We start from the raw sequence: 60,948 nt of genomic DNA on the forward strand, positions 1-60,948 counted from the left end.
TTGTTGACAGGAAGTGCATGGCCCATGCATGATTTTTTAATAATTATATACATATTGCTGTGCTAGGAGATGAACATGGGTCAGCGCTGTTCAGACACCAGAGGTATTGTGTTTGAAGATGTGCGAGTGCCCAAGGAGAACGTCCTCATTGGAGAGGGGGCTGGCTTTAAAATTGCCATGGGAGCATTCGATAAAACCAGACCACCGGTGAGTGAATTTTATTGTTGATTTAACTTTTTGGGGAGAGGGGGCGTTCTAGGAATTGTTTAGCGCTCGGCACTGCTAAACCGAAACATTGCCCGTTGAGTCGCGAAATCATTGATGCAAACTGGAATCTTCAGACATGCAGTGATAATATCGGCCTGATTCATGTGTGCAATATTGAGAGCCCTAAGCTGTCTGTCCATTTTAAAAATGGCAGAATATTAAAGATGATTTTTGCCATCTACTCTTGTCCGCTTTGCCCTAAACGAAGGAAACTACCAAGGTATGAGGCGCGAGTTGGCTGTGGTTGATTGGGGAACTACATTAAAAGGTATGACGGTAGACAGGCAATGGCTAGCATTTAAAGAATTAATACACAATTTGCAACAAATATATATTCCTTTAAGGCATAAAAACCCAACAGGAAAAGTGGTCCAACCATGGCTAACAAGAGAAATTAAAGATAGTATTAAATCAAAGGAAGAGGCATATAAAGCTGCCAGAAAAAGCAGTAAGCCTGAGGATTGGGAGCATTTTAGAATTCAGCAAAGGAGGACCAAGAAATTGATAAAGAAAGGGAAAATAGAATGAGAATAAACTAGCGAGAAACATAAAAACAGACTGTAAAAGCTTCTAGAGGTATGTGAAAAGGAAAAGATTGGCGAAAGCAAATGTGGGTCCCTTACAGACACAGACAGGAGAATTTATAATGGGAAATAAGGAAATGGCAGAGAAATTAAACAAATACTTTGGGCTCGATTTTCGCACCCGCGATCAGGTGCGTTCGTGGCAGGGGGTGGGGTTGCGAAAATCGGGGATTCCCGGAGCGGGTCTGGAGCCTGGCTCCAACCCGCCCACTTCCGTGTTCTCCAGTGACGCGCTGACGTGCGCGCGCAGCATGTGGGACTCCCGCCAGCAATTAAAGCCGGCCGGGTGCCACTTAAAGAAATTAAACAGGTACTTCAGGTTGTTCACAGACCTGATTGACCTGATATTTTAGGAGGGCTGGGATTTTGAAATGAACTGAGACTGTTTCCCGTACTGGGGGAAACACTCCCAGTTCAAATGGATGTGTTGCAACCTTCAGCCTGTGGCAGCTGCAAAGGTCCATTTGACAGGTTGGGGGGGCGGGGAGACCCTCACTCATTGCAGGAGGCCACTCTGTCACTTTGGACAAAGTTTGGCCTCCACCACCCTCCTCCTAACAATAAAATTCACCAACTTGCACACTTACCCCGGTGTCCAGACACATGTACCTACCTTGCGGACCCCCTCAAATGTACATCTTGCGGATGGGGGCCGCCGTAGCTGCAGTCATGACCTCCTCGGAGGACGAACAGCATCACCAGCCTCGCTGGCCACGCCATCTACCTCTGACACGTGGAGCTCCACAACACAGTGCTGTGACACATCCACCTGCACAGCAGGAGGGAGGGCAACCACAGAGAGAGATGCGTCGCAGAAGGCACTACCCTCGCCACAGGGTCTACAGACCAAGGCTCAGCTTCCTGGACCTCTCTGAGCAGCAGTGCACACGGAGGCTCAAAGTCACTCGACATGTAGTCGTGGACATCTGCTGCCTCCTTCATGCCGAGCTGCTCCCAGCTGGCCCGAGCACCATCTTCTTACCTGTCGCTGTCAAAGTCACCACTGCCCTCAACAACTTCTCCTCCGCATCCTTCCAGGGTGCCACCGGGGACATCGCCAACGTCTCTCAGTCGTCTGCACAAAAGAGCCCTGTAAATACACCTACACCGACTCTGCAGTGACACAATGGGTGGCATCAGTTGTGGGTCTCCTTAGTGATCATCAGGAAAGGACATTACTGCACAAACCAGACAAGATTCGCAAAGATTGGCAGTAGTGGTGACAATATAATATGTTATGTGAGCTGATCAGAAATTAAATATAGGTAAACACCATGACAAACCCTCAAACATCCTTGTGCATCCCCTTCATGCTCACGACACGTTTGCCTTACGCTTCCTACTGCACATATGTGATGCATGCCCTGTGGCTGCAGCACAGGTAGTGGCAGGTTGAGTGAGGCTGGCCGTGAAAGAGATGCACGAGAGGGTGAGTATGAGATAGAGCCATGAGATTGTATGAGGATTGGGTTGAGTGGTAGTGGCGGGATGAGTACTGGCGAGGTGAGTAAGTGCAGGTAAGATGAGGATGAGGTTTGAGTGGGTGTGAGGGGTGATGTGACAGAGTAGTGTTGGCAGTGCAGAAGGAGATGTGGGGTGGGGGCAGTGATGTGGCAGACGGAGTGTAGGGGAATGAGTAAGTGTACTCACTTTGGCTGACCTACTTAGGTCATTGCAGCGCCTCCTGCACTGTATGCAGGTGGGCGATATGTTGGTGGTGCTGGTGACCCCCTCTGACACCTCGAGCCAGGCCTTCTTGGTGGCAGAGACAGGCTGCTTCCTCCTGCCCGCCGGGGGGAAGATCTCTGTCCTCCCCCTCCTCCTCACCCCATCCAATGATACCTGGAGTGAGGCATCATTAAACCTGGGAGCAGCCTTCCTCCTGAGCTGCTCCATGCTGTAATTATTCCTATTTCCTGCAGCATCAGTCAGTGGAGGACTGCCCCTTTAAATAGGGCTCCTCCAGCTGACAGACCTTACTGCGCATGCGCAGTCCGCCCGCCGCGCAGCTTACCAGCAGGAAGCAAAGGTAAGTGGCTCCAATTAGCCTGCGATTCTGTGCGGAGCAGACTGATTTCACCGGGCTCATTACCCACGTACCCAGTCAACCCCCCCCCCCCCCGCTGAGAACCCGCCGCCCTGCTGATATCGAGCCCTTTGTGTCTGTCTTCATGGAAGAAGACACAAAAAACCTCCCAGAAATACTAGAGAACCAAGGGTCTGGCGAGAATGAGGAACTGAAAGAAATTTAGTATTAGTAAAAAAATAGTATTAGAGAAATGAATGGGACTGAAAATCGATAAATCCCAAGGACCTGATGATCTCCATCCCAGGGTTTTGAAAGAGGTGGCTTTTGAGATAGTGGATGCATTGGTTGTCATCTTCCAAAATTCTATAGATTCTGGAATGGTTCCTGCAGATTGGAGGGTGGCAAATGTAACCCCACTATTTAAGAAAGGAGGGAGAGAGAAAACAGGGAACTACAGACCTGTTAGTCTGACATCAATAGTAGGGAAAATGCTAGAATCTGTTATAAAGGATATGATAACAGGACACTTAGAAAATAATAATAGGATTTGGCAGAGTCAGCATGGATTTACGAAAGGGAAATCATGTTTGACAAACCTATTGGAGTTCTTTGAGAATGTAACTAGTAGAATAGATAAGGGGGAACCAGTGGATGTGGTGTATTTGGATTTTCAGAAGGCTTTCGTTAAGGTCCCACTCAGGAGGTTGGTGAACAAAGTTAGAGCACATGGAATTGGGGGTAATATACTGGCATGGATTGAGAATTGGTTAACAGACAGAAAGCAGAGAGTAGGAATAAACGGATCTTTTTCAGGTTGGCAGACTGTGACTAGTGGGGTACCACAGGGATCGGTGCTTGGGCCCCAGCTATTCACAATCTCTATCAATGATTCGGATGAGGGGACCAAATGTAATGTTTCCAAGTTTGCTGATGACACAAAACTAGGTGGGAATGTGAGTTGTGAGGAGGATGCAAAGAGGCTTCAAGGGGATATAGACAGGCTAAGTGAGTGGGCAAGAATATGGCAGATGGAATATAATGTGGAAAAATGTGAAGTTATCCAGTTTGGTAGGAAAAATAGAATTGCAGAGTATTTTTTAAATGGTGAGGGATTGGGAAATGTTGATGTTCAAAGGGACCTGGGTGTCCTTGTACATGAGTCACTGAAAGCTAACATGCAGGTGCAGCAAGCAATTAGGAAGGCAAATGGTATGTTGGCCTTTATTACAAGAGGATTTGAGTACAGGAGTAAAGATGTCTTACTGCAATTATATAGGGCCTTGGTGAGACCGTAACTGGAATATTGTGTACAATTTTGGTCTCCTTACCTAAGAAAGGATATATTTGCCATAGAGGGAGTGCAACGAAGGTTCACCAGACTGATTCCTGGGATGGCGGGATTGTCGTATGAGGAGAGATTCAGTAGGCCTGTATTCTCTAGAGTTTAGAAAAATGAGAGGTGATCTCATTGAAACATACAAAATTCTTTCAGGGCTCGACAGGGTAGATGCAAGGAGGATGTTTCCCCTGGCTGGGGAGTCTAGAACCAGGGGTCACAGTCTCAGAATAAGGAGTTGGCCATTTAGGACTGAGATGAGGAGAAATTTCTTCACTCAGAGGGTGGTGAATTTTTGGAATTCTCTACCCCAGAGGGCTGCAGAGGCTCAGTCATTGAGTATATTGAGATCAATAGATTTCTAGATATTAAAGGCATCAAGGGATATGGGGATGGTGCAGGAAAATGGCGTTGAGGTAGAAGATCAGCCATGATCTTGTTGAACAGCGGAGCAGGCTCGAGGGGCCAGAAGGCCTACTCCTGCTTTTATTTCTTATGTTCTGCCCTGTGCCCGCCTGCCCTGGCCCCCCTGTGCCCGCCTGCCCTGGCCCCCCTGTGCCCGCCTGCCCTGGCCCCCCTGTGCCCGCCTGCCCTGGCCCCCCTGTGCCCGCCTGCCCTGGCCCCCCTGTGCCCGCCTGCCCTGGCCCCCCTGTGCCCGCCTGCCCTGGCCCCCCTGTGCCCGCCTGCCCTGGCCCCCCTGTGCCCGCCTGCCCTGGCCCCCCTGTGCCCGCCTGCCCTGGCCCCCCTGTGCCCGCCTGCCCTGGCCCCCCTGTGCCCGCCTGCCCTGGCCCCCCTGTGCCCGCCTGCCCTGGCCCCCTGTGCCCGCCTGCCCTGGCCCCCCTGTGCCCGCCTGCCCTGGCCCCCCTGTGCCCGCCTGCCCTGGCCCCCCTGTGCCCGCCTGCCCTGGCCCCCCTGTGCCCGCCTGCCCTGGCCCCCCTGTGCCCGCCTGCCCTGGCCCCCCTGTGCCCGCCTGCCCTGGCCCCCCTGTGCCCGCCTGCCCTGGCCCCCCTGTGCCCGCCTGCCCTGGCCCCCCTGTGCCCGCCTGCCCTGGCCCCCCTGTGCCCGCCTGCCCTGGCCCCCCTGTGCCCGCCTGCCCTGGCCCCCCTGTGCCCGCCTGCCCTGGCCCCCCTGTGCCCGCCTGCCCTGGCCCCCCTGTGCCCGCCTGCCCTGGCCCCCCTGTGCCCGCCTGCCCTGGCCCCCCTGTGCCCGCCTGCCCTGGCCCCCCTGTGCCCGCCTGCCCTGGCCCCCCTGTGCCCGCCTGCCCTGGCCCCCCTGTGCCCGCCTGCCCTGGCCCCCCTGTGCCCGCCTGCCCTGGCCCCCCTGTGCCCGCCTGCCCTGGCCCCCCTGTGCCCGCCTGCCCTGGCCCCCCTGTGCCCGCCTGCCCTGGCCCCCCTGTGCCCGCCTGCCCTGGCCCCCCTGTGCCCGCCTGCCCTGGCCCCCCTGTGCCCGCCTGCCCTGGCCCCCCTGTGCCCGCCTGCCCTGGCCCCCCTGTGCCCGCCTGCCCTGGCCCCCCTGTGCCCGCCTGCCCTGGCCCCCCTGTGCCCGCCTGCCCTGGCCCCCCTGTGCCCGCCTGCCCTGGCCCCCCTGTGCCCGCCTGCCCTGGCCCCCCTGTGCCCGCCTGCCCTGGCCCCCCTGTGCCCGCCTGCCCTGTGCCCGCCTGCGCCCGCCTGCCCTGCCCCCCCCTGTGCCCGCCTGCCCTGGCCCCCCTGTGCCCGCCTGCCCTGGCCCCCCTGTGCCCGCCTGCCCTGGCCCCCCTGTGCCCGCCTGCCCTGGCCCCCCTGTGCCCGCCTGCCCTGGCCCCCCCTGTGCCCGCCTGCCCTGGCCCCCCCCTGTGCCCGCCTGCCCTGGCCCCCCCCCTGTGCCCGCCTGCCCTGGCCCCCCCCTGTGCCCGCCTGCCCTGCCCCCCCTGTGCCCGCCTGCCCTGGCCCCCCCCTGTGCCCGCCTGCCCTGGCCCCCCCCTGTGCCCGCCTGCCCTGGCCCCCCCCCTGTGCCCGCCTGCCCTGGCCCCCCCCCTGTGCCCGCCTGCCCTGGCCCCCCCCCCCTGTGCCCGCCTGCCCTGGCCCCCCCCCCCTGTGCCCGCCTGCCCTGGCCCCCCCCCTGTGCCCGCCTGCCCTGGCCCCCCCCCCTGTGCCCGCCTGCCCTGGCCCCCCCCCCCCGTGCCCGCCTGCCCTGGCCCCCCCCCGTGCCCGCCTGCCCTGGCCCCCCCCCCGTGCCCGCCTGCCCTGGCCCCCCCCCCTGTGCCCGCCTGCCCTGGCCCCCCTTTCTCTCAGTGCTGGTACGTTTGCCCGTTTTTGGTTTTGCTCTTCTCTAACCCAGGGTTTTTGAGGCCAGTAACAGGGGCTCAGCTGAAGTCAACTAACACAGCTCAGATCAGTAATCTAAACTCCGACCTGTGCTCGCAAGATCGATGAGGGGGTAGAATTTCTGCTAGAATGTGCCCGTTTTATCAGCGCAATCCGCCCGAACCAGAGTAAAAGATCGTGGAAAATCGCAAAAAAATCAAGAGTAATTTATGTCAAGTGTAAATCAAGTATCCACGATCTTTTGCGATGGTTCAAAAATCATCTGCTGGCCCCGGCCTCCCAATCGAAATAACGAGGATGGTGAGTTTCCGCCGATTGCGCCCGCCTGCGACCATTCAAAGAGGGTTTTAAAATTGCGCTGGTTTTCTTGGACACGAGTAGGCACGGTTTAAACGTTTTTACATATTAAAAAATATTTTAAACCAGGTTACTCACAGGTGGAGGACGGGACACCCTTATTAAAAATGCTTATTGTTTCTGATAAACTCATTTCCAGCTGTATTAATAAAACTGCACCAGGTTACCACTCTTAAATACATCAAGGAATACTTTTTATTGCAAAGAAAAAGAAACTATTCCATTTTATTACGCTGCCCAATTGTGCTGATTCATGGAAGATTTTATGTTTGTGATTACTCAAATGAATTTTAGCGGAGACTCAAACTGTAACCTAAGCAGCGCAATTTTCAGGCAAAATTTGCGCTCAATTACCAACTGTGCCCAAAGCGGAAACTCTGCCCCCAGGTGATTACAAATCTGGCAGGTGAAATTTTTTATGTTCTAGCCATTAAAGAAAAAAAGATTTGCATTTCACGACCTCCGGATGTTCCAAAGCGCTTTACGGCCAATGAAATACTTCTGAAGTGTTGTCACTGTTGTAATGTAGGAAACGCGGCAGCCAATCTGCGCACAGCAAGGTCCCACAAACAGCAATGTGGTAACGACCAGAGAATCTGTTTTAGTGATGTTGGTTGAGGGATAAATATTGGCCAGGGCATCGGGGAGAACTCCCCTGTTCTTCTTCGAAATAGTGGCCGTGGGATCTTCTACGTCTGAGGGGGCAGATGGGTCCTCGGTTTAACGTCTCATTCAAAAGACAGCACCTCTGGCATTGCAGCACTCCCTCAATACTGTACTGGGAGCGTCAGCCTGGATTTTGTGCTCATGTCTCTGGGAATGGAACCCACAACCTTCTGAGTCAGAGGCGAGAGAAAGAGTGCTACCCGCTGAGACAGGGCTTTTTAAGAAAAGTGACGGCTCACAAAGAGCAATAAATAGTGGGGCGTTCATCGTTTCCACAACGCCTGGTGTTTTGAGCGTGATACTGAACTCTTCCTTCACAGTAATACGAATGTAATTGCAGGTTGCAGCAGGAGCTGTTGGTTTAGGACAGAGAGCGGTGGATGAAGCCACCAAGTATGCTTTGGAAAGGAAAACCTTTGGAAAATTACTCGCAGAGGTAAGGCCGAGAATTGCAGGAGCGCCTTGAATTTAAAATTCTCATCCTTGTTTTCAAATCCCTCGACAGCCTCTCACCTCTATAACCTCCGCCAGCCCTACGGAATGAATTTTAAAAAAAAACAACAATTCAACTGGCCACAATAGATTTATTCTTCTGACCATTTTGGTTAGGGCACGGAAGCAAGTGCTTCTGGTACTGGACGAGCATCCCAGAGGTCATGGGGTTCAAATCCCATGGTGGCAAGTTGCTAAATTGAATTCAATGGTCACTTGGGGGCTGGCACCAGGGAAAAAATGATAGTGAGAGCTGTCGCATTCTCATAAAAACCCAACTGGTTGACTGATGTCCTTCGGGGAAGGCAACCTGCCATCCTCACCCGGCCAGGGCCTATAAGTGACTCCAAATGAGCAACAAACGTGGCCTTGCCAAATTCGCCCACATCCCGAGAACAGATATTTTTTCAAAACTCCTGCAAATGCTAAATTGGTGAGGCGAACCAGAATGGGACCAGGGATGAGGGACTTCATGGAGAGACTGGAGAAGCTGGGATTGTTCTCCTTAGAGCAGAGAAGGTTAAGGGGAGATTTAATAGAGGTGCTCAAAATCATGAAGGGTTTTAATAGCGTAAATAACGAGAAACGATTTCCGGTGGCAGGAGGGTCGGTAACCAGAGGACACAGTTTTAAGATAATTGGCCAAAGAACCAGAGGGGAGATGAGAATGTTTTTTAAGCAGTGAGTCGTTCTGATCTGGAATGCTTTGCTTGAAAGGGTGTTGGAAGCAGGTTCAGTAATAACTTTCAAAAGGGAATTGGATAAATATTTGAATAGGAAAAATTTGCAGGGCTATGGGGAAAGAGCAGGGGGAGTGGGACTAATTGGATAGCTCTTTCAAAGAGCCGGCACAGGCACGATGGGCCGAATGGCCTCCTCCTGTGCTGTATCATTCTATGATTCTGGGGAGGAAACCACATGAGCTTCAGCTGTCTCCTGTTTTTCTGTGTCTGTGTCTGTCTGCGTGTGTAGCATCAAGCGATTTCGTTCCTGCTGGCGGAGATGGCCATGAAGGTGGAACTGGCTCGTCTTGCTTACCAGAGAGCAGCCTGGGAAGTGGACGCAGGACGCAGTAACACCTACTACGCCTCCATAGCGAAGGCTTTTGCAGGGGACATCACCAATCAGGTCGCAAGTGACGCTGTCCAGATCTTTGGGGGCAATGGGTTCAACAGTGATTATCCTGTGGAGAAACTGATGAGAGATGCCAAGATCTACCAGGCAAGTAGTACAGGTTACACGCTCTACATTGACTGAAATAATTCAGATATTTCAACTCTACGTTAAAGAAGAAAGAAAGGACTTGTATTTTTATAGTGCCTTTCACGACCTCAGGACGTCCCAAAGTGTCATAGAGTCATAGAGTTATACAGCACGGATAGAGGCCCTTCGGCCCATCGTGTCCGCGCCGGCCATCAGCCCTGTCTACTCTAATCCCATATTCCAGCATTTGGTCCGTAGCCTTGTATGCTATGGCATTTCAAGTGCTCATCCAAATGCTTCTTGAATGTTGTGAGGGTTCCTGCCTCCACAACCCTTTCAGGCAGTGAGTTCCAGACTCCAACCACCCTCTGGGTGAAAAAGTTCTTTCTCAAATCCCCTCTAAACCTCCCACCTTTTACCTTGAATCTATGCCCCCTTGTTATAGAACCCTCAACGAAGGGAAAAAGCTCCTTAGTATCCATCCTATCTGTGCCTCTCATAATTTTGTACACCTCAATCATGTCCCCCCTCAGCCTCCTCTGCTCCAAGGAAAACAAACCCAATCTTCCCAGTCTCTCTTCATAGCTGAAGCGCTCCAGCCCTGGTAACATCCTGGTGAATCTCCTCTGCACCCTCTCCAAAGCGATCACATCCTTCCTGTAGTGTGGCGACCAGAACTGCACACAGTACTCCAGCTGTGGCCTAACCAGTGTTTTATACAGCTCCATCATAACCTCCTTGCTCTTATATTCTATGCCTCGGCTAATAAAGGCAAGTATCCCATATGCCTTCTTTACCACCTTATCTACCTGTTCCGCCGCCTTCGGGGACCTGTGAACTTGCACACCAAGATCCCTCTGACCCTCTGTCTTGCCTAGGGTCCTCCCATTCATTGTGTATTCCCTTGCCTTGTTAGTCCCTCCAAAGTGCATCACCTCGCACTTTTCCGGGTTAAATTCCATTTGCCACTGTTCCGCCCATCTGACCAACCCATCTATATCGTCCTGCAGACTGAGGCTATCCTCCTCGCTATTTACCACCCTACCAATTTTTGTATCATCAGCGAACTTACTGATCATACCTTTTACATTCATATCCAAGTCATTAATGTAGACCACAAACAGCAAGGGACCCAGCACAGATCCCTGTGGTACCCCACTGGCCACAGGCTTCCAGTCACAAAAACAACCTTCGACCATCACCCTCTGCCTTCTGCCACTAAGCCAGTTTTGTATCCAAAGTGCTTTACAATCAATTAAGTACTTTTGAAGTGTAGTCAATTTTGTAATATAGGAAAAACAGCAGCCAATTTGTGCACAGCAAGATCCCACAAACAGGAACGAGATAATGACCAGATTGTCTTTTATAATAATGTTGGTTGAGGGATAAATATTGACGCAGGACACTGTGGAGAACTCCCCTGCTCCTCTTCAAAATAGTGGCCATGGGATCTTTTACATCCACCTGGGAGGGCAGACAGGGCCTCGGTTTAACGTCTCATCCAGAAGACAGCACCTCCGACAGCACAGCGCTCCCTCGCTACCGTCCCTCCGACAGCGCAGCGCTCCCTCGCTACCGTCCCTCCGACAGCGCAGCGCTCCCTCGCTACCGTCCCTCCGACAGCGCAGCGCTCCCTCGCTACCGTCCCTCCGACAGCGCAGCGCTCCCTCGCTACCGTCCCTCCGACAGCGCAGCGCTCCCTCGCTACCGTCCCTCCGACAGCGCAGCGCTCCCTCGCTACCGTCCTTCCGACAGCGCAGCGCTCCCTCGCTACCGTCCTTCCGACAGCGCAGCGCTCCCTCGCTACCGTCCCTCCGACAGCGCAGCGCTCCCTCGGTACTGTGCTGGAGTGGCAGCCTGGATTTTGTGCTCAAGTCTCTATAGTGGGACTTGAAACCACGACCTTCGTCACTCAGAGGCGAGAGAGCCACCCACCGAGCCATGGCTGACACCCTAATGTACCGATATATTGAGGAGACCTGCCCTGTAGTTGGGCCGCACAGACCAAGTGCTTCCAGCTTTAATTGCCAATTTCTGCCGCTCTGAGCTGGGGCGGCATTAGGGACACGACATCCTGAGCTGGGACGGTGAAAATAAGCCTGCATTCCTGCTCCCGATTGCGGGCCTCTGCCGGAAAGCAGTTGCCTGGTACTATTGAGAGGGGAAAGGCTCGTCTCCGCTGTGACTCCTCCACCATCACCACCCCCACAAACTAGGCTCTTGCATGAAGGAAGCCGCTCAGGAGAGGCAGCAGGAGCCAATGCTTGTGAGAGAAGTGAAGGGAACATAATTGGTTTTACCTGTGAGTGGTTTTGTACTCGTGCTCTCACTCTTGTACCAGAACTTTAAAGTGTCAGCTGTGACTCAGTGGGTCACACTCTCGCCTCTGAGTCAGAAGGTCATGGGTTCAAGCCCCACTCCAGAGACTTGAGCACAAAATCCAGGGCTGACGCTCCCAGTGCCTGTACTGAGGGAGTGCTGCACTGTCAGAGGTGCCCTGGTCTTTCGGATGTGACATCAAACCGAGGCCCCGTCTGCCCCCTCAGGTGGACGTAAAAGGTCCCGTGGCCACTATTCCAAAGAAGATCAGGGGAGTTCTCCACGCTGTCCTGGACCAATATTTATCCCTCCACCGACATCACTAATTATCGGGTCATTTATCTCATTGCTGTTTGTGGGATCTTGCTGTGCGCAAATTGGCCGCCGCGTTTCCTAAGTTACAACAGTGACTACACTTCAAAATAAATACTTCATTGGCTGTAAAGCGTTTTTGGGACGTCCTGAGGCGGTGAAAGGCGCTTTAAAAATGCAGGTTCTTTTCTTATCTTTGTACCCGGTTTCTAGAATGACGCAGCTTGAGCTGCGATCGCGAGCGAGGGATTTTCTCGAGCACCGTTTCACACCAACAATCCTCTTTGACATTCGCCTGCCCTCTGTCAGGTTTTTCCGGATTGAATGCTTTACTGACTTAACGCTGATGTGCACGTCTCTCTCACTAATGTCTCAGCGACTTAGATTTAAATAAGTGTGCGACGATTCAGTGAGCATGAACGTCACATTGTTACGCCAGAGCTGTTATTAATCACGAATCCAGACCGCATGTAATGATGGAGCCTGAAATACATCTGCTGGTTTAACCCTGCTGGTTTCTGTTTTATTTTTTTTTATATATAAACGTAAGTTCTTTCAAAACTCTGCTGCCCCGTATCCTAACTCGCATCAAGTCCCGTTCTCCCATTACCCCCTGGGCTCGCTGACCTACATTGGCTCCCGGTCCAGGAACGCCTCGATTTTTTAAATTCTCGTCCTTGTTTTCAAATCCCTCCATGGCCTCGCCCCCTCCCTATCTCTGTAACCTCCTACAACCCTCCGAGATCTCTGCACTCCTCCAATTCTGACCTCTTGTCCATCCCTGATTTCCTTCGCTCCACCATTGGCGGCCGTGCCTTCAGCTGCCTGGGCCCTAAGCTCTGGAATTCCCTCCCTAAACCTCTCCGCCTCTCTACCTCTCTCACCTCCTTTAAAACGCTCCTTAAAACCTACCTCTTTGACCAAGCTTTTGGTCACCTGTCCTAATATCTCCTTATGTGGCTCGGTGTCAAATTTTGTCTGATAATCGCTCCTGTAAAGCTTCTTGGGACGTTTTACTACGTTAAAGGGGCTATAATAAATGCAAGTTGTTGTTGTTTATGTTGATTATGATGGTTTATTGCTAGTTATACAGTAAGTTATACAGGTTATGATTAATTACTTATGCAGCAAGTTGTGTTGGTCATGACTGTTATTGTGGTTTTGTGCAAAGTAAACCTTCCTGCTGCAATTTCTGGTCATTTTTTTTTAAAATGTCGCTTCTTTTCCAGATCTATGAAGGCACTGCTCAAATCCAGAGACTGATCATTGCACGGGAACACATTGAGAAATACAAGAAGTAAGGGATCCGTGTGTGTTCACAGGACGTTAGTCGGGTCTTAATCTGATTTTACATATCATTAAATGCTTAACAATGCAATTCCAATTTCCCTTCCCCCCCGCCCCCCTCACCAGATCCCCCGCCCCCCATTTTTCTTTCCGCACAACAGGGAAATGGTACTTTCCTCAAGAACAAAGCTTGTTTTTTTGTATCGACAAACGTTACCTGCAAGTGCCTCAGTTTCGACAGTATACAGAGATAGGGCACGCGGGAGTTTTTTGGAACTGAGTGATGTTAGTGGGTAGACAACCAATGTACTGTTCGAAAATACAAGATGAATAAATATTTACTTTAAAAAAATAATCACTTCAACAAAATGTGTGGTTTCTCTCTTAGAATCGTAGAATCATTCAGCGGAGAAGGAGGCCATTCGGCCCATCATGCCTGTGTGCCGGCTCTTTGAAAGAGCTATCCAATTAGTCCCACTCCCCCTGCTCTTTCCCCATAGCCCTGCAAATTTTTCCTTTTCAAATATTTATCCAATTCGCTTTCGAAAGTTATTATTGAATCTGCTTCCCTTGCAGGCAGTACATTCCAGATCATAACAACTCGTGTTTTAATAAAAAAAAGAATTCTCCTCATCTCCTCTCTCTGGTTCTTTTGCCAATTATTTTAAATCTGTGTCCTCTGGTTACCGACCCTCCTGCTTTTTTTCTGCCGTTCTCCCCTCCCTGGCTCTCTGCCCACTGGGGCACTGAGTGCTCCCCGGTGCTTTGCCTGTGCTCTTCACATTTTGGGCCTGGGCTTTGAGCGTAGGCGGGCTATTCGACTGCAGGGCACATCACAGCCACACCCAGCCCTCTCCTCACTGCATACATGCATTGTTTACATGGTGTCTGTGCAAACAGGTGCAGGGAAACCAAACTGAGTTCTTTCACCCCCGTTCTGTTGAGATCAGTGGACTCGCCACAGAGCAGGAGTGAGCAAGGGAGCATCCTGGTACCAGAACTGAGAGGTTATAACAGTCAGGAAAGACTGAACAGATTGGGGCTCTTTTCTCTAGAAAAGAGAAGGCTGAGAGAGTCACTAATAAATCCAATAGGGAATTCAGGAGAAACTTCTTTACCCAGAGAGTGGTGAGAATGTGGAACTCGTTACCACAAGGAGTTGAGGCGAATAGAATAGATGCCTTTAAGGGGAAGTTAGATAGACACGTGAGGGAGAAAGGAATAGAAGGATATGCTGATAGGGTGAGATGAAGTAAGGTGGGAGGAGGCTCGTGTGGAGCATAAACACCGACGTAGACCAGTTGGGCCGAATGGCCTGTTTCTGTGCTGTAAATTCTATGTGATCTGTCTGGTTTAACGTTTTGATGTGTTAACGAACCAAGATGTGGAGATGCCGGTGATGGACTGGGGTTGACAATTGTAAACAATTTTACAACACCAAGTTATAGTCCAGCAATTTTATTTTAAATTCACAAGCTTTCGGAGATTTTCTCCTTCCTCAGGCAAATGTTTCAAGATCTCCTTGAAGCCTACGCATTTATACATATTGAACAATAATACATGGTGTTTACAGACTGCCCCTGCAACTGCCCGTTGCCAAGGCAATCACCGTGTTCAGACAGAGAGGTGTTACCTGCAGAACCTCCGAATACACATTCAACAAAAAAACAAACAGGGAAAAAAAACAGAGAAAAAAAAACACAGAGAGAGGCAGAAACATCCGGAAGGCAGAGAGAGCCAGCAAATGACCCATTATATTAAAAACAGATAACATTTGTTCGCTGGTGGGGTAACGTGTAGCGTGACATGAACCCAAGATCCCGGTTGAGGCCGTCCTCATGGGTGCGGAACTTGGCTATCAATTTCTGCTCGACGATTTTGCGTTGTCGTGTGTCTCGAAGGCCGCCTTGGCCTTCGAGACACTACTCCAAGGCGGCCTTCGAGACACACGACAACGCAAAATCGTCGAGCAGAAATTGATAGCCAAGTTCCGCACTCATGAGGACGGCCTCAACCGGGATCTTGGGTTCATGTCACGCTACACGTTACCCCACCAGCGAACAAATGTTATCTGTTTTTAATATAATGGGTCATTTGCTGGCTCTCTCTGCCTTCCGGATGTTTCTGCCTCTCTCTGTGTTTTTTTTTTCTCTGTTTTTTTTCCCTGTTTGTTTTTTTGTTGAATGTGTATTCGGAGGTTCTGCAGGTAACACCTCTCTGTCTGAACACGGTGATTGCCTTGGCAACGGGCAGTTGCAGGGGCAGTCTGTAAACACCATGTATTATTGTTCAATATGTATAAATGCGTAGGCTTCAAGGAGATCTTGAAACATTTGCCTGAGGAAGGAGAAAATCTCCGAAAGCTTGTGAATTTAAAATAAAATTGCTGGACTATAACTTGGTGTTGTAAAATTGTTTACAATTAACGAACCAAACCATCGGGGGCACAGCACCATTCTCGCACTGTTGTGGGCCAGTGATATAGAAGTTTCTGTCACATAATGCAAATTATTTTATGTCCACAAGTATCATTGTAACACACACTAAAGCTGGCACATTCTTTAAAAAATTAATTCTGGGGATGTGGGCGTCACTTGCAAGATGGGCATTCTCTAGTTGCCCCTCGAGAAGGTGGCGGTGAGCCACTTTCTTGAACCGCTGCAGTCCGTGTGGTGAAGGTTCTCCCACAGTGCTGTCAGGTCGGGAGTTCCAGGATTTGGACCCAGCGACGATGAAGGAACGGTCGATATATATTTCCAAGTTGGGATGGTGTGTGACTCGGAGGGGAACGTGCAGGTGACGGTGTTCCCTGCTGCTCTTGTCCTTCGAGGTGGCGGAGGCCGCGGGTTTGGGAGGTGCCGTCGAAGAAATTAACTGCCGTGTCAATAAACGGAATTCGGATGGATATAGTTGCGTAAAAGCAAATTGCTTAGGGAAACACGTGAAAAAGACTTGAAGCTTTTAAAAGATTTCAGCTCACACAAGTAAGGATGTATTTACAAAGTACACAAAGGACATCTGATGGCAGGAGATGGTACTGCACCAAGCAGTAACAGTGAAAGTCAACAAACCTGTTTTGCATTCTGTGAGCAAAGGTTGAAACTTGATGCTTGGCAATTAAGATAATACAATGTTTGAGATGAGAATTAAATAATTCTGATCAATGGATAGAACATTACTAAAAGCTGGTGTGCAGATACAAAAAGCAATCAAAATAAAGCTGGAGTATTGTGTCCAATTCTGGGCACCACACTTTAGGAATGATGTCAAGGCCTTGGAGAGGGTGCAGAGGAGATTTACTAGAATGGGACCAGGGATGAGGGACTTCAGTTATGGGGAGAGACTGGAGGAGCTGGGGTTGTTCTCCTTAGAGCAGAGAAGGTCAAGGGGAGATTTAATAGAGGTGTTGAAACTTATGAAGGGGTTTTGATCGAGTAAATAAGGAGAAACCGTTTCCACTGGCAGGAGGGTCGGTAACCAGAGGACACAGATTTAAGATAATTAACAAAAAAGCCAGAGGGGAAATGAGGAGAATTTTTTTTACGCAGCGAGTTGTTCTGATCTGGAATGCGCTGCCTGAAAGGGCGGTGGAAGCAGGTTCAATGATAACTTTCAAAAGGGAATTGGATAAATACTTGAAAAGGAAAAATTTGCAGGGCTATGGGGAAAGAGCAGGGGGGAGTGGGACTAATCTGATAGCTCTTTCAAAGAGCCGGCACAGGCACGATGGGCCGAATGGCCTCCTTCTGTGCTGCATGATTCTATAAAAATGCTAATGGAATGTTGCCCTTTATTTCGAGGGGAGGAAGTGATGCTTGAGTTGTACAGAGCTCTGGTCAGACCCCATGGAGACTGCGTTCAGTTTAGGGACACCGCACCTCAGGAACGATATTGGAGGAGATACAGCACAGATTCACCAGAATAATACCGGGGCTTAGAGGGTTGAATTATGAAGACAGGTTGCAGACACCTGGTTTATATTCATTCCCTTGAGTTTGAAGATTGAGGGCTGATCTAATTGAGGTCTTTGAAATGATAAAGGGATTTGGTAGGGTAAATACAGAGGAACTATTTCCGCTGGTGAGTTTGAGTCCAGAACAAAAGGGCATAGGAGTGAAATCAGGAAGCATTTTTCACACAAGGGTAGGAGAAATCTGGAACACTCTCCCCACAAAAAGCTCTAGGTGCTGGGGGTCAATTGGAGCTTTCAAGTCTGAGATCGACAGATTGTTGTTGGGTATCGAGGGATACGGAGCAAAGGCGGATAAATGGAGTTAAGATACAGATCAGCCATGATCCAATTGAATGGCGGAACAGGCTTGAGGGGCTGAATGGCCTCCTCCTGTTCATATGGGCACATATAAGAAAGTCCATTTGACCCATCTTAGCTGATCTATCCAGATTGAAGCACCAGTTTTCCCCCTCCCCCCATCACAGCCTCCACTGTCTCTTAAATGATTCCAGGACTTTTAACCTCAATTATCCATTACCAGACCGCAGAGACCATTACCAGACCGCAGAGTCCATTACCAGACCGCAGAGACCATTACCAGACCGCAGAGACCATTACCAGACGGCAGAGACCATTACCAGACCGCAGAGTCCATTACCAGACCGCAGAGACCATTACCAGACCGCAGAGTCCATTACCAGACCGCGGAGACCATTACCAGACCGCGGAGACCATTACCAGACCGCAGAGACCATTACCAGACCGCAGAGACCATTACCAGACCGCAGAGACCATTACCAGACCGCAGAGTCCATTACCAGACCGCAGAGTCCATTACCAGACCGCAGAGACCATTACCAGACCGCAGAGTCCATTACCAGACCGCAGAGTCCATTACCAGACCGCAGAGACCATTACCAGACCGCAGAGACCATTACCAGACCGCAGAGACCATTACCAGACCGCAGAGACCATTACCAGACCGCGGAGTCCATTACCAGACCGCAGAGACCATTACCAGACCGCAGAATCCATTACCAGACCGCAGAGACCATTACCAGACCGCAGAGTCCATTACCAGACCGCAGAGACCATTACCAGACCGCGGAGACCATTACCAGACCGCAGAGACCATTACCAGACCGCAGAGACCATTACCAGACCGCAGAGACCATTACCAGACCGCAGAGTCCATTACCAGACCGCGGAGTCCATTACCAGATCGCGGAGTCCATTACCAGACCGGGGAGACCATTACCAGACCGCGGAGACCATTACCAGACCACAGAATCCATTACCAGACCGCAGAGTCCATTACCAGACCGCAGAGTCCATTACCAGACCGCAGAGACCATTACCAGACCGCAGAGACCATTACCAGACCGCAGAGTCCATTACCAGACCGCAGAGTCCATTACCAGACCGCAGAGTCCATTACCAGACCGCAGAGACCATTACCAGACCGCAGAGACCATTACCAGACCGCAGAGACCATTACCAGACCTCAGAGACCATTACCAGACCGCGGAGACCATTACCAGACCGCGGAGACCATTACCAGACCGCAGAGACCATTACCAGACCGCGGAGTCCATTACCAGACCGCGGAGTCCATTACCAGACCGCGGAGTCCATTACCAGACCGCAGAGTCCATTACCAGACCGCAGAGACCATTACAAGACCTCAGAGACCATTACCAGACCGCAGAGTCCATTACCAGACCGCAGCGTCCATTACCAGACCGCAGAGACCATTACCAGACCGCAGAGACCATTACCAGACCGCAGAGTCCATTACCAGACCGCGGAGACCATTACCAGACCGCGGAGACCATTACCAGACTACAGAGACCATTACCAGACCGCAGAGTCCATTACCAGACCGCGGAGACCATTACCAGACCGCGGAGACCATTACCAGACCACAGAGACCATTACCAGACCGCAGAGTCCATTACCAGACCACAGAGACCATTACCAGACCGCAGAGTCCATTACCAGACCACAGAGACCATTACCAGACCGCAGAGTCCATTACCAGACCACAGAGACCATTACCAGACCGCTGAGACCATTACCAGACCGCGGAGACCATTACCAGACCGCAGAGACCATTACCAGACCGCAGAGACCATTACCAGACCGCGGAGACCATTACCAGACCGCAGAGACCATTACCAGACCGCAGAGTCCATTACCAGACCGCAGAGACCATTACCAGACCGCAGAGACCATTACCAGACCGCAGAGTCCATCACCAGACCGCAGAGTCCATTACCAGACCGCGGAGTCCATTACCAGACCGCAGAGACCATTACCAGACCGCAGAGTCCATTACCAGACCGCAGAGACCATTACCAGACCGCAGAGACCATTACCAGACCGCAGAGTCCATTACCAGACCGCAGAGACCATTACCAGACCGCAGAGACCATTACCAGACCGCAAAGACCATTACCAGACCGCAGAGACCATTACCAGACCGCAGAGTCCATTACCAGACCGCAGAGACCATTACCACACCGCAGAGACCATTACCAGACCGCGGAGTCCATTACCAGACCGCGGAGTCCATTACCAGACCGCAGAGACCATTACCAGACCACAGAGTCCATTACCAGACCACAGAGACCATTACCAGACCAGAGAGACAATTACCAGACCACAGAGACCATTACCAGACCGCAGAGTCCATTACCAGACCACAGAGACCATTACCAGACCGCAGAGACCATTACCAGACCACAGAGACCATTACCAGACCGCAGAGACCATTACCAGACCACAGAGACCATTACCAGACCGCAGAGTCCATTACCAGACCACAGAGTCCATTACCAGACCGCAGAGACCATTACCAGACCGCGGAGACCATTACCAGACCGCGGAGACCATTACCAGACCGTGGAGACCATTACCAGACCGCGGAGACCATTACCAGACCGCAGAGAACATTACCAGACCACAGAATCCATTACCAGACCGCGGAGACCATTACCAGACCGCAGAGACCATTACCAGACCGCAGAGACCATTACCAGACCGCAGAGACCATTACCAGACCGCAGAGACCATTACCAGACCGCAGAGACCATTACCGGACCGCAGAGACCATTACCAGACCGCAGAGACCATTACCAGACCGCGGAGACCATTACCAGACCACTGAGACCATTACCAGACCGCAGAGACCATTACCAGACCGCAGAGACCATTACCAGACCGCAGAGACCATTACCAGACCGCAGAGACCATTACCAGACCGCAGAGACCATTACCAGACCGCAGAGTCCATTACCAGACCGCAGAGACCATTACCAGACCGCAGAGTCCATTACCAGACCGCAGAGACCATTACCAGACCGCAGAGACCATTACCAGACCGCAGAGACCATTACCAGACCGCAGAGACCATTACCAGACCGCAGAGTCCATTACCAGACCGCAGAGTCCATTACCAGACCGTAGAGACCATTACCAGACCACAGAGACCATTACCAGACCACAGAGTCCATTACCAGACCGCAGAGACCATTACCAGACCACAGAGACCATTACCAGACCGCAGAGACCAATACCAAACCGCAGAGTCCATTACCAGACCGCAGAGTCCATTACCAGACCGCGGAGTCCATTACCAGACCGCGGAGACCATTACCAGACCGCAGAGACCATTAACAGACCGCAGAGTCCATTACCAGACCGCAGAGACCATTACCAGACCGCAGAGTCCATTACCAGACCGCAGAGTCCATTACCAGACCGCAGAGACCATTACCAGACCGCAGAGTCCATTACCAGACCGCAGAGACCATTACCAGACCGCAGAGACCATTACCAGACCGCAGAGTCCATTACCAGACCGCACAGACCATTACCAGACCGCAGAGACCATTACCAGACCGCGGAGACCATTACCAGACCACAGAGTCCATTACCAGACCGCAGAGACCATTACCAGACCGCAGAGACCATTACCAGACCGCAGAGACCATTACCAGACCGCAGAGACCATTACCAGACCGCAGAGTCCATTACCAGACCGCAGAGACCATTACCAGACCACAGAGACCATTACCAGACCGCAGAGTCCATTACCAGACCGCAGAGTCCATTACCAGACCGCGGAGTCCATTACCAGACCGCAGAGACCATTACCAGACCGCAGAGACCATTACCAGACCGCAGAGTCCATTACCAGACCGCAGAGACCATTACCGGACCGCAGAGTCCATTACCGGACCGCAGAGACCATTACCAGACCACAGAGTCCATTACCAGACCACAGAGACTATTACCAGACCGCAGAGACCATTACCAGACCGCAGAGTCCATTACCAGACCGCAGAGACCATTACCAGACCGCAGAGACCATTACCAGACCGCAGAGACCATTACCAGACCGCGGAGACCATTACCAGACCGCGGAGACCATTACCAGACCGCAGAGACCATTACCAGACCGCAGAGACCAATACCAAACCGCAGAGTCCATTACCAGACCGCAGAGTCCATTACCAGACCGCGGAGTCCATTACCAGACCACGGAGACCATTACCAGACCGCAGAGACCATGACCAGACCGCAGAGTCCATTACCAGACCGCAGAGACCATTACCAGACCGCAGAGTCCATTACCAGACCGCAGAGTCCATTACCAGACCGCAGAGACCATTACCAGACCGCAGAGTCCATTACCAGACCGCAGAGACCATTACCAGACCGCAGAGACCATTACCAGACCGTAGAGACCATTACCAGACCGCAGAGTCCATTACCAGACCGCACAGACCATTACCAGACCGCAGAGACCATTACCAGACCGCGGAGACCATTACCAGACCACAGAGTCCATTACCAGACCGCAGAGACCATTACCAGACCGCAGAGACCATTACCAGACCGCAGAGACCATTACCAGACCGCAGAGTCCATTACCAGACCGCAGAGACCATTACCAGACCACAGAGACCATTACCAGACCGCAGAGACCATTACCAGACCGCAGAGTCCATTACCAGACCACAGAGTCCATTACCAGACCGCAGAGACCATTACCAGACCACAGAGACCATTACCAGACCGCAGAGTCCATTACCAGACCGCAGAGTCCATTACCAGACCGCGGAGTCCATTACCAGACCGCAGAGACCATTACCAGACCGCAGAGACCATTACCAGACCGCAGAGTCCATTACCAGACCGCAGAGACCATTACCAGACCGCAGAGTCCATTACCGGACCGCAGAGACCATTACCAGACCTCAGAGTCCATTACCAGACCACAGAGACTATTACCAGACCGCAGAGACCATTACCAGACCGCAGAGACCATTACCAGACCGCAGAGACCATTACCAGACCGCAGAGACCATTACCAGACCGCAGAGACCATTACCAGACCGCAGAGACCATTACCAGACCGCGGAGACCATTACCAGACCGCAGAGACTATTACCAGACCGCAGAGACCATTACCAGACCGCAGAGTCCATTACCAGACCGCAGAGACCATTACCAGACCGTAGAGACCATTACCAGACCACAGAGACCATTACCAGACCGCAGAGACCATTACCAGACCACAGAGACCATTACCAGACCGCAGAGACCAATACCAAACCGCAGAGTCCATTACCAGACCGCAGAGTCCATTACCAGACCGCGGAGTCCATTACCAGACCGCGGAGACCATTACCAGACCGCAGAGACCATTACCAGACCGCAGAGTCCATTACCAGACCGCAGAGACCATTACCAGACCGCAGAGTCCATTACCAGACCGCAGAGTCCATTACCAGACCGCAGAGACCATTACCAGACCGCAGAGTCCATTACCAGACCGCAGAGACCATTACCAGACCGCAGAGACCATTACCAGACCGCAGAGTCCATTACCAGACCGCACAGACCATTACCAGACCGCAGAGACCATTACCAGACCGCGGAGACCATTACCAGACCACAGAGTCCATTACCAGACCGCAGAGACCATTACCAGACCGCAGAGACCATTACCAGACCGCAGAGACCATTACCAGACCGCAGAGACCATTACCAGACCGCAGAGTCCATTACCAGACCGCAGAGACCATTACCAGACCACAGAGACCATTACCAGACCGCAGAGTCCATTACCAGACCGCAGAGTCCATTACCAGACCGCGGAGTCCATTACCAGACCGCAGAGACCATTACCAGACCGCAGAGTCCATTACCAGACCGCAGAGACCATTACCAGACCGCAGAGTCCATTACCGGACCGCAGAGACCATTACCAGACCACAGAGTCCATTACCAGACCACAGAGACCATTACCAGACCGCAGAGACCATTACCAGACCGCAGAGTCCATTACCAGACCACAGAGACCATTACCAGACCGCAGAGACCATTACCAGACCGCAGAGACCATTACCAGACCGCGGAGACCATTACCAGACCGCGGAGACCATTACCAGACCGCAGAGACCATTACCAGACCGCAGAGACCATTACCAGACCGCAGAGTCCATTACCAGACCGCAGAGTCCATTACCAGACCGCGGAGACCATTACCAGACCGCGGAGACCATTACCAGACCACAGAGACCATTACCAGACCACAGAATCCATTACCAGACCGCGGAGACCATTACCAGACCACAGAGACCATTACCAGACCGCGGAGACCATTACCAGACCGCAGAGACCATTACCAGACCGCGGAGACCATTACCAGACCGCGGAGACCATTACCAGACCGCGGAGACCATTACCAGACCACAGAATCCATTACCAGACTGCGGAGACCATTACCAGACCACAGAGACCATTACCAGACCGCGGAGACCATTACCAGACCACAGAATCCATTACCAGACAGCGGAGACCATTACCAGACCGCGGAGTCCATTACCAGACCACAGAGGCCATTACCAGACCGCAGAGACCATTACCAGACCGCGGAGACCATTACCAGACCACAGAGACCATTACCAGACCGCAGAGACCATTACCAGACCGCGGAGACCATTACCAGACCGCAGAGACCATTACCAGACCGCAGAGACCATTACCAGACCGCAGAGACCATTACCAGACCGCAGAGACCATTACCAGACCGCAGAGTCCATTACCAGACCGCAGAGACCATTACCAGACCGCAGAGTCCATTACCAGACCGCAGAGACCATTACCAGACCACAGAGACCATTACCAGACCACAGAGACCATTACCAGACCGCAGAGACCATTACCAGACCGCAGAGTCCATTACCAGACCGCAGAGTCCATTACCAGACCGTAGAGACCATTACCAGACCACAGAGACCATTACCAGACCACAGAGTCCATTACCAGACCGCAGAGACCATTACCAGACCACAGAGACCATTACCAGACCGCAGAGACCAATACCAAACCGCAGAGTCCATTACCAGACCGCAGAGTCCATTACCAGACCGCGGAGTCCATTACCAGACCGCGGAGACCATTACCAGACCGCAGAGACCATTACCAGACCGCAGAGTCCATTACCAGACCGCAGAGACCATTACCAGACCGCAGAGTCCATTACCAGACCGCAGAGTCCATTACCAGACCGCAGAGTCCATTACCAGACCGCAGAGACCATTACCAGACCGCAGAGACCATTACCAGACCGTAGAGACCATTACCAGACCGCAGAGTCCATTACCAGACCGCACAGACCATTACCAGACCGCAGAGGCCATTACCAGACCGCGGAGACCATTACCAGACCACAGAGTCCATTACCAGACCGCAGAGACCATTACCAGACCGCAGAGACCATTACCAGACCGCAGAGTCCATTACCAGACCGCAGAGACCATTACCAGACCACAGAGACCATTACCAGACCGCAGAGACCATTACCAGACCGCAGAGTCCATTACCAGACCACAGAGTCCATTACCAGACCGCAGAGACCATTACCAGACCACAGAGACCATTACCAGACCGCAGAGTCCATTACCAGACCGCAGAGTCCATTACCAGACCGCGGAGTCCATTACCAGACCGCAGAGACCATTACCAGACCGCAGAGACCATTACCAGACCGCAGAGTCCATTACCAGACCGCAGAGACCATTACCAGACCGCAGAGTCCATTACCGGACCGCAGAGACCATTACCAGACCACAGAGTCCATTACCAGACCACAGAGACTATTACCAGACCGCAGAGACCATTACCAGACCGCAGAGTCCATTACCAGACCACAGAGACCATTACCAGACCGCAGAGACCATTACCAGACCGCAGAGACCATTACCAGACCGCGGAGACCATTACCAGACCGCGGAGACCATTACCAGACCGCAGAGACCATTACCAGACCGCAGAGTCCATTACCAGACCGCAGAGACCATTACCAGACCGCAGAGACCATTACCAGACCGCAGAGTCCATTACCAGACCGCAGAGTCCATTACCAGACCGCGGAGACCATTACCAGACCGCAGAGTCCATTACCAGACCGCAGAGACCATTACCAGACCGCGGAGACCATTACCAGACCGCGGAGACCATTACCAGACCACAGAGACCATTACCAGACCACAGAATCCATTACCAGACCGCGGAGACCATTACCAGACCACAGAGACCATTACCAGACCGCGGAGACCATTACCAGACCGCAGAGACCATTACCAGACCGCGGAGACCATTACCAGACCGCGGAGACCATTACCAGACCACAGAATCCATTACCAGACCGCGGAGACCATTACCAGACCACAGAGACCATTACCAGACCGCGGAGACCATTACCAGACCACAGAATCCATTACCAGACAGCGGAGACCATTACCAGACCGCGGAGTCCATTACCAGACCACAGAGACCATTACCAGACCGCAGAGACCATTACCAGACCGCGGAGACCATTACCAGACCACAGAGACCATTACCAGACCGCAGAGACCATTACCAGACCGCAGAGACCATTACCAGACCGCAGAGTCCATTACCAGACCACAGAGACCATTACCAGACCGCAGAGACCATTACCAGGCCGCGGAGTCCATTACCAGACCGCAGAGACCATTACCAGACCGCAGAGACCATTACCAGACCGCAGAGTCCATTACCAGACCGCAGAGACCATTACCAGACCGCAGAGACCATTACCAGACCGCAGAGACCATTACCAGACCACAGAGTCCATTACCAGACCGCAGAGACCATTACCAGACCACAGATTCCATTACCAGACCGCAGAGTCCATTACCAGACCGCAGAGTCCATTACCAGACCGCGGAGACCATTACCAGACCGCAGAGACCATTACCAGACCGCAAAGACCATTACCAGACCGCAGAGACCATTACCAGACCGCAGAGTCCATGACCAGACCACAGAGACCATTACCAGACCGCGGAGACCATTACCAGACCGCAGAGACCATTACCAGACCACAGAGTCCATTACCAGACCGCAGAGACCATTACCAGACCGCAGAGACCATTACCAGACCGCAGAGACCATTACCAGACCGCGGAGACCATTACCAGACCGCAGAGACCATTACCAGACCACAGAGACCATTACCAGACCGCAGAGACCATTACCAGACCGCGGAGACCATTACCAGACCGCAGAGACCATTACCAGACCGCAGAGACCATTACCAGACCGCAGAGTCCATTACCAGACCGCGGAGACCATTACCAGACCGCAGAGACCATTACCAGACCGCAGAGACAATTACCAGACCGCAGAGTCCATTACCAGACCGCAGAGACCATTACTAGACCGCAGAGACCATTACCAGACCACAGAGTCCATTACCAGACTGCAGAGACCATTACCAGACCGCAGAGACCATTACCAGACCGCGGAGACCATTACCAGACCGCAGAGTCCATTACCAGACCACAGAGACAATTACCAGACCGCAGAGTCCATTACCAGACCGCAGAGTGCATTACCAGACCGCAGAGTCCATTACCAGACCGCAGAGACCATTACCAGACCGCAGAGACCATTACCAGACCGCGGAGACCATTACCAGACCGCAGAGTCCATTACCAGACCACAGAGACCATTACCAGACCGCAGAGTCCATTACCAGACCACAGAGACCATTACCAGACCGCAGAGTCCATTACCAGACCGCAGAGACCATTACCAGACCGCGGAGACCATTACCAGACCACAGAGTCCATTACCAGACCGCAGAGACCATTACCAGACCGCGGAGACCATTACCAGACCACAGAGTCCATTACCAGACCGCGGAGTCCATTACCAGACCGCAGAGACCATTACCAGACCGCAGAGACCATTACCAGACCGCAGAGACCATTACCAGACCGCGGAGACCATTACCAGACCGCAGAGACCATTACCAGACCACAGAGACCATTACCAGACCGCGGAGTCCATTACCAGACCGCAGAGACCATTACCAGACCGCGGAGACCATTACCAGACCGCGGAGTCCATTACCAGACCGCGGAGTCCATTACCAGACCGCAGAGACCATTACCAGACCGCAGAGTCCATTACCAGACCGCAGAGTCCATTACCAGTCCGCGGAGACCATTACCAGACCGCAGAGACCATTACCAGACCGCAGAGACCATTACCAGACCGCGGAGACCATTACCAGACCACAGAGACCATTACCAGACCGCAGAGACCATTACCAGACCACAGAGTCCATTACCAGACCGCAGAGACCATTACCAGACCACAGAGACCATTACCAGACCGCGGAGACCATTACCAGACCGCAGAGACCATTACCAGACCACAGAGTCCATTACCAGACCACAGAGACCATTACCAGACCGCAGAGACCATTACCAGACCGCAGAGACCATTACCAGACCACAGAGTCCGTTACCAGACCACAGAGACCATTACCAGACCGCAGAGACCATTACGAGACCGCAGAGACCATTACCAGACCGCAGAGACCATTACCAGACCGCAGAGACCATTACCAGACCGCAGAGACCATTACCAGACCGCAGAGACCATTACCAGACCGCAGAGACCATTACCAGACCGCAGAGACCATTACCAGACCGCAGAATCCATTACCAGACCGCGGAGTCCATTACCAGACCGCAGAGACCATTACCAGACCGCAGAGACCATTACCAGACCGCGGAGACCATTACCAGACCGCAGAGACCATTACCAGACCGCGGAGACCATTACCAGACCGCAGAATCCATTACCAGACCGCAGAGACCATTACCAGACCGCAGAGACCATTACCAGACCGCAGAGACCATTACCAGACCGCAGAGACCATTACCAGACCGCAGAATCCAATACCAGACCGCAGAGACCATTACCAGACCGCAGAGTCCATTACCAGACCGCAGAGTCCATTACCAGACCGCGGAGACCATTACCAGACCACAGAGTCCATTACCAGACCGCAGAGACCATTACCAGACCGCGGAGACCATTACCAGACCGCGGAGTCCATTACCAGACCGCAGAGTCCATTACCAGACCGCAGAGTCCATTACCAGACCGCAGAGACCATTACCAGACCGCAGAGTCCATTACCAGACCGCAGAGACCATTACCAGACCGCAGAGACCATTACCAGACCGCAGAGACCATTACCAGACCGCAGAATCCATTACCAGACCGCAGAGACCATTACCAGACCGCAGAGACCATTACCAGACCACAGAGTCCATTACCAGGTATTATAGGATATTGTCATATACCCCTATTGCCCATATGTGGAGGTATTATAGGATATTGTCAAATATCCTTTACCTCTACTACAACTTTGAGGAATAAGAAACACTGAAAACATCTGGTTAATACTCTTTATTAAATCAAGTTAATGAAATAATAAAACACACCTATAATTACTCGGTCTATCCCTTTCTCCTTTTTTAAACAACAGTACAACGTTAGCAGTCCTCCAATCCTCCGGCACCACGCCTGTAGCCAGAAAGGATTGCAGTGTATATGAGATATAGCGACCAATTATACTCACATACCGAGGACTCCTTCGGGAGATCACAAGTGTGTCGTCTTGACTGCTTACGCTAACCTCAGCAAGACTAGATTGAAGTTCTCTCGGAGCTCCAGAGTGTTGTAACTTTTATAAGTTTCATTACGTAGGACAAATGTGTGTACCATATGTCATCACGTTCTGTCTGTGTGCTATGGATACAACTGCTACCATTTGGCATTAAAATTAGCTGTTACCATTTGTTGTGCAAGCCTTTGATGTCTTATCTAAGGAGGAGGAGTGTGAAATATTGAATGGAATAAACATAGTGAGAGAGCAAATATTAAGGGGTTCAGCATCTTTAAAAGTAGATAAATCACCAGGCCCAGATGAAATGTATCCCAGGCTGTTAAGAGAAACAAGGGAGGAAATAGCGGAGGCTCTGACCATCATTTTCCAATCCTTTCTGGCTACAGGCGTGGTGCCGGAGGATTGGAGGACTGCTAACGTTGTACCGTTGTTTAAAAAGGGAGAAAGGGATAGACCGAGTAATTATAGGCCAGTCAGTCTAACCTCGGTAGTGGGCAAATTATTGGAAACAATTCTGAAGGACAGTAGTAATCGTCATTTAGAAAGGCACGGATTAATCAAGGACGGACAACGTGGATTTGTTAAGGGAAGGCCGTGTCTGACTAACTTGATTGACTTTTTTGAGGAGGTAACAAGAAGGGTCGATGAGGGTAGTGCATTTGATGTGGTCTACATGGATTTTGGCAAGGCTTTTGACAAGGTCCCACATAGCAAACTGGTAAAAGTAAAAGCTCATGGGATCCAAGGGAAAGTGGCAAGTTGGATCCAAAATTGGCTCAGTGACAGGAAGCAAAGGGTAATGGTCGGCGAGTGTTTTTGTGACTGGAAGGCTGTTTCCAGTGGGGTTCCACAGGGCTCAGTACCAGGTCCCTTGCTTTTTGCGGTATATATTAATGATTTAGATTTAAATGTATGGGGCATGATTAACAAGTTTGCAGATGATTCAAAAATTGGCCGTGTGGTTGATCGTGAGGAGGAAAGATGTAGACTGCAGGAAGGTGGTCTGATAGGCAGAAAAGTGGCAAATGGAATTAAATCCGGAGAAGTGTGAGGTAATGCATTTGGGAAGGGCAAACAAGGCAAGGGAATACACAATAAATGGGAGGATACTGAGAGGTGTAGAGGAACAGAGGGACCTTGGAGTGTATGTCCACAGATCCCTGAAGGTAGCAGGACAGGTAGATAAGGTGGTTAAGAAGGCATACGGGATACTTTCCTTTATTAGCTGAGGCGTAGAATATAAGAGCAGGGAGGTTATGCTAGAACTGTTTAAAACATTGGTTCGGCCACAGCTTGAGTACTGTGTACAGTTCTGGTCACCACATTACAGGAAGGATGTAATTGCACTAGAGAGGGTACAGAGTAGATTTACAAGGATGTTGCCAGGACTGGAGAATTTTAGCTACGAGGAAAGATTGGATAGGCTGGGATCGTTTTCTTTGGAAAAGAGGAGGCAGAGGGGAGATTTAACTGAGGTGTATAAAATTATAAAGGGCCTGGATAGAGTGGATAGGAAGGACCTATTTCCCTTAGCAGAGAGGTCAATAACCAGAGGGAAAAGATTTAAAGTAATTGGTAGAAGGATTAGAGGGGAGTTGAGGAGAATTTTTTTCACCCAGAGGGTGGTGTGGGTCTGAAACTCACTGCCTGAAATGGTGGTAGAGGCAGAAACCCTCAACTCATTTAAAAAGTACTTGGCTATGCACTTGAACTGCCGTGATTTACAAGGCTACGGACCAAGAGTTGGAGAGTGGGATTAGGCCGGATAGCTCTTTTTCGGCCGGCACAGACACACTGGGCCGAATGGTCTCCTTCTGTGCTGTGAATTTCTATGATTCTATGATCTCTTCCAATCTTTATTGAAAAAGGAACTTGCCTACACTGGAGTCGATTCAACGATTGAGGACATTCCTTTCTCACACTCCGCCCTGCTCTGCTCTGCTAAAAGCCTGTCTGGTACATCCGTGTGTCTTTCTGAAGTGCATTTTAACCCTACTCGAGCTCAATATTATATATAAATGCCAACCACCTTATTCTATTTAATAATCTTCATGTGGCTTTCCTTGCACTCTGCCCTGGTGATCAGAACGGGACCCAGTACTTCAGGTGCATTCTGATCTCAGCACTGCATAGTTTCAGCATAACATCCGCTCCCCCCCCCAACCCTGTTTATTATGGCAACTGAAACTTTAGATTTACAAATGAAGGGAGATTTCCTCCGCTATTCCTAGAAAATATGCTCTTCACATTCAGGCTTAAAACTTTGCAACCAATAAAAAGTGAGAAGTCGCCCCCTCCCCTCCTCCAACAAATATTCTGCAAGGTGTGATTTTTCAGTTCTGAAGAAGCTGTGTTTTTCAGCTAAATGTTCTTTTAAATATGTATTAACTTTTTCCATCAGGTTTACATTTTATGGTTTGTTTTTGTTAAGATTATAGAGTTGATTTTCTGAATTATTCCAGAGACTTAGGCACATAATCCAGGCCGGAGGGAGTGCTGCACTGCCCGAGGTGTCGTCTGTCGGATGAGACGTTAAACTGAGGCCCCGTCTGCCCTCTCAGGTGGACGTAAAAGATCCCATGGGCGCTATTTCGAAGGAGAGCAGGGGGAGTTCTCCCCGGTGTCCTGACCCAATATTTATCCCTCAACCAACATCACTAAAAAAAACAGATTATCTCATCATCATCGCATTGCTGTTTGTGGGATCTTGCTGTGCGCAAATTGGCTGCTGCGTTTCCGACATCACAACAGTTCAAAAAGTACTTAATTGGCTGTGGAAGCGCTTTAGGGTGTCCTGATGTGCTAAAAATAAAAAGCACGATATAAATGCAATTTATTTATTCATTCCTTCCTGCTTTTCTTTCTATCTGTCTCACTCCTGACCTTTCCCTGATGGTCACAGCTCTGCATTGTTATTATTTTTAGAGCAGCAAACACTCAGCACATCGACACTAGGGGGCGCGCGCACGCGCATTGCTTATATTTCGAAAAGAAATTCCGGCTGAGACAAGGCCACCGCTATCGAGCGGGGTCCTCAGTGCGGGGCAAGTAGCGACGCAGCCTCGCCGCGGTCACCTGTTTAGGGTCCTGGGTGCGGGGCAAGTAGCGGCGGAGGTTCGCTGCGGTTATCTATTTAGGGTCCTGAGTGCGGGGCAAGTAGCGGCGCAGCCTCGCCGCGGTCGCCTGTTTAGGGTCCTGGGTGCGGGGCAAGTGGCGGCGCAGGCTCGCCTGTTTAGGGTCCTGAGTGCGGTGCAAGTAGCGGCGCAGGCTCGCCGCGGTCACCTGTTTAGGGTCCTGAGTGCGGGGCAAGTAGCGGCGCAGGCTCGCCGCGGTCGCCTGTTTAGGGTCCTGAGTGCGGGGCAAGTGGCGGCGCAGGCTCGCCGCGGTCGCCTGTCCGGGGTCCTGAATGCGGGGCAAGTGGTGGCGCAGGCTCGCCGCGGTCGCCTGTCCGGGGTCCTGAGTGCGGGGCAAGTGGCGGCGCAGGCTCGCCGCGGTCGCCTGTCCGGGGTCCTGAATGCGGGGCAAGTGGCGGCGCAGGCTCGCCGCGGTCGCCTGTCCGGGGTCCTGAGTGCGGGGCAAGTGGCTGTCGGTGCGGAGCGGTGAGGCAGCGAGAGGAGCCGGGCGGAATGGTAAATGGTCGTGGGGGGCGCGGGAATCGGCGTAAATAACGTGCGGAATGTTCCAGAACGGCGGGAGCGGGACCCTGTGAGAATCAAGGGCCGCCCGCTGCGGGGAGGGGGTGAAGGGAGAGGAGAGGAGAGGGGCCCCAAACAGCTGCCCTGGGGGTGGGGCTCCCCCTGTGAGGGACCTCTGTTTATTAACGATCGCTCTGTGGGTTCAAGTCCCACTCCAGAGACTTGAACCATAATCCAGGCCAACACTCCCGGTGTCAGTGCTGAGGGAGTGCTGCACTGTCGGAGGGTCAGTACTGAGGGAGTGTTGCACTGTCGGAGGGTCAGTACTGAGGGAGTGCTGCACTGTCGGAGGGTCAGTACTGAGGGAGTGCTGCACTGTCGGAGGGTCAGTACTGAGGGAGTGCTGCACTGTCGGAGGGTCAGTACTGAGGGAGTGCTGCACTGTCGGAGGGTCAGTACTGAGGGAGTGCTGCACTGTCGGAGGGTCAGTACTGAGGGAGTGCTGCACTGTCGGAGGGTCAGTACTGAGGGAGCGCTGCACTGTCGGAGGGTCAGTACTGAGGGAGTGCTGCACTGTCGGAGGGTCAGTGCTGAGGGAGTGCTGCACTGTCGGAGGGTCAGTACTGAGGGAGCGCTGCACTGTCGGAGGGTCAGTACTGAGGGAGTGCTGCACTGTCGGAGGGTCAGTACTGAGGGAGCGCTGCACTGTCGGAGGGTCAGTACTGAGGGAGTGCTGCACTGTCAGAGGGGTCAGTACTGAGGGAGCGCTGCACTGTCAGAGGGGTCAGTACTGAGGGAGCGCTGCACTGTCAGAGGGGTCAGTACTGAGGGAGCGCTGCACTGTCGGAGGGTCAGTACTGAGGGAGTGCTGCACTGTCGGAGGGTCGGTACTGAGGGAGCGCTGCACTGTCAGAGGGGTCAGTACTGAGGGAGCGCTGCACTGTCGGAGGGTCAGTACTGAGGGAGTGTTGCACTGTCAGAGGGGTCAGTACTGAGGGAGCGCTGCACTGTCGGAGGGTCAGTACTGAGGGAGCGCTGCACTGTCAGAGGGGTCAGTACTGAGGGAGCGCTGCACTGTCAGAGGGGTCAGTACTGAGGGAGCGCTGCACTGTCGGAGGGTCAGTACTGAGGGAGTGCTGCACTGTCGGAGGGTCAGTGCTGAGGGAGCGCTGCACTGTCGGAGGGTCAGTACTGAGGGAGCGCTGCACTGTCGGAGGGTCAGTACTGAGGGAGCGCTGCACTGTCGGAGGGTCAGTACTGAGGGAGCGCTGCACTGTCGGAGGGTCAGTACTGAGGGAGCGCTGCACTGTCGGAGGGTCAGTACTGAGGGTGCGCTGCACTGTCGGAGGGTCAGTACTGAGGGAGTGCTGCACTGTCGGAGGGTCAGTGCTGAGGGAGCGCTGCACTGTCGGAGGGTCAGTACTGAGGGAGCGCTGCACTGTCGGATGGTCAGTACTGAGGGAGCGCTGCACTGTCGGAGGGTCAGTACTGAGGGAGTGCTGAGGGAGCGCTGCACTGTCGGAGGGTCAGTGCTGAGGGAGTGCTGCACTGTCGGAGGGTCAGTACTGAGGGAGTGTTGCACTGTCGGAGGGTCTGTACTGAGGGAGCGCCGCGCTGTCGGAGGGTCTGTACTGAGGGAGCGCCGCACTGTCGGAGGGTCAGTGCTGAGGGAGTGCTGCACTGTCGGAGGGTCAGTACTGAGGGAGTGCTGCACTGTCGGAGGGTCAGTACTGAGGGAGTGCTGCACTGTCGGAGGGTGAGTGCTGCACTGTCGGAGGGTGAGTGCTGCACTGTCGGAGGGTGAGTGCTGCACTGTCGGAGGGTGAGTGCTGCACTGTCGGAGGGTGAGTGCTGCACTGTCGGAGGGTGAGTGCTGCACTGTCGGAGGGTGAGTGCTGCACTGTCGGAGGGTGAGTGCTGCACTGTCGGAGGGTGAGTGCTGCACTGTCGGAGGGTGAGTGCTGCACTGTCGGAGGGTGAGTGCTGCACTGTCGGAGGGTGAGTGCTGCGGGAGTGCCGCGCTGTCGGAGGGTCAGTGCTGAGGGAGTGCCGCGCTGTCGGAGGGTCAGTGCTGAGGGAGTGCCGCGCTGTCGGAGGGTCAGTGCTGAGGGAGTGCCGCGCTGTCGGAGGGTCAGTACTGAGGGAGCGCCGCGCTGTCGGAGGGTCAGGACTGAGGGAGCGCCGCGCTGTCGGAGGGTCAGGACTGAGGGAGCGCCGCACTGTCGGAGGGTCAGGACTGAGGGAGCGCCGCACTGTCGGAGGGTCAGGACTGAGGGAGCGCCGCACTGTCTGAGGTGCCATCTTTCAGATGAGACATTATACCGAGGCACTGCCTGACCCCTCAGGTGGGCGCAAAAGATCAGATAGCACCATTTTGAAGAAAAACAAGGGCGTTCTCCCCGGTGTCCTGGTCAATATTTATCCCTCAACCAACAAACGTCATTTTTCTCATAGCTGCTTATGGGACCATGCTGTGTGAAAATTGACTGCCATGTTTGCCTCCGAGGCAACAGTGACTACACTTCAAAAGTAACTTGTTCGTTATGAAGTGCTTTGGGATGTCCTGAGGACTTGATAAGATGCTTGTGACAAAAGAAAATGAATTTGTGTCCGTGTTGAAATTTAAACGATTTTAATTGCTGGAAACAACACATGAAAGGTCATTAATCCACTGTTACCTTGGCCACTCGAGATGCTAACCTGACTTTTCCCTTTTCAGAAGCTGAATTACCTGCTGCATACATGTTGTAGTGTTTTCTGTTTTACACCTCTGGTCAGTTTTGTTTTTCCTGTTTGTTTTTATAGGGCACTCCAGTGAAAGATGTGGTTATCAAACCTGATGCACTCACGGTTCTGTTACTGGACAAACATTCAGATTACATTGCCTCGTATGGATCAAAGAAGGATGATTATGTAGGTACAAAAAATAAAATCCTTTAGGCAGAAGTATGCATTTTGGAAGGAAGAATGAGGGGAGGCAGTTTAAACTAAATGGTACAATTTTAAAGGGGATGCTGGAAAAGAGACCTGGGCGTGTATGTGCACAAATCTTTGAAGGTGGCAGAATAAGTCGATAAGGCTGCTAAAAAGCATACGGGATCCTTGGCTTTATAAATAGAGGCATAAGAGTACAAAAGCAAGGAAGTTATGCTAAACCTTTATAAAACACTGGTTAGGCCTCAGCTGGAGTATTGTGTTCAATTCTGGGCACCAACTTTAGGAATGATGTCAAGGCCTTAGAGAGGGTGCAGAGGAGATTTACTAGAATGGTGCCAGGGATGAGGGACTTCAGTTATGTGGAGAGACTGGAGAAGCTGGGATTTTTCTCCTTCTCCCTATTAAGGGGAGATTTAATAGAGGCGTTCAAAATTATGAGAGGTTTTGATAGAGTAGATGGGGAGAACTGTAATGGCCTCCCTCTGTGCTGTACGATTCTATGATTCTAAGTAGGAAACTTGATGCATAATTCATGCATTCAAATTAGGGTCATTTGACTAGTAAATATCAGCTTTTAAAAGATATCTTGCAGTAGATTGTTGCAAAATTTAAGGATACAACAAGGTGCTAGGCAAATAGCATGTAATTAGTGAATATAATCCTGCATTTATAAGGAAGAAGGGTGTGTGCCCCATATTTACAATGGGATCTAATCTTTCCATTCAACATCCCCAAAATTCCTAAGATTTTGAGGATAGCCTCATTCTCAGTTCATATCAACATAGCTATTGTAGTTTAAGAAGAAAAGAACTTGCATTGAAACCGCACCTTTCACGAACTGAAGACTTTATAGCCAATGAATTACCGTTGAAATGTAGTCACTGTTGTAATGTAGGAAACAAAGCAGCCAATTTTACGCGCAGCAAGGTCCCACAAACAGCAATGTGTTAAGGACCAGATAATCTGTTTTTTAATGATGTTGGTTTAGGGATAAATATTGGCCAGAACACCGGGGAGAACTCCCCCTGCTCTTCAAAATAATGCCATTAGATCTTTAACGTCCACCTGAGAGGACAGGCGGGGTCTCTGTCTAATGTCTCATCCAAAAGACAGCACCTCTGACAGTGCAGCACTGACAATGGGAGTGTCAGCCTACATCATGTGCTGAAGGCTCTGAAGTAGGACTCAAACCCACGAACCTCTGATTCAGAGGTGAGAGAGCAGAGACTGTCACCCGATGAAGAGTTGCTTATCGGCCACAAGATTGTGTATAAAATCCAAGAAAACCCATTTAAAAAAAAAATGATTTGTGTTGTCGCTTAATCACACGGTACATGTAGCAATTCACATCAGGTGGCTGACAAAATGTTGGTGATTTTTTTGTACTTGAGTTTTCTAGTTGAGATTCGCGACCCAGCATCTTATGGAAATTAATCTCCATGATTAATCTGTTTTACTTTGGTTCTGATCAGTTGTGGTAAGTGGTAAATATGTTGGTTTGCCTATTCCAGCAGCTGTCTCTCATATGCATGCCTCTGCAGAAAATGCTAAGTTACTGACTACGGTAGTTTGGACTTCCTGGAAAGATTAATCATAATCACGGAAACTGGTTTAGTGAATAAATAAATAAATTCTGTTTTTATCCCATGGGATTCCAGGATTGTTACCAGTGTTTTGGGGATCCCATTCCATGAATCAGTTTGATTTACACACACACAACAAAAAGGGAATGATCTTACTTATAACCCCCGATCTCCACCACCAAGAAGGACAAGGGCAGCAGGCACATGGGAACGCCATCACTTCCAAGTCCCCCTCCGAGTCACACACCATCCCGACTTGGAAATATATCGGCCGTTCCTTCATTGTTGCTGGGTCAAAATCCTGGAACTCGCTCCCTAACAGCACTGTGGGAGAACCGTCACCACACGGACTGCAGAGGTTCAAGAAGGCGGCTCACCACCATCTTCTCAAGGGGCAACTAGGGATGGCCATTAAATGCCGGTTTTGCCAGTGACGCCCACATCCCGAGAATGAACTTTAAAAATAAAATACAAAGGGGCTGCTGTTCCCTATAATCAGGACACTTGGTGTAATGGTGACTGCTTAAGTCAAAATTCTGTTATCACATGGGATTCTGTGATGTTTTGCGCATTCCATTTTTTCAGTGAGAACCAGTAGCCCTGTTTATATTGAGAATGTTTCATACTGAGATCATTTTCTGTCATACTTCCTTTGTCACTCTAATGGTCAGTTCAGATGTTGGTTAGAAAATCTAAGGATGTGAAGGCCTCAGAGAGGGTGCAGAGGAAATTTACTAGAATGATACCAGGGATGTGGGACTTCAGTTACGTGGAGAAGCTGGGAATGTTCTCCTTAGAGCAGAGAAGGTTAAGGGGAGATTGAATGTGTTCAAAATCATGAAGGGTTTTCAGAGAGTAAATAGGGAGAAACAGTTCCCACTGGCAGGAGGGTTGGTAACCAGAGGACTCAGATTTAAGGTAACTAGCAAAAGAACCAGAGGGGAGATGAGGCAAATTTTTTTTTTTACACACTGAGTTATGATCTGGAATGTGCTGCCTGAAAGGAAGGTGGAAGCAGATTCAGTAGTAAATTTTGAAAGGGAATTGGATAAATACTTGAAGAGAAAAGATTTGCAGGGCTACGGGGAAAGGGCAGGGGAGGTGGGACTAACTGAATATCTCTTTCAAAGAGCCGGCACAGGCACGATGGGCCAAATGGCCTCCTTCTATGTTGTATCATTCTACGATTCTATTCTAAAGCCATCAGGTTTGCACATTGATTATTAATGTTCTTTCCTGTGTTGCTGTTAGGAGTACTGCATGTCTGAGTATTTGCGGATGAGTGGAATCTACTGGGGCTTGACAGTTATGGATCTGATGAGGCAACTGCATCGCATGAACAAGGAAGAAATCCTACAGTTCGTTAAGTCGTGTCAGCATGACTGTGGGGGAGTCGGTGCCAGTATAGGCCATGATCCTCACCTCCTCTATACCCTTAGTGCTGTACAGGTGAGTGAGTCTCTGTGCTCAGGGGAAAGGAGCCTTTTTGTCAAATTGAATCTGATCTTATTTGGTTGTAGTGATGCGGGAGTGATCAATTTAGCCTGTCACCCAAGTGATTACTATTACTGCAGTATAGCAGAAGTCTTGCTATCCTTGTGGTCTTCATTGTGTTGCATTAAAGATCTAATTTAATTGAAAGGGGTTTGTAATTTTTTAAAAATTAAACAATGTATAAAATATGTGATTCTTTGTTATGCAATTCACATGCACGTAACGTACAGCACAGAAACAGGCCATTCGGCCCAACTGGTCTGTGCCAGTGTTTATGCACCCCACGAGCCTCCACCCACCCCTCTTCATCTCACCTTATCATCATAATCTTCTATTCCTTTCTCCCTCATGTACTTACCTCGCTTCCCCTTAAATCCATCTACACTATTCGCCTCAGCTACTCCTTGTGGTAGCGAGTTCCACATTCCTAACCACTCTCTGGGTAAAGACATTTCTCCTGAATTCCCTATTGGATTTATTAGTGACTATCTTATATTTATGGGCCCTAGTTTTGATCTCGCCCACAAATGGAAACGTCTTCTTTACGTCTACCCTATCAAACCCTTTCATAATCTTAAAGACCTTCCTGTAAGTGTGACGCTTACTCACTGTGTAACGCTTGTCTGTCACGCCTGCCTATATCACGCTTAAACTAACATATATCTGTTCATTATGCATAGCTACTGTTGAGTCTTCCCAGCTCTGTCGACAGGGCAGGTGCTTTTCTTCAGTGTCACCCGCTCAAGCCTGTACCAATCTAGCCCTTGCTGATGCTTGCCCCCCCCGCCCCCTCCCTTGCTGCATCTTCTCCCAAATGTCTTTCCCGCTGGCTTGTGGCAACGTTTTCCCGCTGCTGCTGCATTCCTGCCCCGCCCCCATTACTTACCTACCATGCCTCAAATGAGGAAATCTGCTGTTAGAAACTAGCTTTAAGTTGTTTTAAGTGCATCCCGTGGGGAGATAAGATGTTGCAAGCGTGTTTTATTTTTAAATGTCAAAACTATTGTTGCCAACAAATTCGAATTGCGCCCAAAACGGGCATTAAATCTTCGGAGCAATGGCACCGCGTGCCGTTCCGAGCCCTAATTGCCGCCTTTGAGCTGTGGGTGCCAAATGGGCGCCTTGCTGCTTGGGGAGGGTGATAAATCTCCCGGCTCCTACATGTGAGGGGTGAGGGGGGAGGAGGTTATCTGGCAGATTATTTTAGTAGTAGGCCCAGGAGGAGAACTCTTGCTTCTCCTTGTCCCACAAAAGTAAATACTGAATAAAACTAGGGGCCATAAATATAAGATAGTCACTAATAAATCCAATAGGGAATTCAGGAGTAACTTCTTTACCCAGAGAATGGTTAGGATGTGGAACTCGCTACCACAAGGTGTAGTTGAGGTGACTAGCATAGATGCATTTAAGGGGAAGCTAGATAAACACATGAGGGATAAAGGAATAGAAGGATATGCTGATAGGGTTAGATGAAGAGGGGTGGGAGGAGGCTTGTGTTGAGCATAAACACAGGCATGGACCAGTTGGGCCGAATGGCCTGTTTCTGTGCTATAATTTCTTGGCTGTTTTACGAGCAGCCCCTTTATGGATCGTGGGTTAGGTCACTCCATGCCTGGTACAACTAGCCAGTGTTTCCATTTGTACCTGAATTGTGTATCCATAGGAACAGGTTCAGCCCCTCAAGCCTGGTTCCATATCCTAAACAACATCCAGACATCCCTTGGAAAGCTGAAGGATGAGGCACAGATGTGACGCCTTCTACAGATAAATGGCCTCCCGACACTTAAATATAAACTTTCGGATTGTGCGCTCGCGCATGACGTCTCACCCGGCGGGAGTGCACATTGAGAAAACACAGGAACAGGAAGAGGCCATTCATCCCCCCTCGAGCTGTTCCACCATTCAGTTAGATCATGGGCTGATCTGTATCTTAACTCCATTTACCCACCTTGTTCCCATATCCCTTAATATCCTGCCGAACAAAAATCTATTTATCTCAGCTTCGAAATTTTCAATTGACCCCCAACCTCAACAGTTTTTTGTGGGGGGAGCGTTTTCCAGATTTCCACTCCCCTTTGTGACTCATTACACAGGACCAGGTCCAAGGTTGCCTACAAGGGGGCAGGCAGCCTTGGACCTGGTCCTGTGTAATGAGTCAGGATTAATTAATAATGTCCTAGTTAAGGATCCCCTTGGAATGAGCGACCACAACATGGTTGAATTCCATATCCAATTAGAGGGTGAGAAGGTTGATTCTCAAACAAGCGTACTGAGCTTGAATAAAGGAGACTATGATGGTATGAGAGCGGAATTGATTAAAGTGGACTGGGAAAATAGATTAAAGGGTAAGACGGTACATGAGCAGTGGTGTTCATTTAGGGAGTTATTTTACAACTTTCAAAATAAATATATTCCACTGAGGAAAAAAGGGTGTAAAAGAAATGACAGCCATCCGTGGCTAAGTAAAGAAATCAAGGATAGTATCCGACTAAAAACAAGGACATATAAGGTAGCCAAACTTAGTGGGAGGATAGAAGATTGGGAATTCTTCAAAAGACAGCAAAAAGTAACTAAAGGATTGATTAAGAAAGGGAAGTTAGATTATGAAAAGAAATTAGCAAAAAATATAAAAACAGATAGCAAGAGTTTCTATAGTTATATAAAAAGAAAAAGGGTGGCTAAGGCAAACATAGGTCCCTTAGAGGATGAGACCGGGAAATTAATGGTGGGAAACATGGAGATGGCAAAAATGCTGAACAAATATTTTGTTTCAGTCTTTACAGTAGAGGACACTAAGAATATCCCAACACTGGACAAACAGGGGACTCTCGGGGGGGAGGAGCTAAATACGATTAAAATCACTCAGGAGATGGTACTCAGTAAAATAATGGGACTCAAGGCGGATAAATCCCCTGGACCTGATGGCTTCCATCCGAGGGTCTTGAGGGAAGTGGCAGTAGGGATTGTGGATGCTTTGGTGATAGTTTTCCAAAATTCCCTGGACTCAGGAGAGGTCCCGGCAGATTGGAAAACTGCTAATGTAACACCGTTATTTAAAAAGGGTAGTAGGCAGAAGGCTGGAAATTATAGGCCAGTTAGCTTAACATCTGTGGTGGGTAAAATTTTGGAGTCTATTATTAAGGAGACAGTAACGGAACATTTAGATAAGCATAATTTAATAGGACAAAGTCAGCATGGCTTTATGAAGGGGAAGTCATGTCTGACAAATTTGCTTGAGTTCTTCGAGGATATAACGTATAGGGTGGATAAAGGGGAACCAGTGGACGTAGTGTATTTAGACTTCCAGAAGGCATTCGACAAGGTGCCACATAAAAGATTATTACTTAAGATAAAAAATCACGGGATTGGGGGTAATATTCTGGCATGGGTGGAGGATTGGTTATCGAACAGGAAGCAGAGAGTTGGGATAAATGGTTCATTTTCGGACTGGCAACCAGTAACCAGTGGTGTTCCACAGGGGTCGGTGCTGGGTCCCCAACTCTTTACAATCTATATTAACGATTTGGAGGAGGGGACCGAGTGCAACATATCAAAATTTGCAGATGATACAAAGATGGGAGGGAAAGTAGAGAGTGAGGAGGACATAAAAAACCTGCAAGGGGATATAGGCAGGCTGGGTGAGTGGGCGGAGATTTGGCAGATGCAATATAATATTGGAAAATGTGAGGTTATGCACTTTGGCAGGAAAAATCAGAGAGCAAGTTATTTTCTTAATGGCGAGAGACTGGAAAGTACTGCAGTACAAAGGGATCTGGGGGTCCTAGTGCAAGAAAATCAAAAAGTTGGTATGCAGGTGCAGCAGGTGATCAAGAAAGCCAACGGAATGTTGGCTTTTATTGCTAGGGGGATAGAATATAAAAACAAGGAGGTATTGCTGCAGTTATATAAGGTATTGGTGAGACCGCACCTGGAATACTGCATACAGTTTTGGTCTCCATACTTAAGAAAAGACATACTTGCTCTCGAGGCAGTACAAAGAAGGTTCACTCGGTTAATCCCGGGGATGAGGGGGCGGACATATGAGGAGAGGTTGAGTAGATTGGGACTCTACTCATTGGAGTTCAGAAGAATGAGAGGCGATCTTATTGAAACATATAAGATTGTGAAGGGTCTTGATCGGGTGGATGCAGTAAGGATGTTCCCAAAGATGGGTGAAACTAGAACTAGGGGGCATAATCTTAGAATAAGGGGCTGCTCTTTCAAAACTGAGATGAGGAGAAACTTCTTCACTCAGAGGGTGGTAGGTCTGTGGAATTTGCTGCCCCAGGAAGCTGTGGAAGCTACATCATTAGATAAATTTAAAACAGAAATAGACAGTTTCCTAGAAGTAAAGGGAATTAGGGGTTATGGGGAGCGGGCAGGAAATTGGACATGAAGCTGAGTTCGGATCGGTCAATGCCCTGTGGGTGGCGGAGAGGGCCCAGGGGCTATGTGGCCGGGTCCTGCTCCGACTTCTTGTGTTCTTTAGATTTGTGGTTGGGATCAGATCAGCCATGATCTTATTGAATGGCGGAGCAGGCTCGAGGGGCCGATTGGCCTACTCCTGCTCCAATTTCTTATGTTCTTATGTTCTTATGAAGAAGTGCTTCCTGACATCACCCCTGAACGGCCGAGCTTTAATTTTAAGGTTATGCCCCCTTGTTCTGGACTCCCCCACCAGAGGAAATAGTTTCTCTCTCTTTACCGTATCATTCGGGGTCATATTTAAGGAACATGTTTCAGACGGGTGCCCTGAACGACTAAAAGTTGCCCGAGCCAATATGGTGTCAGGCGTAGTTCGGGAGCGGCAGATCCCAGCACAATATTAGGAGGTTGAATGCTGGAAAAACAGGAGGCTGAGGGCTGAATTTCCCCCCTTCCCAAAAGAGTGTTAATATTTTTTTTAAACAGGCTGTCATAATTTTGTTTGTTGTTTGAGGGCTTCCTGAGAATATAGTTTAATAGACTTCAGCGACATCCTGTTTATGACTCACTCTGCACAGTAATTCACTGGAACTTGTGTGTCACTGCGCAGAGCAGGTGAGTAAACACGCAACGAAAGCATAATGACTGGACTGGCAAATGATGTGAGATACTTTACTCCTCGGCAACACAACACAAGCCGGACGGTGCAACTGTCTCGTACTGATGGTGTAAAATAAGAAAGACTGCAGTGCAGGTGCGTTTTTGAAATAGCGATATGATCACTCCATCTGCATTAACACTACAAACAGTGACCTATATATTTTTTTTAAAATGGAATCTACTGTAATAAACACATAAAATGCTGGAAATAGTCAGCAGTCAGGCAGCATCTGTGAAAGAGAAACTAAGTTAATGTTTAAGGATGATGATCTTTCATCAGAACTGGGCCAAAAGATGGGCCCAGAGGAGGTGTAAATGGTTATAGCAGAATTTCCATGGCCCGGGAATGTGGCGGAGAATGGATTCTACTGTATTCCCTGAAAATATTTGTCCCTGTTTTATTCCGGCCTCCCAAACTCCACAATCTCCAAAATTGAGCCCCTCACTTCCCATCACCCCAGTCCTCGCTGATCTAGACTGTTCCTCTCTCTTTTTCACCCCCCCCCCCCTCCAAACATCGTATTTAAAATCCTCGTCCTCATCTACAAATTTCTCCATAACCTTCCCCCATCCTACTTCTACAACCTGTTCCAGCTTTTGTGGAGTTTGGGAGGCTGGAATAAAACAGGGACAATTATTTTCAGGGAATACAGTAGAATCCATTCTCTGCCACATTCCCGGGCCATGGAATTTCTGCTATTCTGCTGTAACCATTTACACCTCCTCTGGGCCTGTCTTTTGGCCCAGTTCTGATGAAAGATCATCATCCTGAAAGGTTAACTTTTGATGGCTGGGCTTTTTGCCATCTGGGCCCTATCCTGGAGCTCCCTCCCTAAGCCTCCACTGTATCAACTTGTTTCTCCACTGCTTAAAAGTCTCCTGAAAACCTGCCTTTTTGACAAGCAATTGGACGGCTCTCTGAACTCAAAAGATTGAGCCCATGTTTCTTTCTTCCTCTGTGAAGCACCTTCAGCTGCCTAGGCCCTTGCTCTGGAATTCCCTCTACCTCTCTCTCCTCCTTAAAACCAACCTCTTTGACCAAGCTTTTGGCCACCTATCCTACTATCTCCTTATGTGGCTCAGTGTCAATTTTTGTCTGATAATCGCTCCTGTGAAGCACCTTGGGACGTTTTACTACATTTAAGGTACCATATAAATGCAAGCTGTTGTTGTTAGTTCTCATGTATATGTGATGTGCTTATTTTCTTCTAGATCCTCTCTCTCTATGACAGTCTACACGTCATTGATGTCGATAAAGTTGTTGAATATGTTAAAGGCCTGCAACAAGAAGATGGTTCCTTTGCTGGTGACAAATGGGGTAGGTTTCTCCTTTGGTCCCTTTTTATATAAAAGTGTAATATTGTTTAAAACAATAATGACCTCATTTAAGGGTGTTTTTGGTACCTCTACATAGTTGATTAATTCCCACAGGTTATCGCATTAATTCCACTGAATTAATGCGATAACCTGTGGGAATTAATCAGCTCTAGTTATGTTACTGTATTATCGTGTGATAACTGCTGACTTCTTTATCAGCATGCGGACTGTGCCCCAGTGTGAGCTTTTCCATGAACAAGGCCCTTGAACGTTGAAGGAATGCTGTTCATGGTCAAAGTTCTGTTGCCAGTAACACTCATTAACTGCTTTCATATTTGCCAGTCACCGTCTCCCAGACTCTGCCTCTCTCACAGCTGGTGACAACACAAAGATATTCCTTTAAAGCTGGAAGCCGAGGAGACATGTGGTTTTGTTTTACTCCCACTGGTCTCCCTGGGACCAGTAAGGGTTCTGTTCTGTCAGCAGCTGCATCGTGACGTCATTACATGCACGGCCTATGTAGTAGTTCTGTTACTGGACTAATAATCCAAAGATCGTAAATTTAAATCCCACTCGGGCAGTTTGAGAATATTAAATTCAGTTTTTTTTTTAAAAAGCTGGGAGTAAAATGTTCGTATCGGTTAAAAGTGACCATGAACATAGGAACAGGAAGAGGCCATTTTGCCCCTCGAGCCAGTTCTGCCATTCAATGATATCATGGCTGAGCTGTGATCTAACCCCATGAAGTTGTTGGATTGTTGTGAAAACCCAACTGGTTCACTGATGTCCTTTGAGGGAAGGAAACTTGCCGTCCTTACCCGGTCTGTGCCGAAATGTGACTCCAGTCCCACACCAACATGGTTGACTCTTAACTCCCCTCTGAAGCGGGCCTAGCGGGACACTTGGTTTGTATCAAACCCGCTACCAGCGGTTCAAGAAGAAGGCTCAGCACCAACACCTTCTCAGAGCAACTAGGGGATGGGCAATAAATGCCGGCCTTGCCAGCGACGCCCACGTCCCCAGAACGAATAAATAAATAAAAACTTGTGTCTGTCGTGATGCCGCAACAGCAGCATTTGCGTAGGCTGAATTGTCGCAGCTTGTCTCTGAAATAGTGAGCCCCAAGGGGCGCACGGGATCAGGAGGGAGACTGGCTACACCATCTACTGGTAAATACACTGTGGGGCATCTCTCCCAAAGCCCAGGCTGCAAATATAAATGCAGCTTATAATATTAAAAGACCCAACCACCCGAGACTCATTAAGATTGACGTACTGACATCCATTCAGGAAGCCAAAACCAAGCTGTATCTTTTTCTAAATTGGTATTAAGTTTGTTGCCAAGAGTAAGCATAATTTATATAAAAGCGGCTGGTTCCAGGCAATGACGTGCTCCCCTTCACTGGTTCTTCAAATATTTAGAATTGTGAGGCCAGTTGGAGTATGTGTGCTCTCACTACAGGTTTTGTTTTTTGATAGAAATTTAAAGTATTTTTTTAAAAGAACTTTTTACTCGCTGCTGATTGGAAAGATGCCAACACTACAATGATAATGAAAAGCTTGAGGCTGCTGAGCTAAATGCCAGGTTTTTGTCCGTTCTGCTTTTTCACAGTTGAGTCAATGATTGTTTCCATTCATAATGTTTGCGTGCAGTTACTATTCATCATAGCGTTTTGTAATTGTTAACAATGATTGCTGTTTTTATAATTCTAAAGGGACTAAATAATGTCGACCATGACCAGCTGATTCACCTTGTCCAGAACAGTAGAACCAGAGGACACGGCCTGTGCTTGAAGGGGGGGGGTCAATTGTGGAAACAATATTTCCGTGAGCGAGTGTCAATCTGTGGAACAGGCTCCCAAGGGAGACAGTGGGAGCAGTTAGTATTGATTCACTCAAATGTAAATTAGATAGATTTCTTGCAGAAAATAACATTTTGGGATACAGTTTGAGTAATTTGAGACATGACGTGTGGTGAGTGTAACAGGCTTGGGAGGAACAGGTGACTTTGGACCCATGGTTCCCAAAGCTCTCCACCACTGGGGGTTTTCCTCACCTCCTGTCTGGGTCTGTTGGAGACTCATTGATAGGGATGGACCTGGGTCTTTCTTCATCTAGCAATTCCTATGTTCCTAATGGGCTATTTAATAGTGGCATTCACTTATAGCCGCTTCTAGACTGGTGCTTGTTCTTTAGTTCGAATTCTGGCAGTGGTGAGCTGCTGTCCACCACATAATTAACACTGCCTATTACAGCCCTCATATACCAGTGACTGAACCTACAACTGGATCAATAATTCTGGCACCGGGATAAGGGAGTCAGATTTAGCAGTACAATGGGAGCCCAGATCGCAGACATAAGTCTCTCAGAAACCGAACTAAACCAGCATCGATCTAAAAGCGGTTTCGGAGTTTGGGTCTGTGAAATTATGAAGGGTTTGATAGGGTAGATGTAGAGAAGGTGTTTCCACTTGTGGGGGAGATCAAAACTAGGGGTCATAAATATAAGATAGTCACTAATAAATCCAATAGGGAATTCAGGAGAAACTTCTTTACCCAGAGAGTGGTTAGAATGTGAAACTGGCTACCACAAGGAGTAGTGGGGGCAACTCGCATAGATGCATTTTAAGGGGAAGCTGGATAAACACATGAGGGAGAAAGGATTAGAAGGATATGGGGATAGGGTGAGATGAAGTAGGGTGGGAGGCGGCTCGTGTGGAGCATAAACGCTGGCGTGGACCTGTTGGGCCAAATGGCCTGTTTCTGTGCTGTAAATTCTGTGCACAGAGTTACACGATCAAGTCAGACGCCAGATGTGAGAAGTGTTAAACGACTCTTGTATTTGGATGAATGCAGGTGGGAACTAGTTATTGGTCTTGTTTTATTCAAGTCATATTCAAAAGCAAAGGTGTTTGGATTAACCATACATTGTGATCAAACCGTGCAGTGCAGTGGTCAGTCTCCATCTTGAGTATTGTGTCCAGCTCTGGTCATCAAGAAGCAAGCGAGACATTCAAGTGCTGGAGGCAGTGCAGAGAAGAGCTATCAGGCTGATCTTGTAGAGGTATATGAGATAATTAAGGGAATGGAAAAGGTAAATCCAGAATATTACTTTAAATTAAATTGTTAGAGTAAGATAAGGGAATGTGGGTTCAAAATAGTTAAGAGTAAATTTTAAAACTGATAGCATGAAGTTCTTCACCCGAGTGATCAACACTTGAATTGGACTCCTGGATAGATTGGTGGAGGCAAGAACCCCTGGAACCATTTAAGAAACAGCTAGATGCTGTGATTGGACAGTGGAAGTGTTGGTTGGGGGGCGCGCGCGCACGTGCGGGGGTGTCTGGAGGAAGAATTTAGATGGGCAGAATGGCCTCCTCGTCAGTATTGACCCTGTGAACAGCTCGCTCTTCTATAAAACGCCTTGACCTTAGCGATCGTCTACCTAAAACTGTGGCATCCAATGAGCAAAGTGTTGCTAATCTCCAGGCATACGCACTGATGAAATAACATCGTGTTCTGGCTGGGTGTAAAGATTGACCCTTTCAGCACTGTCCTCTTCAGACTTCACATGTGCCTCCTCTCAAGGGCGATTTTGGAGGTTGTTGAAATGTGGAAAGAGTGGCAGAGAACCCTTCAATCTTGACCCTTTTCCTTTGCTGCTGCTGTCCTCACAAGGATTGTCCAGCGCTAGATTCGGAGGGTGGGGGATGAATACGTTGCTTTGTGTCACTGAAAAATCTCTTTACCGTTCTAGGTGAAATAGACACCAGATTCTCCTTCTGTGCTGTGGCAACGCTGGCACTTTTGGTAAGAATGTTATCTGTCGCAGTGGCTGATTTACAGTCTGACCGTGTAATTGTATAATTAACTGAAGAGTCTAAGGTACGGGTCAGTCTGATTATAAAGTTTGTGAACGGCCAGCAAATGAGTGGTGTTTCACAAGTGTTTAAAAGCATGAGCAGTTGAAACGTGTTGTGCAGTCTAAATAAGAATGTCGATGTGATTCCTGATGGTTCAGTACATACATGCGCTGTACGGTGCAGTCCTGTGCCGTACCAAACCGGGAAGTCCTGGGGGCCAGAATCCTGGTCTGCATTGATTTTGGTCATGTCTACTTGGGCTGTGGCAGGGGTACGGCAATCTGCCCTAGTGCCTCTGGGCTACATAGGAACAAGAGTAGCCCCATTCAGCCCTTTGAGGCTGCTCCTCCATTCTATTAGATCATGGCTGATCTGTACTTCAAACTCCATTTACCCACCTTTGCTGCATATTCAAGTGTTGGTACCCTTGCCTGACGCAATCAGCTGTGTTCCTGATTGCTATTCATCAAGGTCTGCTGGAAAATGCACGTGTGCAGACATTGAGTGAGGGCAGGATTGGACTTGGTCATGATGCCCTCCATGGTCGACTTTCCCTGCTTAAAAAAGAAAGAACTTGCATATATACAGCACCTTTCACAACTTCAGGACATCTCAAAGTGCTTTTAAAGTGTAGTCCCTGTTGTAATATAAGAAACGCAGCAGCCAATTTGTGCACAGCAAGATCCCACAAACAGCAATGTGATAATGACCAGATAATCTGTTTTTTAGTGATATTAGTTGAGGGAAAAATGTTGGCCAGAACACCGGGGAGAACTCCCCTGCTCGTCTTTAAAATAGTGCCGTGGGATCTTTTACGTCCAGACAGGGCAGTCGGACCCTCGGTTTAACGTCTCGTCCAAAAGACAGCACCTCCGACAGTGCAGCGCTCCATCAGTTCTGCACTGGGAACGTCAGCCTAGATTATGTGCCCATGTCTCTGGAGTGGGACTTGAACCCATAACCTTCTGACTTAGCGGTGAAAGTGATAGCAACTGAGCCACGGCTGACACAGTTTAAGCTGCCTCTAAGGGGGATGAAATTGTACCCCAGCCAGAGTACCCCAGCATTCAGGAGAGATGGGGAGAAAACTGGAAGGGCAGGGGGACCTTATATGGAGTTGGTGAGAGAAAAGGAAGCGTACAGCTCTTGTTTTTTGGGTAGGTTCAGCTGCTTGTTTGTGAAAGTGTCTTAAAACCCTTCCTCAGACTGTGTTACTGTTTAAGTAGCTGGTTCGTAATGCCAGTGCTGGGTGTTTTACAGGGAAGACTCGATGCCATCAATCTCGATTCAGCGGCAGAATTTGTTTTGTCCTGTATGAACTTCGATGGAGGATTCGGTTGCCGGCCAGGTTCTGAATCTCATGCCGGACAGGCAAGTCAGCATTCGTTTACAATCAAAAGGATCTAGCTTTTCATCACTGAAACTTAGCTCTGTAGTTTTAATAGGTTACGAACTATTAAAGCGTTGGAAATCTGAAATATAAAGAAAAATGCTGGAAATGCACAGTGAAAAAAAGAACTTGCATTTATATAGCGCCTTTCACAACCTCAGGACATCCCAAAACGCTTTACATCCAATTAAATATTTTTGAAGTGTGGTCACTGTTGTAGTGTAGGAAATGTGACTGCCAATTTGCGCACAGCAAGATCCCACAAGTAGCAGTGATAATGACCGGATAATCTGTTTTAATGACGTTGGTTGAGGGATAAATATTGGCCTGGACATCAGTGAGAATTCCCTTGCTCTTCGAAATAGTGCCATAATATCCTTTTACGTCCACCAGAGAGGGCTGACGGGCTCCACCGACAGTGCAGCACTCCCTCGGTACTGCACTGGGAGCATCGGCCTAGATTATGTGCTCAAGTCTCTGGAGTGGGACTTGAACCCACAACCTTCTGACTCATAGGCGAGAGTGATACCCACTGAGTCACAGCTGACACCAGTCGGGCCAACAGTGTCCGAAAAAGGAATAAGGCAGGTTACGCTTTGCGAACCCAGTTCTGACAAAAGGCCTGTACCTGAAACTGTCTTTTTTTTTCTCCAGCATTTTCTGCTTCAATCCCTAAAGCAGATTTTAAACTGCTTGTACATTGTGTGTTTGCATTTTGATTTAAAAGGGCCATTTACCTTCCAAGTGCATGTGTGTGTATATAGTGTGTATCTGTGCATATTGTTCCCACTAAATTACCATATAATCCTAAATGTTAAAAAGGAAATAGCTAATCTCGTATTGGCAGTGCTGTATAATTTTTACAGATTGCATTCCTTTAACTGGAAACTTGGTTATTCGTCTCATCCAAAGGATGATCTGATAAGCGAGAGTTTTAACAAACTAACTGGCTGTTCTCTCCTCCTTTCTAGATCTATTGCTGCACGGGGTTTCTGGCTATAACAGGCCAGTTGCACCAAGTGAATGCCGACTTGCTTGGCTGGTGGCTGTGTGAGCGCCAGTTGCCATCTGGGGGCCTCAATGGACGACCTGAGAAGGTATCTAGCAAAAGATGATTCAAACCTACTCAAAATTGAATGTTTGTTTTTTTTTCTTGCAAAATCTTAAGACGAAAAAAAATCCCCTATTGGTTATTGTATGCAAATCACTTGACTCTCTCCATTTATTAAAAAAGAAAAAAATACAGCGCCTTTCACGACCTTTGGACTTCCCAAAGCGCTTTACAGCTAATGAAGTACTTTTGAAGTGTAGTCGCTGTTATAATGTAGGAAACGCGGCAGCCAATTTGCGCACAGCAAGGTCCCACAAACGGCAATGTGATAATGACCAGATAATTTTTTTTTTAAGTGATGTTGAGGGATAAATATTGGAGAACTCCTCTGCTCTTCTTCGAAATAGTGCCATGGGATCTTTTCCGTCCACCTGAGGGGACAGACGGGCCTCGATTTAACGTCCCATCCGAAAGCAGGCATCTCCAATAGTGCAGCACTCCCTCAGTACTGCACTGGGAGTGTCAGCCTAGATTTTGTGCACAAGTCTCTGGAGTGGGACTTGAACCCATGACCTCCTGACTCAGATGAGAGTGCTGCCCACTGACCTACAGCTGACACCTAGTTGACATCAAGTTGGAGTTTTTTTTGCAAAGATTGACCGCCCTTTGGGCTGTTGCAATGACTCATTCAGTAAAGTTAGCACGTAGCAGCCATATAATGCTCTTTATATGAACTTTTTTTTATATTCATTCTCGGGATGTGGGCGCCGCTGGCAAGGCCGGCATTAATTGCCCATCCCTAGTTGCCCTGAGAAGGTGGTGGTGGAACTTTTTGTTTGATGCAAATGAGGGGCTTGCTCGGTCACTTCAGATTGCAGTCAACAACATTGGTGTGAGACTGGAGTCACATATAGGCTAGACCGGGTAAGGGCGGCTGATTTACTTCCCTAAAAGGACATTAGCGAGCCAGTTGGATTTTCACGACATATTTATGCTGATAAAGCTGGTTGAATGGGCTTTGATGTGCTTCTGTTCCATTTTCCTGTGCTTTTCTCCCCTCCTCTCCTCTGACTGTTGCTGAGGTTCAGGTAAAATAAAAAGCAATACCAATTTTCTTGATTCAACTTCTCTGCATCTTAACTAGTGTTCATTATAGCTAACATTTAAATTTCTTGCATGTCAGCCACTGGGTGCAGTAGTGCAGTGGGTATGTTAACAGACTAGTAATCTAGAGGCATAGACTAATAATCCAGGGAATGCAAGTTCAATTCCCACCATGGCAGTCTAAGAATTTGAATTCAATTTATAAAGTCTGGAAATTAAAAAGTTGATATCAGTAAAAGTGACCGTGAAGCTGTTGGATTGCCGTAAATGGTTCAAGAAGGCGGCCCAACACCATCTTCTCAGGGTGACTATGGATGGGCAATAAACGGCCTTGCCAGCGACACCTACATCCCAAGAATGAATTTTAAAAAACTCAATGCAGGGTTCCTGTAGCTTCCTGCAACTTTTCTAGTTTTCCATTCTCCAGTTTTTTAATGTCTGTTAGCTACCTCCCTGATCGTGTGCCAAAGTTTACGCACAACATATTTTCATTATTGCAAACGGGTAACAGTAGGCATACAACAGTAAATTAATCTCCCAGCCCAGAACAGTTGAATTGAGTTTATATTGCAGTAGGTGTTGCCCATCTTGTACTTGTTTTAATTCCTTCACCTAGGGTGTTGCTGCACCATATACGTAAACCGCCTAAAATTTGAGGCCTCTTGAATCTGCCACTTTCTATTATCAACTGGGGTAGTCTGCTGCATTAATGGTGGATTTTAGAAGTTGCATGTGTCAAGAGTGTAGGGCATACTGCAGCAACTCAACAAGGCTTCTTCGACCACATCTCCCAAACCCGTGACCTCCACCACCTAGAAGGACATGGGAACACCATCACCTCCTAGTTCCCCTCCGTGTCACACACCATCCCGTATATCAGCCGTTCCTTCATCGTTGCTGGGTCAAAATGGTGGAACTCCTAGACTTGGGCTTCTATTTTTTTTTTAAAACGAGCTATTGATGTTTGTGTTAAATATTTGATAAATTTCTGAGCGTTATGCTCAAAAACTGGATGCTATAAATAGCATTAGCGACAATAGTCACAAATGTTTCATTTGCAGCTCAGAATGCTACCACATACCCCTTGTATTATTGGCCTCAGTTTCTCCCTATTTTCCCCCCACCCAAAAAAAACATGGGAACAATATCACTGCTTTTTAAAAAAAGATTTTGTTTGTGAAAATTGTTCAACGTTTTAAATCAGAAAGAACTGAGATTAGCGGGTGACATGTAATCTTTAACCCTCTCTTTTTTGATTATTAAAAATGCACTAAGTGGCGAGTGTGTTTTGTAAGCTGATGCGAAGGTATTTCGTGTTTGCGTTCCTTGATGTCAGTGCCTTCCTCCCTCCCTGCAGTTGCCAGATGTTTGTTACTCGTGGTGGGTGCTGGCCTCTCTCAAGATCATTGGGCGGCTGCACTGGATCGACAAGGATAAGTTGAGCAGTTTTATCTTGGCCTGTCAGGATGAGGAGACCGGTGGGTTTGCAGACCGGCCTGGAGACGTCGTAAGTACCCAGCAAACAGGATTGCGGGGGAAAAACGGGGGTTGCTTTGAGTAATTGGAAGCTGAAGTGCCACTTTATCCAGAACCAGATGATTCAGTTACAAATCAAGTAAGACACAGAAATCAAAGAATGATACAGCACAGAAGGAGGCCATTCAGCCCAATCGTGCCTGTGCCGGCTCTTTGAAAGAGCTATTCCACTCCCCTGCTCTTTCCTCATAGCCCTGCAAAATCTTTCCTTTTCTTTGGCCCCTTCCTTTTTCTCATCTACACGCTGCCCTTCAGTGACATCATCTGAAAACACAACATTAGATTCCACATGTACGCTAACGACAGCCAGCTCTACCTCACCGCCACCACCCTCGACCCCTCCACTGTCTCTCATTTGTCACACTGCTTGTCCGACATCCAGCACTGCATAAGCAAAAGTTTCCTCCAACTAAATACGGGGAAGACGGAAGCCATTGTCTTTAGTCCCCGCCGCAAGCTCCATTCCCTAGCCACCGGCTCCATCCCTCTCCCTGGCCACTGTCTGAGGCCTCCTATTTGACCCTGAGATGAGTTTTCGACCACATATCCACTCCATCACCAAGACCACCTATTTCAACCTCCGTAACGTTGCTCGTCTCCGCCTCTGCCTCAGCTCATCTGCTGCTGAAACCCTCATCCGTGCCTCTGTTACCTCTAGACTCGACCATTCCAATGTTCTTCTGGCCGGCCTCCCATCTTCCACCTTCCATAGACTTGAGCTCATCCAAAACTTTGCCGCCCATATCCTAACTTTTGCACTAAGTCCTGTTCTCCCATTACCCACTATGCTCCCTGACCTACATTGGCTCTCAATCCAGGAACGCCTCGATTTTAAAATTCTCATCCTTGTTTTCAAATCCCTCTGTGGCTTTGCCCCTCCCTATCTCTGTAACCTCTTCCAGCCCTACAACCCTCCGAGATCTCTACTCCTCCAGTTCTTGCCTCATGTGCATCCCCGATTTTAATTGCTCCACCGTTGGCGGCCGTGCCTTCAGCTGCCTAGGCCCTAAGCTCTGGAATTCCCTCCTAAACCTCTCCGCCTCTTTACCTCTCTCTCCTCCTTTTAAGGAATCTTACAACACCAGGTTATGGTCCAACAAATTTATTTTAAAATCACAAGCTTTCGGAGATTATCTCCTTCGTCAGATGATTGAATGAAAAGGTTCTCAAATCGCATATCTTATACGATGTTGGGACAGCATCACACCAATCAAAAGGTGTCGTTGTTATTCAAACAGGCCAGTCACGGAGAACAGCACGTCCCAGTACACTCGATATAAAATTCTCTCTCTCTCTCTCTCTGCCATTTTGAGTTTCTTTCTGCCTGCCTGTGTAAAAGACACAATGTATATCGAGTGTACTGGGACGTGCTGTTCTCCGTGACTGGCCTGTTTGAATAACAACGACACCTTTTGATTGGTGTGATGCTGTCCCAACATCGTATAAGATATGCGATTTGAGAACCTTTTCATTCAATCATCTGACGAAGGAGATAATCTCCGAAAGCTTGTGATTTTAAAATAAATTTGTTGGACCATAACCTGGTGTTGTAAGATTCCTTACATTTGTCCACCCCAGTCCATCACCGGCATCTCCACATCATCCTCCTTTTAAGACGCTCCTTAAAACCTAACTCTTCGACCAAGCTTTTGGTCACCTGTCCTAATATCTTCTTGCGCGACTCGGTGTCAAATTTAGTTTGATAACGTGCCTGTGAAGCACCTTGGCACATTTTACTACGCTATAGGTGCTGTATAAATGCAAGTTGTAGCTGTTGTTGTTAAGTATACATCCACTTCCCTTTTGAAAGTTACTATTGAATCTGCTTCCACTTCCCTTTCAGGCAGTGCATTCCAGATCATAACAACTCGCTGTGTTTTAAAAAAAAATTCTCCTCATCTCCCCCCTGACTTTGCTAATTATTTTAAATCTGTGTCCTCTGGTTACCGACACTCCTGACACTGGAAAAAGTTTCTTCTTATTTACTCTATCAAGACCCCCTCGTAATTTTGAACACCTCCTATTAAATCTTCCATTAACCTCCTCTGCTCTAAGGAGAACAATCCCTGCTTTTCCAGTCTCTCCACATAACTGAAGTCCCTCATCCCCGGTACCATTCTAGTAAATCCTCCTCTGCATGCTCTCCAAAGCCTTGACGTCCATTCTAAAGTGTGGTACCTAGAATTGGACGCAATACTCTAGCTGAGGCCTAACCAGTGATTTATAAAGATTTAGCGTAACTTCCTTGCTTTTGGAAGGAACAGATGGGTTCACGATTCACGCAACAGAGAGAACCTGAATACTTCAGGCAAGCAAATAAACAAACCAAAAAATGCAAGCCCCAGCAAGTAAAACAAATTAGTTATCTCATAGTTGATAACAGATTTAAAGAAAATTGTAATAAGAATTCATACTGGTTTGGAAAAAAAAAACTGAAAATGAACTTGGAACAAAGAAAGCTGCAAGGCGAAATAAAATGTAAGACCCAGACAGTGTGCAGCAGAGATTAACTAGCAGAGATTAACTGTGACTGGAGGGGCTGGTGATTTGTGAGGCATATTTCTACTTCCCATGGACTAAGGAAAAACATAGTAACAGGAGGAGGCCATTCAGCCCCTCAAGCCTGTTCCGCCTTTCAATTAGATCATGGCTGATCTGTATCTTAACTCCATTTACCCGCTTTGGTTCTGTAACCCTTAATACCCTTACCTAACAAAAATCTCAGTTTTGACATTTTCAATTGACCTAGCCTTATTAGGGGTGATGTCAGGAAGCACTTCTTCACACAAAAGGGAGTGGAAATCTGGAACTCTCTTCCCCCAAAAAGTTGTTGAGGCTGGGGGTCAATTTAAAATTTCAAAACCTGAGATTGATCGATTTTTGCCATTCGGCCCATCGTGCCTGTGCCGGCTCTTTGAAAGAACTATCCAATTAGTCCCTCTCCCCGCTCTTCCCACATAGCTCTTCAACTTTCTTCTTTTCATGATGTGGAGATGCCGGTGATGGACTGGGGTTGACAATTGTAAACAATTTTACAACACCAAGTTATAGTCCAGCAATTTTATTTTAAATTCACAAGCTTTCGGAGATTTTCTCCTTCCTCAGGCAAATTTGCCTGAGGAAGGAGAAAATCTCCGAAAGCTTGTGAATTTAAAATAAAATTGCTGGACTATAACTTGGTGTTGTAAAATTGTTTACAATTCTTCTTTTCAAGTATTTATCCAATTCCCTTTTGAAAGTTACTATTGAATCTGCTTCCACCGCCCTTTCAGGCAGCACATTCCAGATCACAACTCGCTGCATAAAAGAATTTTTCCTCATCTCCCCTCTGGTTCTTTTGCCAGTGACCTTAAATCTGTGTCCTCTGGTTACCAACCCTCCTGCCAGTGGGAACAGTTTCCCCTTATTTAGTCTATCAAAACCCCTCATAACTTTGACATTCCTTCCTCTGCTATTTTAACACGAGTGTTAACACGTATTTATTGTAAACCAATTAATGCCTCTGCTTAAGTTTTTTTGTTTGGGTAGAAGAATACAGTGATTTATTAGTAACTTTACATGGAAAGATAATCGGTAGATGATAGTTTGATTCTAGGAGAGATGTCTCAATTCTAAATTGTAGCTTTTTTTTTGTGTGATAGGTTGATCCCTTCCACACCTTGTTTGGAGTCGCGGGCCTCTCCCTCCTGGGAGACGAGCAGATTAAGCCGGTGAACCCCGTGTTTTGCATGCCAGAAGATTCCCTGCGAAGAATAGGCATCCAACCCGAGCTGCTAAGCTAATGGGAGTCAAAGAACTTTTCTTAATGCAGTTTGAAATGCTATTACGGACAGAACCTGAATACCGCTCATTTAACAAAGGGTGCTTCAACATCCACCATCTCACTTGGGTTTGGCAATAATTTGTGAGTTATAACTGTCACATGGAATCAGTTCATTAAAGTACGGTTTCTTCTGTGTATCATTGCTGGAGGGGGTAGGAGGAGGGGGGGCATTATACACTTTACTGATGACATGCTTTCAGTCATGGCAACCAAGTGCATTTGCAGGTCTTCTTACTCTGAGGTACTTGCTATATTACACCACACTGATATCCTTTTTCATATGACCTCTCAACTATGTAAAGATTGGGTTGAGCTGTAGACAGGTGTATATAGCTGTTGAATATCACTGGGCTTCTAATGCAGATAGAAAGCCAAAGACCTTAAATGCAGGATTGTGGAACTAAATTATGGATTATTTTTCCAGTACATCCTGTTTTTATTTTCTTTATTATTAGAATTTGGATATGAAACAAATTATTTTTAAATTTGTCAGGTGTCAGCCTTAACTCGAAGCATTCTCTCACCTCTGAAAGGTCATGGGTTCAAGTCCCGCTCCAGAGACTTGAGCACAAGAGTTAGGCTGACACTGCAGTGCAGTGCTGGCAGAGCGCTGCGCTGTCAGAGGTGCTGTTTTTCGGATGAGACGTTAAACCGAAGCCTTGTCTGCCCTTTCAGGTGGATGTAAAAGATCCCACGGCACTATTCGAAGAAGAGCAGGGGACTTTTCCCCAGTGTCCTGGGCAATAATTATCCCTCAACCAACATCACTAAAAAAACAGATGACCTAGTCATTATCACATTGATGTTTGTGGGATCTTGCTGTGCACAAATTGGCTGCTGCATTTCCCGACATTACAACAGTGACTACACTTCAAAAGTACGTAATTGGCTGTAAAGCACTTTGGGACGTCCTGAGGTGGTGAAAGGTGCTATATAAATGCAAGTTTGTTCTTATGAACTTTGGTTATACATAGTTAAAATATAAACACAAAACTACCTTATTTGCTATCAAACTGGCAATCTGAACCTAGCTGTTACTCTGCGGTTAATTTTCAGTGCTCCCCCAAGAACGTCTGGGGAGGGGAAAATGTTTTAAAAATAAATAAATAACCTTTTAAAAAATTGCTGCTTCATAGAAAAAAGTTGAAACACATGTTTGTTGATTCTATATGGAGTTGCTTTATTCTGCAACTCTTGTCTAAATATTGACATCACAGTTTGGGATGGGGATACACTTATTTCTTTTTTCAGTTGTCCGGGACAGTACTGGTTAAAGCTTACAGCCCAGAAATCATGTAAAAGCTTTGTAATAAAAATTAAACTGAGCTATTGAGGTACAATACCATACTATGTTTACAGTGCAGCTTTTCTATTGAAAAATATTACTTTAATATTTTTATTTTTATCCCCCCCATAACTGACTGATTTGAACCCAGGATGCCAGTAATATTCTTAAATATCAAAATGAATCTGGGAGTCAGGGGTGGAGGGAGGTTTGCCAACAAGACAGGAACCCATGAGATTTCGGTCATTTGTGAGGAGGTTCTGGACAACCAAATGATGATACAAACCTGGCAGCAGATAAAGATGAAGAATAGTTGTCGCTATAGGATAGACAAGATAATTGGGGGGGGGGGGCAGTTTTTGTGTAAACAGCGTCAAATCTAATTATAAGGACAATAATAAACATTGTGGAGAGAATTGAAAGGACTTAAAGGATCAAACTAAAAACAACCAGGAAGAAGTTGAAATATGCTCTTTGCAGCAACAGAAAGTACCAGAGAAACCCACCGAGGTAAAACATAGAAACCAGAAGGTGGGGAGGGGCGGGGTGGCTGTTGGTGTCAACAGTTAAGGTAGATCTAACATTGGCGCTAGGGCCTTGCAGTTTAATCATTCTGCAGCCCAGAGGCTGGGTGGTTTTTTTTTGACCCGGGACAGGAAAGGTTTCTGATTACTGCATTTTGAAGCAAGTACGATAACGCTAAGCCCTCCGATAAAAGTTCATATCCTTTTTTTTACACACAACTCTTTTGAGGTCCACATTTCCGTTGCAGCTTTAAACCACATGAAGGAACTGCCCTTCTGTGTAACCTTTGCATATTTTACATAAGTTCAAATCCTGAATAGTGCAAAGTGGAACTGGAGGAACTTAAGCGATCATGGATCGATTTGATAATCAGTTAAACTGAAAAATTATAATTATTTTTTGTGATACGCTGTAATACTATGGTAGCCGCTGTAAAGAATTTAGCTTTTGTCTTTTTTTTGAACCAACTTAACCCTAACTTTAGTTCAATATATTTATTTCAAAGTGAAGAATGTGTATGTGTCATGATTTAATTGCAGTACAATTAGGAGGAATTGAAACTAACTATGACTCATTGAAAGAGCATGCTCACTAATTATACACCTGGATGTTTAAATAAACAGATCTGTTATCTATGTGAGCATTCCTGTGTTACACTGAAGTCTTTTTAAAGTTAAATTGCAGGTCTTTTTTTTCTTTTTCAATTTTCATCCCTGTCCCCCAAAGTAACTCTTCTTTCGCTCGCTCTCGCTTTCTCTCTCGCTCTTTCCCTCGTTCCCTCTTTCTCGCTCTCTTATTGAATTTGTTCTTGATGGATGGCTAGTCTCTGGTCAACCTTGGAAATACAAAAATTAAAAAAGAAATCCAAACTCTGACTTATCGTATGAACAAAACATCACACAAATTCCTACAATAAGTGTTAAACGCTACCATGTATTCTTAAATAAAATAAACGGAAAATGCTGAAAACAGCTGGCCAGGCAGCATCTATGGAGAGATAAGCAGAGTTAACATCTCAGATCAATGACCTTTCATCAGAACTCTGATCGCTTATCTGCTAAAACTTGCTTTCACAACCGCACCTCTTTCCTCAGCAGCTATTTCCAGTTCTGACGAAAGATCATCGAGTTAACTCTGTTTCTCTCTCTCCACAGAAGCTGCCTGACGTGCTGAGTGTTTCCAGC

At 48.5% G+C, this 60,948-nt stretch overlaps 2 protein-coding genes across 2 annotated transcripts in view; both read left to right on the forward strand.

Moving 5' to 3' along the window:
• Window positions 1-13,510, forward strand: part of acadm (acyl-CoA dehydrogenase medium chain) — a 73,773-nt gene extending 60,263 nt beyond the window's left edge. Inside the window, exons 9-12 of the mRNA XM_067989795.1 lie at window positions 67-207; window positions 7,883-7,978; window positions 9,007-9,255; window positions 13,098-13,510. Coding sequence (XP_067845896.1) covers window positions 67-207; window positions 7,883-7,978; window positions 9,007-9,255; window positions 13,098-13,169 — 558 coding nt within the window. The 3' untranslated portion in view covers window positions 13,170-13,510. The remainder of the gene's footprint in view (window positions 1-66; window positions 208-7,882; window positions 7,979-9,006; window positions 9,256-13,097) is intronic.
• A 19,149-nt stretch (window positions 13,511-32,659) lies between these two features.
• rabggtb (Rab geranylgeranyltransferase subunit beta) lies at window positions 32,660-60,399 on the forward strand. Its single transcript, XM_067989796.1, has 9 exons — window positions 32,660-32,767; window positions 35,579-35,686; window positions 38,545-38,742; window positions 45,085-45,190; window positions 48,945-48,997; window positions 50,311-50,421; window positions 51,412-51,537; window positions 53,953-54,102; window positions 57,773-60,399. The coding sequence occupies exons 1-9, from the start codon at window positions 32,765-32,767 to the stop codon at window positions 57,911-57,913; spliced, it is 996 nt and encodes a 331-aa protein (XP_067845897.1). The 5' UTR covers window positions 32,660-32,764; the 3' UTR covers window positions 57,914-60,399.
• Window positions 60,400-60,948: the final 549 nt, after the last annotated feature.

The sequence above is a fragment of the Heptranchias perlo genome, chromosome 9 (assembly GCF_035084215.1).
Source record: "Heptranchias perlo isolate sHepPer1 chromosome 9, sHepPer1.hap1, whole genome shotgun sequence".
Taxonomy (NCBI): domain Eukaryota; kingdom Metazoa; phylum Chordata; class Chondrichthyes; order Hexanchiformes; family Hexanchidae; genus Heptranchias; species Heptranchias perlo.

Excerpts from the sequence above, each read along its gene's own strand:
- rabggtb (XM_067989796.1), top strand. Across the intron at positions 45,191-48,944 it reads CTTTGCTGGTGACAAATGGG|GTGAAATAGACACCAGATTC; the intron begins GTAGGTTTCTCC and ends TTACCGTTCTAG. Across the intron at positions 48,998-50,310 it reads TGGCAACGCTGGCACTTTTG|GGAAGACTCGATGCCATCAA; the intron begins GTAAGAATGTTA and ends GGTGTTTTACAG.